Source organism: Pseudophryne corroboree, chromosome 3 (genome assembly GCF_028390025.1).
Source record: "Pseudophryne corroboree isolate aPseCor3 chromosome 3, aPseCor3.hap2, whole genome shotgun sequence".
Taxonomy (NCBI): domain Eukaryota; kingdom Metazoa; phylum Chordata; class Amphibia; order Anura; family Myobatrachidae; genus Pseudophryne; species Pseudophryne corroboree.
Window position 1 is genome coordinate 135770580 of NC_086446.1, and position 70629 is coordinate 135841208.

The 70629-nt window shown below is 47.6% G+C and overlaps 17 non-coding genes and 2 pseudogenes across 17 annotated transcripts; all 19 read right to left on the reverse strand.

Moving 5' to 3' along the window:
* Nucleotides 1–18152: 18152 nt before the first annotated feature.
* LOC134899344 (U1 spliceosomal RNA) lies at nt 18153–18315 on the reverse strand. The gene has a single exon (XR_010173023.1). It is a non-coding gene; the product is annotated as a U1 spliceosomal RNA (small nuclear RNA).
* Nucleotides 18316–18467: 152 nt separating this feature from the next.
* Nucleotides 18468–18631, reverse strand: LOC134898896 (U1 spliceosomal RNA). Its single transcript, XR_010172583.1, has one exon. It is a non-coding gene; the product is annotated as a U1 spliceosomal RNA (small nuclear RNA).
* Nucleotides 18632–19323: 692 nt separating this feature from the next.
* On the reverse strand, nt 19324–19465 carry LOC134899548 (U1 spliceosomal RNA; annotated as a pseudogene).
* Nucleotides 19466–19617: 152 nt separating this feature from the next.
* On the reverse strand, nt 19618–19781 carry LOC134898712 (U1 spliceosomal RNA). Its single transcript, XR_010172403.1, has one exon. It is a non-coding gene; the product is annotated as a U1 spliceosomal RNA (small nuclear RNA).
* Nucleotides 19782–20452: 671 nt separating this feature from the next.
* On the reverse strand, nt 20453–20615 carry LOC134899356 (U1 spliceosomal RNA). Its single transcript, XR_010173035.1, has one exon. It is a non-coding gene; the product is annotated as a U1 spliceosomal RNA (small nuclear RNA).
* A 152-nt stretch (nt 20616–20767) lies between these two features.
* Nucleotides 20768–20931, reverse strand: LOC134898914 (U1 spliceosomal RNA). The gene has a single exon (XR_010172603.1). It is a non-coding gene; the product is annotated as a U1 spliceosomal RNA (small nuclear RNA).
* Nucleotides 20932–21602: 671 nt separating this feature from the next.
* On the reverse strand, nt 21603–21765 carry LOC134899209 (U1 spliceosomal RNA). The gene has a single exon (XR_010172889.1). It is a non-coding gene; the product is annotated as a U1 spliceosomal RNA (small nuclear RNA).
* A 152-nt stretch (nt 21766–21917) lies between these two features.
* Nucleotides 21918–22081, reverse strand: LOC134898870 (U1 spliceosomal RNA). The gene has a single exon (XR_010172558.1). It is a non-coding gene; the product is annotated as a U1 spliceosomal RNA (small nuclear RNA).
* A 671-nt stretch (nt 22082–22752) lies between these two features.
* Nucleotides 22753–22915, reverse strand: LOC134899490 (U1 spliceosomal RNA). Its single transcript, XR_010173162.1, has one exon. It is a non-coding gene; the product is annotated as a U1 spliceosomal RNA (small nuclear RNA).
* A 152-nt stretch (nt 22916–23067) lies between these two features.
* Nucleotides 23068–23231, reverse strand: LOC134899059 (U1 spliceosomal RNA). The gene has a single exon (XR_010172745.1). It is a non-coding gene; the product is annotated as a U1 spliceosomal RNA (small nuclear RNA).
* A 671-nt stretch (nt 23232–23902) lies between these two features.
* Nucleotides 23903–24065, reverse strand: LOC134899204 (U1 spliceosomal RNA). Its single transcript, XR_010172885.1, has one exon. It is a non-coding gene; the product is annotated as a U1 spliceosomal RNA (small nuclear RNA).
* Nucleotides 24066–24217: 152 nt separating this feature from the next.
* On the reverse strand, nt 24218–24381 carry LOC134898713 (U1 spliceosomal RNA). The gene has a single exon (XR_010172404.1). It is a non-coding gene; the product is annotated as a U1 spliceosomal RNA (small nuclear RNA).
* A 671-nt stretch (nt 24382–25052) lies between these two features.
* LOC134899638 (U1 spliceosomal RNA) lies at nt 25053–25215 on the reverse strand. Its single transcript, XR_010173289.1, has one exon. It is a non-coding gene; the product is annotated as a U1 spliceosomal RNA (small nuclear RNA).
* A 152-nt stretch (nt 25216–25367) lies between these two features.
* On the reverse strand, nt 25368–25531 carry LOC134898714 (U1 spliceosomal RNA). Its single transcript, XR_010172405.1, has one exon. It is a non-coding gene; the product is annotated as a U1 spliceosomal RNA (small nuclear RNA).
* A 681-nt stretch (nt 25532–26212) lies between these two features.
* On the reverse strand, nt 26213–26364 carry LOC134899470 (U1 spliceosomal RNA; annotated as a pseudogene).
* Nucleotides 26365–26516: 152 nt separating this feature from the next.
* Nucleotides 26517–26680, reverse strand: LOC134898715 (U1 spliceosomal RNA). Its single transcript, XR_010172406.1, has one exon. It is a non-coding gene; the product is annotated as a U1 spliceosomal RNA (small nuclear RNA).
* Nucleotides 26681–27351: 671 nt separating this feature from the next.
* Nucleotides 27352–27514, reverse strand: LOC134899491 (U1 spliceosomal RNA). The gene has a single exon (XR_010173163.1). It is a non-coding gene; the product is annotated as a U1 spliceosomal RNA (small nuclear RNA).
* Nucleotides 27515–27666: 152 nt separating this feature from the next.
* On the reverse strand, nt 27667–27830 carry LOC134898781 (U1 spliceosomal RNA). The gene has a single exon (XR_010172471.1). It is a non-coding gene; the product is annotated as a U1 spliceosomal RNA (small nuclear RNA).
* A 41728-nt stretch (nt 27831–69558) lies between these two features.
* Nucleotides 69559–69724, reverse strand: LOC134898898 (U1 spliceosomal RNA). The gene has a single exon (XR_010172585.1). It is a non-coding gene; the product is annotated as a U1 spliceosomal RNA (small nuclear RNA).
* Between the last annotated feature and the right edge of the window lie 905 nt (nt 69725–70629).

Sequence of the window (70629 nt, forward strand, 5' to 3'; positions counted from 1 at the left end):
CATCTACATCTCTGATCTTATCTCGCTTTACACTCCCACCCGCCCTCTTCGCTCTGCTAATGCACACCGACTCCTGCCTACGGATTACTTCCTCCCACTCCTACCTCCAAGATTTTTCACGTGCTGCACCACTTCTCTGGAATTCCCTATCTCTCCCCCTCAGACTCTCCACCTCTCTACAAAACTTCAAACGGGCTCTCAAGACCCACTTCTTCACCAAACCCAGCCAAATCTCATCCTAAACCTCTGTTCCACGCTCTCTATGTACCCCATCTGTCTCACCCCTGTCTGTCTACCCCTCCCTTTTAGAATGTAAGCTCTCACGAGCAGGGCCCTCTTCCCTCATGTGCTTACTCTTTTCTTACTTTAATAATCTTCAGCTGCACCAAATCCAGCAGTCTTCTGCCACCTGATACTTATTCCAGTGTCATCTGCTGATGTAGCTATGTTTATTTACCCTGTACTTGTCCTATATTGTCGTCAACTGTAAATTGCTGTTTTCCTGTTTGATTATTTGTTTATGTACTCTGTAATTGGGCACTGCGGAACCCTTGTGGCGCCATATAAATAAAGGATAATAATAATAATAAATAATATAATATATAGCAGTACGGTACAGTAGGCCACTGCTCTACCTACCTCTGTGTCGTCAAGTATACTATCCATCCATACCTGTGGTGCATTTTAGAAAAAAACATGTCTCGGCAGAGCAATCTATAAATCCATAATTTTTCAGACAGCAACAGTGGGTATTGTAATAGTCACCCAATCCATCACTTTTATAGGGTTACATGCACCCACATGCTACAGCCTGTCTCAATAATTTTACTGTCACGGTGTGTGTGTGTGTGTGTTTTTATTTGGGTATTTTTTGTTGTTGTAGAACTACAGGTACCAGCAAGCCCGTTATTTCCCCGCCTGCTGGTACTTGAGGTTCTCCAAGTACCAGCAAGCGGGGGAGGCTTGCTGGGCCTTGTAGTTCCACAACAACAAAAACAATATTCTTTTTTTACACACATGGCTATCAGCCCGGCACCCACCACCCAGGGGTGCTGGGGACAGCCTCGGGCTTCACCTCTTGCCCTTGGGTGCCTCGAGGGGAGGAACCTCTTGATTTAAGGGGTCCCCACTCCTCCAGGGAACCCCGGCCAGGGGTGACTAGTTGGAGGGGTAATGCCAGGGCCGCAGGGACCTACATAAAAGTGTCCCCCGTCTGTGGCATTATCTCTCTGGCTAGTGGAGCCCGGTGCTGGTTTTAAAAATATGGGGGACCCCTACATCTTTTGTCCCACGTATTTTTGGAACCTGGACCGTTCTAAGAGCCCGGTGCTGGTTGTCTAAATACGGGGAACCCCTGTCCAATTTTCCCCCCAGTATTTAAATAACCAGGACCAGCTCAAAGAGCCCGAGGCTGGTTATACTAAGGAGGGGGGACCTCACGCATTTTTTTTAACCCATTCAGACCCTTCTCCTTTAAGTTAATGGAAGCCCTGGACAACAAAAGTGCATTCATGTCCTCCTCCCTCACCCTTCCCAGTCCCAAACACTCATTTTTTTTTCTTTAAAAATGTATAATATATAACAAGAACAATGAGCAGGCAGGCAGCGGGCATTGGCGGCATCGGACTGAGATAGAAATTAGTGGTGGAGGGCTGGGTCAGTTGATTGTGGGAGAGTTTGTAAGCCATTGACGGTGGCAGCGGGTATCGGCTCAGAGGCAGTAGCGGGCATTGGCTAAGGGTCATCGGCAGGATTCGGCGGAAATTATGGCTGTAGTGCCTCACTAGCCACTGACCTCACCGCACGCCACTGTGGGACAGATGTAACATGCAGAGAGAGGTAGATTTGGGAGGGGGAATGTCCTAGCATAACTGTTAATTGCAGTGTAATACTGTAATTCAGCTGTGCAGCATTTGTGGCTAAATGTCAAAGAAGCCAGTATTTACCCCGCATGCAAAACAATAAATGTATTTGAACATACCTCCCAACTATACCAATTTTTGCAGGACAGTCACTTTTTTTGGGAATGTCCAGCTAACCCAAACAACCCCCCCCCTGTGGGGGCCGCAGTGTCCCATAGTCATGGGGAAGGGGGGGGGGGTGGAAGGCTCCCTGTAGCTTGTTGCTCTGCAAATATGCACATTGTGGGTAATTCAGACCTGATCGCTAGGGTGTGTTTTTTGCATCCCTGTAATCAGGTAGTTGCCGCCTACAGCGGAAGGGAAAATTTGCTGTGCAGGTGTGTGATCACATGTGCACAAGAGCTGCACAGCTCAGCACTTACTCAGCCATTGAGGTGACGTCACAAATCCTCCCACAAAACGCCGGGTCCCTCCAGTGTTTTTCTGGACACTCCCTAGAAACATTCAGTTGCAACCCACACAAACACCCTCTTCTTGTCAATCTTCTTGTGATCTCCGGACCGTCGCACTTACGCATTGTGGCGCATACGCTTGTGCAGTGCAAACCTGATTGCCCGTTGGGTGAAAATAAATTGAAGCGATCTGGTCTGAATAAGCCTCAATGTCTATTCACGGGAGACAGAGGGGCTGGGGCATGGCCAGCAGCTCACAGAGCACCTATAATGACAAAAATGGGAGACATGGCTCATGATCGCGATATACCTGCGAAGGTACGCCCTCTACTGATTGACAGGCAGAGGCATTCGCATTTTCTGCGGGGCACCCGGAGAAAATGTAGGCACACGCACAGGATGGACCCTGCGTATATGCCCCAATCCTCTTCATAGTTTTTGCGGTTGGAACGCGTATTACGATCCAAACTGAATTAGGCCCTATGTCTTATATACACGAGCAGTGTGAAAATGGGGGTAATTCGATGGGGGTAATTCCAAGTTGATCGCAGCAGGAATTTTGTTAGCAGTTGGGAAAAACCATGTGTACTGCAGGGGAGGCAGATATAACATGTGCAGAAAGAGTTAGATTTGGGTGAGTTATTTTGTTTCTGTGCAGGGTAAATACTGACTGCTTTATTTTTACACTGCAAATTAGATTGCAGATTGAACACACCACACCCAAATCTAACTCTCTCTGCACATGTTAAATCTGCCTTCCCTGCAGTGCACATAGGTGGTCATTCCGAGTTGTTCGCTCGGTAATTTTCTTCGCATCGCAGCGATTTTCCGCTTAATGCGCATGCACAATGTTCGCACTGCGACTGCGCCAAGTAAATTTGCTATGCAGTTAGGAATATTACTCACGGTTTTTTCATCGTTCTGGTGATCGTAATGTGATTGACAGGAAGTGGGTGTTTCTGGGCGGAAACAGACCGTTTTAGGGGCGTGTGGGAAAAAATGCTACCGTTTCTGGGAAAAACGCGGTAATGGCTGGAGAAACGGAGGAGTGTCTGGGCGAACGCTGGGTGTGTTTGTGACGTCAAACCAGGAACGACAAGCACTGAACTGATCGCACTGGCAGAGTAAGTCTCGAGCTACTCAGAAACTGCACAGAGATGTCTTATCGCAATAGTGCAAATCTTTCGTTCGCAATTTTAAGATGCTAAGATTCACTCCCAGTAGGCGGCGGCTTAGCGTGTGCAATGCTGGTAAAAGCAGCTTGCGAGCGAACAACTCGGAATGAGGGCCATGGGGGGTAATTCTGAGTTGATCGCAGCAGGATTTTTGTTAGCAGTTGGGCAAAACCATGTGCACTGCATTTACGAACAGATGATTTTTTATATAAATTTTAAAATGTTAGTAAATGTGTGTTTTTTTTTCAACCTGGAAGCCCAACATCGATTAAGATCGATCTTAAATAGACCCCTGGGTTTTAAGGATAACCATGGTTGAGTCCAATGGTTAATTCACATTGACCGAAGTTCTTATTAAGTCACCCGTGCTCAAGCATGATATCCTTAAAATCTGGATTGCAATGACAGCATTTGGGAACTATGCCTAAGGGTTTAATTTTTACATTTATCCACTGACAATAAATCTACCTACAATATCCCTGTAACTGTTATGATTACAGTATTTCACTAAATAATTTAATTTGCTGAACCCTCTGTAAAAAGAAATATTAAGATGCTGTAATTCCCAGATGCAGCAAATTTGTTAGCTAGTGGGCAAAACCATGTGCACTGCAGGGATGGGGGGGGGGGCAGATATAACATTTGCAGAGAGATTTAGGTGGGTTATATTGTTTGTGTGCAGGGTAAATACTGGCTGTTTTGTTTTTACACTGCAATGTAGATTTCAGTTTGAACACACCGCACCAAAATCTAACTCTCTCTGCACATATTATACACCCCCCCCCCCCTGCAGTGTACATGGTTTTAGCTAATAAATTTGCTGCTGTGATCAGATCTGAGTTAAGCCCTATGTATTTGGCACTGGCAAAGGGTTAGAGCCTTGCTGTAGAACTCACACCTTTCTTATCATGCATTGTAATATTTCCTATGTCCTGATGTTGTGCTCTCTGCTCCATCCAAGTAAACAGCAATGTAGCGTGGCTATCAAAGAGCGTGAAGATTGCAGATTTCCTGGGATTAATGCTAAAGAATGCTATTATAGAGGCTGCTGCTTTAATTCAAGTGTCACTGGGGTTAAATGGTGTTTTTACCTTAAAAACACAGGTAGAGTATACAGTACAGTGGTAGAGTGGGAGCATGTAGTGCTATTGATTACAGATTTGATGGAGCTTAAACATGGATAAGGTCAATAGCTATAAGAGTTTATCTTGTGTATCCTTTATTCTTAGTCATGGTCAGATAAGATTAGAAAATACCATTTAAGTGGAAATTTCCTGTTAGCTGTTTTTCAGTTTGCTCAACTGTCTGATTAACTGGTCCTAAAAAAGGACCAAAGGAGCTAAATTGCCCTGTGATCTAGCTAAATTGCACCAGTTAAAAAAAAAAAAAACTAAGCTGCTGTAATTCCTGGATGTTTCCTTACTGCATCAACAGGAAGTGACAAGAAACAATGTAATGTGGAACCGTACAGCAGAAGGGATTGCGGCTACCCCACAATAAGTGCAGCGGAATGTAAGAAGAGGAATTGTTGCTTTGACTGCAGCATTCCCGGGGTTAACTGGTGTTTCTTCAAGTCACAAGGTATGGAGCTGCTGTATAGTTACTCGCAAGTCAGTAGTTGTATGATGCTCACACCTGTTAAGCTGGATACACACAGAATGCCCTACACAGGGGGTGAAATGAGCGCCCCCCCACCCCCCGTACGCTCAGCACACATCACGCTGTGCTGAGCGGGGGGAGAGATGTGTGCTGAGCAGTTCGCTCAGCACACATCTCTCCCCAAAATCGGGCCGTGAATACGGACCTTTAAACTGGATCCACACTTAGATTATCTGTCCATTTTTTTTTTCTAGTTGAAACAAAATTATGCTAATATGTGGCAGCAAATGACAATTGACCATTTGCTCCCAAACACTGGAAAACATCCAAAAATGGTCATTTAGATAAATTGGTTAAATCCATTTCATTTAGCTAATTTATCCAAACTACCTTTATTGTATCTTTGTGGGTGAATGATGTGTGGGTCAGTGTTGAGGGTGGTGGAGGAGATGGGTAATAGGCACAGCAGGGTGTGGACAGTCAAATAGTGTGCTTAGAGGTTCAGAGTCATTGTATGAGACTCTGGCAACAGTGAATTGATGAGTCTGGTGTCCATAGGGTGGGACGCACTAACCTTTTTATGCTATTGAAATAGTTCTCCTCCTGACCGACGCAGTTCCTTGCTCCGAGGTTGGTGTATTGTCCTGTTGCAGCGCCTCTCCACTGTGGTCACAGTGAGCTGTGTGGTGTTGCTGGCGCATGCCAATCTCCCCCCAACCTCCCTCTGGCATTTCAGACCTACGTACGCATGATGGGATCTTGTATGATATGCGCGTGTGCTGTAGAGATGAAAGTGGCGGTGAGGAGGCAGATCGTGAGATGGGGAAACTTTGTGGACTGTTAGCGAAGGGGAGCACTGGGCAATCTGAGTTGCAAAGAGGGCAGCAGAAGAGGTTATTGCATGTGCACTGGTGACAGGTCCATCCTTGGTGGCTAGCCTCAGTGGTAAAGGGGTACATGAGCTAGTGTCCCTTGGTCAGCCATGTACCATGGCCACCTCCCTACCTCCTATATATTCTCCCAAATCTGTCACTTTGTTACGGTCTGCTGCTGGCACTGGTGTATCGTCCTGCAGATGCCGTCTCCGCCCATTGCTGTGACTTCCCCCAGAGTTAGCCACACAGAGTGACAGATCTGGGAAAATATATAGGAGATCATTACTTTCACTTGCAGCCTACCTTATTTTTTGCAGCCTAGCATGCTCCTGACCCCTTCTCTCACTAATACTTATACAACATTCATGAACTCATCTTAAGGTTTCTTTATTATTCAGTCACACTGTCTTGGATCCAAACCATTTCCTGTGGCATTGCAGTCAAACAATTGAGCTATTTACCCTTGCATAGAAAGGTATAATCTAAGCTAGAGAATTCTATTTGGAGCTCACCTTGTACTTTGTGAAGAAATAATCAGCATTGTGGCTGAGCAGATATATGGAGTGTGTGGCTGCACACTGCATTGATCTGCTGAGTTGCAATGCTAATAATTTTTTTTTGCAAAGTACCAATAGCTTCATATAATGTTCACAATTTTTATGCAGGATCAAGTAGCTCAATGGGTAGGGTGTTTGATTAGAATTCAACAGGTTATAGGTTTGAATCCTGGGTATGGTAGTTTGAGGTGTTATTTAATAAAGTGTGTTTATATATTAGTCACACATGGCTTACTTGTACAAATGGCATGTCACCAGTTAGTGCTGACTGCTGATATGCCATTTGCACAAGCAAGCCATGTGTGACTGTATATGCATTTAAGGAGGGCCCCCCGGCAATACCACAAACCATTGAGTGTCAAGTATACTAGATATATCTTCATATCTCATGTGCTTTCTCTGAGACCAATCTTGTTATGCCCCTTCCCCACGAGGCATGCGCCTTTTGTCCATATTGCAAAAATAGTGGGGGGGGGGGGGCATATAATTCTCTGTCACAGGGCACTAAAAAGTCTAGTTATGGCTCTGGTATGCATTATGTAATCTGGCAGACCATCTCTCCAACACTGGCTGATTGGAATAGAAATCCGGTTATCTATGTGAGCAAATGACCATCAACGATTTACTCTCAAACACTAGAAAATGGACAAAAATGGTCCCCTAAACAAATTGGTTAAATTTTGGGTTTAACCAATTTGTGTAATGACCATTTTTGACCACTTTTCTAGTGTTTGGGAGCAAATGGTTAATTGACATTTGCTCCTATACATTACCAGATTTTTATTCCATCCATCCAGACTGGATAGATAGCCTGACAGATAATTGTGTAGTGTACGCCCAGGATAACTGTCAGTTATGCTTTCTTTTATGATGGCACACAAATGGGTGGGCAGATCCAGGGCAAGCACTGCCCACTCATGCATAGTTGTCAACTGATGTGAAGTTCCAGGGGGCAATCTCAGTTATAAATAAAAGTATCTGGAAATTGTCCCTAGTTTAATAAAAAAAAAAAAAATTGATCAACTCCATTTATTTAGTATGATATCCCAGGTGATAGGATGCCGACATCTCAAACTACAATACCAAGGATTCAAACCTATAACCTGTTGAATTCTAATCAAACACCCTACCCATTGAGCTATTAGATCCTGCATAAAAATTGTGAACATTATATGAAGCTATTGGTACTTTGAAAAAAAAAGTATCAGCATTGCAACGCAGCAGATCCATGCAGTTTGCAGCCACACACTACATGTATCTGCTCAGCCACAATGCTGATTATTTCTTCACAAAGTACAAGGTGAGCTCTAAATAGAATTCTCTATCTTAGAATTATACCTTTCTATGCCAAACTTAGAAGTTGGGCCCCCCACCCTGGGATCCCCCAGAGGGAGGCCCGCCCCGTCATGCGGCAGGCTTGTCCGTTTTGGAAGCAGGCTGACGGGCAGCCCAGGCTTGCTTCAGTCTGGGCTTGGCAGGTCTGGAAGCATGAGCTTGCTTTGGGTATGCCTGACCATGGGTACGCTTTACCTGGAGGATGAAAGGGCCAAGGAAAAGTACTTTTAGCCTTCTACGTGGTAGGAGTCATACTAGGTAGGCAAGTTGTTTTAGCAGTAGCCAGATCAGCTACAATCTTATTGAGGTCTTCTCCAAAGAGAGTGTCTCCCTTGATAGGAAGCACCTCCAGGGTTTTCTTGGAATCCATATCCACCGACCAGGATCTCAACCAGCTGTATAAAGTATTACCTTGGAACTGGCTCTCCACTCCCCATTATCTGGTTATCATGACTTCCTCCGCCAGTTTCCAGACTCGCTTGCTGAAGCTCGGCCACTTCTTCCTAGCAGCAGGCTCCTGGATCACTGGGCAGCAGAGGTGCTTGGGAGCCGGATGGGGGAGGAGCAATAAGGCAGGCAGCCTTTGGCACCCACACACACACACACACACACACACACACACACACACACACACACACACACACACACACAAAAAAGAACATATCCCAGTTTAACATAACGCTATGTGGTGCAAGGTATGGAGCTGGTCACTTGTATCAGACCTCTGACATTTGCCTTTTCACCCATATTGCATACTTTTTCTTGCAGGTTGTGTCTTAATTCAAGAAGTGTTCTAAGTACTTCAGCTTAGTATCTTTACTGACCCCTCTTTACCCCACACTACATAACTGACCCCTCTATACCCTACACTACATCACTGACCTTTCTATAACCATCACTGCATTACTGACCCCTCTTTACAGTACACTGACCTCTATATACCTGCTAGTACATCCCTGATGCCTATATTCCCTACGCTACATCCCTGACACCTCTATTCCCTACGCCACATCCCTGATGCCTCTATTCCCTACGCAACATCCCTGATGCCTCTATTCCCTACGCCACATCCCTGACGCCTCTATTCCCTACGCCACATCCCTGACGCCTCTATTTCCTACGCTACATCCCTGACGCCTCTATTCCCTACGCCACATCCATGACGCCTCTATTCCCTACGCCACATCCCTGACGCCTCTATTCCCTACGCCACATCCCTGACGCCTCTATTCCCTACGCTACATCCCTGACGCCTCTATTCCCTACGCTACATCCCTGACGCCTCTATACAGTACAATGCATTACTGATCCCTCTAGACCATACATCCTCATTACATCAGAGAGTTAGTGAAACACTGGAAAAAATAAGGGTATAAGTAGACTACAGAAACTGATGCTCTAAACAAAGGAGAGAGAGAGAGAGAGAGAGAGAGAGAGAGTAAAGCACAAGGGAAAGTGGGCAATTGGAACACCATAGAGAGAGGAGAGATAGAAATGCCTGAAAAAGTAAAGGGGGTTGGGTATGGCATCCGGCGCTCGGGATTCCAGAGGTCACATGATCCCCAATCCTAATACTAACCCTCTGGGGGGGTGGCGGATAGGGCTAACCCTCAGGGGGTGGCAGCTAGGGCTACCCCCCCCTCCTAGTGCCTTCCCTTACACCACCTCCCCTGGTCCGACTCCTAACCCTCCCTCCAATACTCACCTTCGGGATGTTGGCTGTCTGTGTGCCGGCACCAGTCTCCCAAGTGGTGTCAGGATTCCAACATCGGTCAAATGACCGCCGGTATACCATCTGCCGGGATGGTAAATGTATCCTGAGGACAGGTAGTGAGTGTGGAGGGATAGGTGGTTCAGTAAAATGTAATGGCTCAAACTGCGATCATTCACTGATAAATTGATTTATAGCTCTCCCTTTTTAACCATTGCAATTATAAAAGCAATGTTTTTTTAAACTTTTAAATAAAGCTTGTTAGCATCCCCAGCACACTGTATATGCTGGGAGATGTAGTTCTCAATATGAAAACATTTAATTACTGTATGAACTCTAATCCCACAACTGAAACCTGGATGGTGCTCCTGGCAAGTGACATCCTGGCCAAGGGGTAGATACGCCCCTGAGGGTCAGGGCCAGCAACAGAAATCTTGGGCCCCAGTACACTGATATCTCTGGGGCCCACTTAAGCCCCCCTTAACTTGGCAGAGGGATCTTTAAAAAAAAAATGGAGCCTTTGACTCGGACCGTCAGTGAGGCCGGCAGGTGGTTTTCATACTGGGCTATCCAGCTCTTCGGTGGTGGTGGCAGGGACATTCAGAAAAGGGCCAGCACAGCAACATGCATAATAATGGCAATACAGTATGGACAACAGAGACTGGACAAAGTGATGGGGTAAAAGGAGGGGGGAGGGTTTAGTTGGCCTGTTGACACTGCAGCATACTTACGACTGCAAGGGATATAGGACTCTTGAGTTCACGGGCCAATTTCATGGCAGTCTCGGATAGGAGGGCATTGTGGATTCACCAAGGGAATGCTGATGCTGACTCCAAGAAGAAAGGGAGTCTCTTCCCTATGAAGGTGAAGCCTTGTTTGGCGACGGCCTAGTTAATTTGATCTCGGCAGCTCCCGCAGGTAAGCCAACCTTCTTGCCCTATGTTCCCTCTCAACGGATGAAGACGCATCATTATCTACCGCAGTCATTTTGGCCCAATAGATATGCAAGAAGTTAAGATTCCCCTTTCTTTGCAGGTAGAGGAAGGAGAAGGAAGAGGTCTGTAGCCTCTTCAAGATCGCAGGAGCAGAGATTGTCCTCTGCTTCTGCCAAATCCACTGCATGACGCTGGGGCTTTCTTGCAGGAGCCCACACCAGTGGGGGCACGTCTAAAACTCTTCAGTCAGTTCTGGATTCATTCGGACCTGGACTCGTGGGTTTTACAAATAGTGTCCCAAGGGTACAAACTGGGGTTTCAAGACGTTCCCCCTCACCGATTGTTCAAATCGGCCTTAGTCAGCAGGGAGAAGGTTTTTATTCAAGCCTCTTCGTGGTCCCGAAGCCGGACGGCTCAGTCAGACCAATCTAAATTCTGAAATCCCTCAATTTCTTCCTAAAGAAATTCAATTTCAAGATGGAATCTCTCAGGGTAGTGATCTCCAGTCCGGAGGAAAGAGATTTCATGGTTTTGGTAGACATAAAGGATGCCTACTTACATGTTCCCATTTAGCCACTGCATCAAGCTACCTAAGGTTTGCAATTCAGGATTGTCATTACCAATTTCAGACATTGCCGTTTGGTCTGTCCACGGCTCCGAGGATTTTCACCAGGGTGATGGCGGAAATGATGGTTCTCCTTCGCAAGCAAGGAGTCACAATTATCCCGTACTTGGATGATCTCCTGATAAAGGTGAGATCCAGGGACCAGTTGGTGCAAAACATTGCACTCTCCCTGACAGTTCTTCAACAACATGGTTGGCTCCTACACTTGCCAAAATCGCAGTTGGTCCCAATGACGCGGTAGTTGTTTTTGGGAGTCATACTGGACACAGAAGAGGTTTTCTTCCAGGGGAAAGGCTATGGAGATCCAGAGTCTGGTCAAACAAATTCTGAAACCAGCAAGAGTGTTAATCCATCAATGCATTCGGTTGCTGGGGAAGATGGTTGTGGCCTACGAGGCCATTCAGTTTGGCAGGTTCCATGCTAGAGTGTTCCAGTGGGACCTGTTGGACAAGTGGTCCGGATCCCACCTACACATGCACCGGAGGATAATCCTGTCTTCCAAGACCAGAATCTCACTCCATTGGTGGCTGCACAGTTCTCACCTCCTAGAGGGGCGATGGTTCGGGATCCAGCACTGGATCCTACGGACCACAGATGCAACCCTCCGAGGCTGGGGAGCAGTCACACAGGGGGAAAACGTCAAAGGAAGATGGTCAAGTCAGGAAAGTTGTCTCCACATAAATGTTCTGGAGTTAAGGGCCATTTAATAACTGCAGACACAGTACACACTGGGACGGGTGCCCAGCATCCTCTACAGACTAAGAGAAAAGGATTTACCGGTAGGTATTAAAATCCTAGTTTCTCTAACGTCCTAGAGGATGCTGGGGACTCCGTAAGGACCATGGGGATAGACGGGCTCCGCAGAGTTCATGATCTTCACTGAGGTAACGCACAGCACTGCAGCTGTGCGCCATTGCTCCCATACACCTCACATACTCCGGTCACTGTAAGGGTGCAGGGCGCAGGGGGGGCACCCTGGGCAGCAATATAAACCTCTTTTTGGCAAAAATATAACATATATACAGCTGTGCACTGTATATATGTATGAGCCCCCGCCAATTTTACAGTTTAAGCGGGACAGAAGCCCGCCGCCGAGGGGGCGGGGCTTCTCCCTCAGCACTCACCAGAGCCATTTTTTCTCCAGAGCACCGCTGAGAGGAAGCTCCCCGGACTCTCCCCTGCTTATACCACGGTAGAGAAGAGGGTTGAAAAGAGGGGGGGGCACAAAATTCGGCGCAAATTACATACAGCAGCGCTACTGGACAAACATTAAGTTATTGTGTTATTCCTGGGTTATATAGCGCTGGGGTGTGTGCTGGCATACTCTCTCTCTGTCTCTCCAAAGGGCCTTGTGGGGAAACTGTCTTCAGAAAAAGCATTCCCTGTGTGTGTGGTGTGTCGGTACACGTGTGTCGACATGTCTGAGGAAGAAGGCTATATTAGAGAGGAGCGGGAGCAAATGAATGTGGTGTCTCCGCTGACACCTGATTGGATGGATATGTGGAATGCTTTAAATGCTAGTGTAAACTCATTGTACAAAAGATTAGACAAGGCTGAAGCTTTGGGACAGTCTGGGTCTCAACCCATGCCTGATCCTATGTTGCAGGGACTGTCAGGGTCTCATAAGCGCCCACTATCCCAGATTGTTGACACAGATACCGACATGGATTCTGACTCCAGTGTCGATTACGATGATGCAAAGTTACAGCCAAAATTGGCAAAATCCATTCGATATATGATTATGGCAATAAAAGATGTTTTGCACATCACAGAGGAACCCCCTGTCCCTGACAAGAGGGTACATATGTACAAGGGAAAGAAGCCTGAGGTAACCTTTGAGGGGGTCACACGAGCTGAACGAGTTATGTGAAAAAGCTTGGGAATCTCCAGATAAAAGACTGCAGATTTCCAAAAGGATTGTTATGGCGTATCCTTTTCCATCAACGGATAGGTTACGATGGAAATCCTCCCCTAGGATGGACAAAGCATTAACACGCACAGCTACAGTTGGAAAATCAAATTTTTTACCTTATGTTCCCTCAAAGCATAAGAAAGCTCCGCATTATCAAATGCAGTCCTTTCGGTCACAAAGAAACAAGAAAGTGCGAGGTGCGTCCTTTCTTGCCAGAGGTAGGGGCAGAGGAATAAAGCTGCACAACACAGCTAGTTTCCAGGAACAGAAATCCTCCCCGGCCTCTACAAAATCTACCTCATGACGCTGGGGCTCCACTGGCAGAGTCCGGCCCATGTGATGTCATGCAGCTGCTCTGACCACACCTCCTGTTTCTCCGTTGCCGACCCCATTTTGAAACCATGCCCCCGCACCGCTCCATCTCCGACTTGGAAATGGAGTGTTGTTGACCCCCCTCCCACCCCCCCCTTCACCGATTCACAGACAGAGGCGATCGCATTATCTGCGGGGTGTCGCAGAAAATGCAGGCGGATGCGTATGCTCTTAGCAGTTTTTGCAGTTGGATTGCGATCCAACCTGAATCAGGCCCCATTACCTATCACAATGCACTGCGGGTAGTACAAAATGGGGTTAATATAGGAGAAAAAACCCCAACCTTAACTGTCCCTGGTGGCTAGTGGAGCGGCTGCCCAGTAATCAGTGTCCACGCCAGTGCGCACACGGCCCGCCCCCATCAGCGGCCTCGTGATCCCGGAGGGCGGTGTGTGTGTGTGACTGACCTTAGGAAGAAACCGGAGCCTCCGCTGCAGTGACCCAGCAACCGGGGCACGGGAGTATACTGCGCCATTGGGAGTGATGGAGCTGCAGTAAAGAAGTCTATTAGACCTAGCCTGCTGCAGCCCTTGTAGATTCTTATAAAAAAAGTTCTTCTTTTCTTGCCAAAATTAATAGCTAAGAATAGGCTGCCTGAGGCAGCCCCCTGTTAAGTGGCCTGCTACTGAAGGCACCAACTACAAACTGAGCTCCCTGTTCATGGAAGCGAGGTTATAGAGGAGGGGGCGCTGAGCATCTTGGGAACAGTCAAAAGCTTTGAGCCTGTTGGTGCCTCAGATCAAGATCCTACTCTACACCCCAATGTGAATCCTTGTGGAGTCCAGTGTACCACACAGAAGAAATTAATGTGTCACACCCATTGGCAGCAACATTAGAATAGCTGCTGATGGGCACAATTGAGAAAGGAAGGGGGGAAAACATTTGAATCCAGCACATATATGTAATTTGAATATGTAATTTGTACCTTCCTACTTTAAAATGTAATGGATGAACCTCACCCTGTGAGAACTATCTTCATGATCAAGAGACCTCATATGCAAGATAAGTATGTGTTGGGATAGGGCTGTGGAGGGCGGCTGCTCGGGCACACCCCTGTCAAGTTAAGGAGATTCAACAGAGGCAGCACAAGGGAACTCTCATCTGGGGACAACAACTGCAGGGAGAACACATTTTCAGACGAATGTGGGAGGGCAGAAGGCTGCCTAATACTGAAGCACCCCCAAACAACAAACCAAATGCAGCAACTAGTGCAAGCATTCCTGGGGGAAGGCCTGCAGCAGATGGATTTGAATATGGTGATGTCATCCAAGCAGTGGGCATAGTTGGCTGCAACCCTCGTCTGCATATGAAAAGAGAAAAGGGTCACGCAGGGCATGGCGGCCTTTGTGGGGTTGCGCTTGGATGACGCCTAAATCGCTTTATACACCCCCACCCCCCATCAGTGTGGGCTCATGTTGGCCATGCCCCAGCCCCTGAAGCATTCAAGCTGATTTCTTGCAGCAGCTGGACCCAGTAACAGCTCCAGAGTTGCTCTACAAGACAAGTAAAAGGGTGTGAGCCCTGCAGCACCACCTGTAGTTTGCATACACACATATATAGGACAGCATCTCTTATATGCCCCAGGGTCAATAAAATAGTATCCTTATCTAGGGTATCCATCCCCTCAGATAAGGTATCCGTCCATGCCGCTACAGCACTACACACCCAGGCCGACGCAATTGCCGGTCTGAGTAAGGTACCTGAATGTGTATAAATGGACTTCAGGGTAATCTCCTGTTTGCGGTCAGCAGACTCTTTGAGGGTAGCCGTATACTGGGACGGGAGGGCTACCTTCTTGGATAAGCGTGTTAATGCTTTGTCCACCCTAGGGGAGGATTCCCATCGTAACCTATCCATTGATAGGAAAGGATACGCCATAAGAATCCTTTTGGAAATCTGCAGTCTTTTATCTGGAGATTCCCAAGCTTTTTCACATAACTCGTTCAGCTCGTGTGACCCCCTCAAAGGTTACCTCAGGCTTTTTTCCCTTGTACATATGTACCCTCTTGTCAGGGACAGGGGATTCCTCTCTGATGTGCAAAACATCTTTTATTGCCATAATCATATATCGAATGGATTTTGCCAATTTTGGCTGTAACTTTGCATCATCGTAATCGACACTGGAGTCAGAATCCGTGTCGGTATCTGTGTCAACAATCTGGGATAGTGGGCGCTTATGAGACCCTGACAGTCCCTGCAACATAGGATCAGGCATGGGTTGAGACCCTGACTGTCCCAAAGCTTCAGCCTTGTCTAATCTTTTGTGCAATGAGTTTACACTAGCATTTAAAACATTCCACATATCCATCCAATCAGCTGTCGGTGGAGACACCACATTCATTTGCTCCTGCTCCTCTCTAATATAGCCTTCTTCCTCAGACATGTCGACACACGTGTACCGACACACCACACACACAGGGAATGCTTTTTCTGAAGACAGTTTCCCCACAAGGCCCTTTGGAGAGACAGAGAGAGAGTATGCCAGCACACACCCCAGCGCTATATAACCCAGGAATACACAGTAACTTAATGTTTGCCCAGTAGTACTGCTGTATGTAATTTGCGCCGAATTATGTGCCCCCCCCCCCTCTTTTCAACTCTCTTGTCTACTATGGTATAAGCAGGGGAGAGTCCGGGGAGCTTCCTCTCAGCGGTGCTGTGAAGAAAAAATGGCGCTGGTGAGTGCTGAGGGAGAAGCCCCGCACCCTCGGCGGCGGGCTTCTGTCCCGCTTAAACTGTAAAATTGGTGGGGGCTCATACATATATATAGTGCCCAGCTGTATATGTGTTATATTTTTGCCAAAAAGAGGTTATATTGCTGCCCAGGTGCCCCCCCCCCCCTGCGCCCTGCACCCTGCAGTGACTGGAGTGTGTGAGCTGTATGGGAGCAATGGCGCACAGCTGCAGTGCTGTGCGTTACTTCAGTGAAGATCATGAAGTCTTCTGCCACCTCTGAAGTCTTCTTTTCTTCTCATACTCACCCGGCTTCTATCCTCCGGCTCTGCAAGGGGGACGGAGGCGCGGCTCTGGGACGGACGGCGATGGTGAGATCCTGCGTACCAATCCCTCTGGAGCTAATGGTGTCCAGTAGCCTAAGAAGCAGGACCTTGCAACTCAGAGTAGGGCTGCTTCTCTCCCCTCAGTCCCTCGATGAGGGAATCTGTTGCCAGCAGTGCTCCCTGAAAATTAAAAACCTAACAAAATACTTTCTGTCAGAAAGCTCAGGAGAGCTCCTGAAAGCATCCAGTCTCCACTGGGCACAGTATCAAACTGAGGTCTGGAGGAGGGGCATAGAGGGAGGAGCCAGTGTACACCAAGAACTAAAGTCTTTCTTAAAGTACCCATGTCTCCTGCGGAGCCTGTCTATCCCCATGGTCCTTACGGAGTTCCCAGCATCCTCTAGGACGTTAGAGAAAATAGGATTTTAATACCTACCGGTAAATCCTTTTCTCTTAGTCCGTAGAGGATGCTGGGCACCCGTCCCAGTGCGTACTGTGTCTGCAGTTATTAAATGGCCCTTAACTCCAGAATATTTATGTGGAGACAACTTTCCTGACTTGACCATCTTCCTTGGATGTTTTCCCCTGTGTGACTGCTCCCCAGCCTCGGAGGGTTGCATCCGTGGTCCCTAGGATCCAGTCCTGGATCCCGAACCATCGCCCCTCTAGGAGGTGAGAACTGTGCAGCCACCAATGGAGTGAGATTCTGGTCTTGGAAGACAGGATTATCCTCCGGTGCATGTGTAGGTGGGATCCGGACCACTTGTCCAACAGGTCCCACTGGAACACTCTGGCATGGAACCTGCCAAACTGAATGGCCTCGTAGGCCGCAACCATCTTTCCAAGCAACAGAATGCATTGATGGATTAACACTCTTGCTGGTTTTAGAATTTGTTTGACCAGACTCTGGATCTCCATAGCCTTTCCACTGGAAGAAAGCCTCTTCTGTGTCCAGTATGACTCCCAAAAACAACAACCGCGTCATTGGGACCAACTGCGATTTTGAATAGAACCTCACCCTGGGAGAACAATCTTCATGACCATGGTATCTCCTATGCAAAATAAGTATGATTTGGGATAGGGCTGGGGAGGGCCGCTGCTCAGGCACATCTCTGTCAAGTAAAGGAGATTCAACTGAGGCAGCACAAGGGAACTCACATCTGGGGACAACAACTGCAGGGAGAACACATATTTTCAGATGAACATGGGAGGGCAGAAGGCTGCCTAATACTGAAGCACCCCCAAACAACAAACCAAATGCAACAACTAGTGCAAGCATTCCTGGGGGAAGGCCTGCAGCAGATGGATTTGCATATGGTTGTGTCATCCAAGTAGTGGGTCAAAGTTGGCTTCAACCCTCGTCTGCATATGAAAAGAGAAAAGGGGTGTGCAGGGCATGGCGGCCTTTTGCGGCGCTTGGATGACCCCTAGTTCACATTAAACACCCCCACCCTCCTTCGGTGTGGGGCTCATGTTGGCAATGCCCCAGCCCCTGAAGCATTCAAGCTGATTTCTTGCAGCAGCTTGGCACTGTAACAGCTCCAGAGCTGCTCTGTAAGGCAAGTAAAAGGGTGTGGGCCCTGCAGCACTACCTGTAGTTCGCATTGTGCGTTGGAAGGCACAAAGTAAGCAGACAGGAGGAGAAGTCAGGATAGTGCACAAGGGTATAGAAGGGAGGGGCTCAAAAAAAAAGAAGTGGAAACAGACAGCAAACTAGGCTGGAGAGAGACCTGAGACAAAGAGATCTGAATTATATGAAAGCCGACCAGTGGAAACACAAATTATGCAGTCAAGTGTCCCACATTTGGGGAAATCGCAGGAGCAGCACACCCAGAGTGCAATGGGTGAGCCTTGCCCTGGGAGAAGCACCTTCCTGATCATAGTATCTCACCTGGCAGGTAAGTAGGAGTTGGGCTAGAGCTGGGGAGGGTCGCTGCTCGGGCACCCCCCTGTCAAGTGAAGGAGATCCAACTGAGGCAGCACAAGGGAACTCTCGAAAGAAGAACAAGGCTAGAGGAAGATCTGAGACAAAGAAATCTGACTTTTACCAGAGCTGACCAGAGGAAAGCACAAACACAGTCCCCCACTACCACAAATAATGCAGTCGAGTTTCCCACATTTGGGGAAATCACAGGGGTCAGCATACCCAGAATGCAATGAATGAACCTCACCCTGGGAGAAGAATCTTCATGACCATGGTATCTCCTATACAAAATAAGTATGATTTGGGATAGGGCTGGGGAGGGCCGCTGCTCAGGCATATCTCTGTCAAGTAAAGGAGATTCAACTGAGGCAGCACAAGGGAACTCTCATCTGGGGACAACAACTGCAGGGAGAACACATATTTTCAAATGAACATGGGAGGGCAGAAGGCTGCCTAATACTGAAGCACCCCAAAACAACAAACCAAATGCAACAACTAGTACAAGCATTCCTGGGGGAAGGTCTGCAGAAGATGGATTTGCATACAGTGATGTCATCCAAGCAGTGGGCCAAAGTTGGCTGGAACCCTCATCTGCATATGAAAAGAGAAAAGGGGTATGCAGGGCATGGCGGCCTTTTGCGGCGCTTGGATGACCCCTAGTTCGCATTAAACACCTCCACCCTCCTTCGGTGTGGGGCTCATGTTGGCTATGCCCCAGCCCCTGACGCATTCAAGCTGATTTCTTGCAGCAGCTGGGCACTGTAACAGCTCCAGAGCTGCTCTGTAAGGCAAGTAAAAGGGTGTGGGCCCTGCAGCACTACCTGTAGTTCGCATTGTGTGTTGGAAGGCACAAAGTAAGCAGACAGGAGAAGTCAGGATAGTGCGCAAGGGCATAGAAGGGAGCGGCTCAAGAAAAGAGAAGTGGAAACAGACAGCAAACTAGGCTGGAGAGAGACCTGAGACAAAGAGATCTGAATTATATGAGAGATGACCAGGGGAAACACAAATTATGCAGTCAAGTGTCCCACATTTGGGGAAATCGCAGGAGCAGCACACCCAGAGAGCAATGGGTGAGCCTTGCCCTGGGAGAAGCACCTTCATAATCATAGTATCTCACCTGGCAGGTAAGTAGGAGTTGGGCTAGAGCTGGGGAGGGTCGCTGCTCGGGCACCCCCCTGTCAAGTGAAGGAGATCCAACTGAGGCAGCACAAGAGAACTCTCAAAAGAAGAACAAAGCTAGAGGAAGATCTGAGACAAAGAAATCTGACTTTTACCAGAGCTGACCAGAGGAAAGCACAAACACAGTCCCCCACTACCACAAATAATGCAGTCGAGTTTCCCACATTTGGGGAAATCACAGGGGTCAGCATACCCAGAATGCAATGAATGAACCTCACCCTGGGAGAACAATCTTCATGACCATGGTATCTCCTATGCAAAATAAGTATGATTTGGGATAGGGCTGGGGAGGGCCGCTGCTCAGGCACATCTCTGTCAAGTAAAGGAGATTCAACTGAGGCAGCACAAGGGAACTCTCATCTGGGGACAACAACTGCTGGGAGAACACATATTTTCAGATGAACATGGGAGGGCAGAAGGCTGCCTAATACTGAAGCACCCCCAAACAACAAACCAAATGCAACAACTAGTACAAGCATTCCTGGGGGAAGGTTTGCAGAAGACGCATTTGCATACAGTGATGTCATCCAAGCAGTGGGCCAAAGTTGGCTGGAACCCTCATCTGCATATGAAAAGAGAAAAGGGGTATGCAGGGCATGGCGGCCTTTTGCGGCGCTTGGATGACCCTTAGTTCGCATTAAATACCCCCACCCTCCTTTGGTGTGGGGCTCATGTTGGCAATGCCCCTGCCCCTGAAGCATTCAAGCTGATTTCTTGCAGCAGCTTGGCACTGTAACAGCTCCAGAGCTGCTCTGTAAGGCAAGTAAAAGGGTGTGGGCCCTGCAGCACTACCTGTAGTTCGCATTGTGTGTTGGAAGGCACAAAGTAAGCAGACGGGAGAAGTCGGGATAGTGCGCAAGGGCATAGAAGGGAGCGGCTCAAGAAAAGAGAAGTGGAAACAGACAGCAAACTAGGCTGGAGAGAAACCTGAGAAAAAGAGATCTGAATTATACGAGAGCCGACCAGGGGAAACACAAATTATGCAGTCAAGTGTCCCACATTTGGGGAAATCGCAGGAGCAGCACACCCAGAGTGCAATGGGTGAGCCTTGCCCTGGGAGAAGCACATTCATGATCATAGTATCTCACCTGGCAGGTAAGTAGGAGTTGGGCTAGAGCTGGGGAGGGTCGCTGCTCAAGCACCCCCCTGTCAAGTGAAGGAGATCCAACTGAGGCAGCACAAAGGAACTCTCGAAAGAAGAATAAGGCTAGAGGAAGAAATGAGACAAAGAAATCTGACTTTTACCAGAGCTGACCAGAGGAAAGCACAAACACAGTTCCCCACTACCACAAATAATGCAGTCGAGTTTCCCACATTTGGGGAAATCACAGGGGTCAGCATACCTAGAATGCAATGAATGAACCTCACCCTGGGAGAACAATCTTCATGACCATGGTATCTCCTATGCAAAATAAGTATGATTTGGGATAGGGCTGGGGAGGGCCGCTGCTCAGGCACATCTCTGTCAAGTAAAGGAGATTCAACTGAGGCAGCACAAGGGAACTCTCATCTGGGGACAACAACTGCAGGGAGAACACATATTTTCAGATGAACATGGGAGGGCAGAAGGCTGCCTAATACTGAAGCACCCCCAAACAACAAACCAAATGCAACAACTAGTGCAAGCATTCCTGGGGGAAGGCCTGCAGCAGATTGATTTGCATATGGTTATGTCATCCAAGCAGTGGGTCAAAGTTGGCTTCAACCCTCGTCTGCATATGAAAAGAGAAAAGGGGCGTGCAGGGCATGGCGGCCTTTTGCGGCGCTTGGATGACCCCTAGTTCGTATTAAACACCTCCACCCTCCTTCGGTGTGGGGCTCATGTTGGCTATGCCCCAGCCCCTGAAGCATTCAAGCTGATTTCTTGCAGCAGCTGGGCACTGTAACAGCTCCAGAGCTGCTTTGTAAGGCAAGTAAAAGGGTGTGGGCCCTGCAGGACTACCTGTAGTTTGCATTGTGCATTGGAAGGCACAAAGTAAGCAGACGGGAGAAGTCAGGATAGTGCGCAAGGGCATAGAAGGGAGCGGCTCAAGAAAAGAGAAGTGGAAACAGACAGCAAACTAGGCTGGAGAGAGACCTGAGACAAAGAGATCTGAATTATACGAGAGCCGACCAAGGGAAACAAAAATTATGCAGTCAAGTTTCCCACATTTGGGTAAATCGCAGGAGCAGCACACCCAGAGTGCAATGGGTGAGCCTTGCCCTGGGAGAAGCACCTTCATGATCATAGTATCTCACCTGGCAGGTAAGTAGGAGTTGGGCTAGAGCTGGGGAGGGTCGCTGCTCGGGCACCCCCCTGTCAAGTGAAGGAGATCCAACTGAGGCAGCGCAAGGGAACGTTCGAAAGAAGAACAAGGCTAGAGGAAGATCTGAGACAAAGAAATCTGACTTTTACCAGAGCTGACCAGAGGAAAGCACAAACACAGTCCCCCACTACCACAAATAATGCAGTCGAGTTTCCCACATTTGGGGAAATCACAGGGGTCAGCATACATAGAATGCAATGAATGAACCTCACCCTGGGAGAACAATCTTCATGACCATGGTATCTCCTATGCAAAATAAGTATGATTTGGGATAGGGCTGGGGAGGGCCGCTGCTCAGGCACATCTCTGTCAAGTAAAGGAGATTCAACTGAGGCAGCACAAGGGAACTCTCATCTGGGGACAACAACTGCAGGGAGAACACATATTTTCAGATGAACATGGGAGGGCAGAAGGCTGCCTAATACTGAAGCACCCCCAAACAACAAACCAAATGCAACAACTAGTACAAGCATTCCTGGGGGAAGGCCTGCAGCAGATGGATTTGCATATGGTGATGTCATCCAAGCAGTGGGTCAAAGTTGGCTTCAACCCTCGTCTGCATATGAAAAGAGAAAAGGGGTGTGCAGGGCATGGCGGCCTTTTGCGGCGCTTGGATGACCCCTAGTTCGCATTAAACACCTCCACCCTCCTTCGGTGTGGGGCTCATGAGTGCTATGCCCCAGCCCCTTAAGCATTCAAGCTGATTTCTTGCAGCAGCTGGGCACTGTAACAGCTCCAGAGCTCCTCTGTAAGGCAAGTAAAAGGGTGTGGGCCCTGCAGCACTACCTGTAGTTCGCATTGTGCGTTGGAATGCACAAAGTAAGCAGACGGGAAAAGTCAGGATAGTGCGCAAGGGCATAGAAGGGAGCGGCTCAAGAAAAGAGAAGTGGAAACAGACAGCAAACTAGGCTGGAGAGAGACCTGAGACAAAGAGATCTGAATTATACGAGAGCCGACCAGGGGAAACACAAATTATGCAGTCAAGTGTCCCACATTTGGGGAAATCGCAGGAGCAACACACCCAGAGTGCAATGGGTAAGCCTTGCCCTGGGAGAAGCACCTTCATGATCATAGTATCTCACTTGGCAGGTAAGTAGGAGTTGGGCTAGAGCTGGGGAGGGTCGCTGCTCGGGCACCCCCCTGTCAAGTGAAGGAGATCCAACTGAGACAGCACAAGAGAACTCTCAAAAGAAGAACAAGGCTAGAGGAAGATCTGAGGCAAAGAAATCTGACTTTTACCAGAGCTGACCAGAGAAAAGCACAAACACAGTCCCCCACTACCACAAATAATGCAGTCGAGTTTCCCACATTTGGGGAAATCACAGGGGTCAGCATACCCAGAATGCAATGAATGAACCTCACCCTGGGAGAACAATCTTCATGACCATGGTATCTATTATGCAAAATAAGTATGATTTGGGATAGGGCTGGGGAGGGCCGCTGCTCAGGCACATCTCTGTCAAGTAAAGGAGATTCAACTGAGGCAGCACAAGGGAACTCTCATCTGGGGACAACAACTGCAGGGAGAACACATATTTTCAGATGAACATGGGAGGGCAGAAGGCTGCGTAATACTGAAGCACCCCCAAACAACAAACCAAATGCAACAACTAGTGCAAGCATTCCTGGGGGAGGGCCTGCAGCAGATGGATTTGCATATGGTGATGTCATCCAAGCAGTGGGTCAAAGTTGGCTTCAACCCTCGTCTGCATATGAAAAGAGAAAAGGGGCGTGCAGGGCATGGCGGCCTTTTGCGGCGCTTGGATGACCCCTAGTTCGCATTAAACACCTCCACCCTCCTTCGGTGTGGGGCTCATGTTGGCTATGCCCCAGCCCCTTAAGCATTCAAGCTGATTTCTTGCAGCAGCTTGGAACTGTAACAGCTCCAGAGCTGCTTTGTAAGGCAAGTAAAAGGGTGTGGGCCCTGCAGCACTACCTGTAGTTTGCATTGTGCATTGGAAGGCACAAAGTAAGCAGACGGGAGACGTCAGGATAGTGCGCAAGGGCATAGAAGGGAGCGGCTCAAGAAAAGAGAAGTGGAAACAGACAGCAAACTAGGCTGGAGAGAGACCTGAGACAAAGAGATCTGAATTATACGAGAGCCGACCAAGGGAAACAAAAATTATGCAGTCAAGTTTCCCACATTTGGGGAAATCGCAGGAGCAGCACACCCAGAGTGCAATGGGTGAGCCTTGCCCTGGGAGAAGCACCTTCATGATCATAGTATCTCACCTGGCAGGTAAGTAGGAGTTGGGCTAGAGCTGGGGAGGGTCACTGCTCGGGCACCCCCCTGTCAAGTGAAGGAGATCCAACTGAGGCAGCGCAAGGGAACTCTCGAAAGAAGAACAAGGCTAGAGGAAGATCTGAGACAAAGAAATCTGACTTTTACCAGAGCTGACCAGAGGAAAGCACAAACACAGTCCCCCACTACCACAAATAATGCAGTCGAGTTTCCCACATTTGGGGAAATCACAGGGGTCAGCATACCCAGAATGCAATGAATGAACCTCACCCTGGGAGAACAATCTTCATGACCATGGTATCTCCTATGCAAAATAAGTATGATTTGGGATAGGGCTGGGGAGGGCCGCTGCTCAGGCACATCTCTGTCAAGTAAAGGAGATTCAACTGAGGCAGCACAAGGGAACTCTCATCTGGGGACAACAACTGCAGGGAGAACACATATTTTCAGATGAACATGGGAGGGCAGAAGGCTGCCTAATACTGAAGCACCCCCAAACAACAAACCAAATGCAACAACTAGTGCAAGCATTCCTGGGGGAAGGCCTGCAGCAGATGGATTTGCATATGGTTCTGTCATCCAAGCAGTGGGTCAAAGTTGGCTTCAACCCTCGTCTGCATATGAAAAGAGAAAAGGGGCGTGCAGGGCATGGCGGCCTTTTGCGGCGCTTGGATGACCCCTAGTTCGCATTAAACACCTCCACCCTCCTTCGGTGTGGGGCTCATGTTGGCTATGCCCCAGCCCCTTAAGCATTCAAGCTGATTTCTTGCAGCAGCTGGGCACTGTAACAGCTCCAGAGCTGCCCTGTAAGGCAAGTAAAAGGGTGTGGGCCCTGCAGCACTACCTGTAGTTCGCATTGTGCGTTGGAATGCACAAAGTAAGCAGACGGGAGAAGTCAGGATAGTGCGCAAGGGCATAGAAGGGAGCGGCTCAAGAAAAGAGAAGTGGAAACAGACAGCAAACTAGGCTGGAGAGAGACCTGAGACAAAGAGATCTGAATTATACGAGAGCCGACCAGGGGAAACACAAATTATGCAGTCAAGTGTCCCACATTTGGGGAAATCGCAGGAGCAACACACCCAGAGAGCAATGGGTGAGCCTTGCCCTGGGAGAAGCACCTTCATGATCATAGTATTTAACCTGGCAGGTAAGTAGGAGTTGGGCTAGAGCTGGGGAGGGTCGCTGCTCGGGCACCCCCCTGTCAAGTGAAGGAGATCCAACTGAGACAGCACAAGAGAACTCTCAAAAGAAGAACAAGGCTAGAGGAATATCTGAGACAAAGAAATCTGACTTTTACCAGAGCTGACCAGAGGAAAGCACAAACACAGTCCCCCACTACCACAAATAATGCAGTCGAGTTTCCCACATTTGGGGAAATCACAGGGGTCAGCATACCCAGAATGCAATGAATGAACCTCACCCTGGGAGAACAATCTTCATGACCATGGTATCTCCTATGCAAAATAAGTATGATTTGGGATAGGGCTGGGGAGGGCCGCTGCTCAGGCACATCTCTGTCAAGTAAAGGAGATTCAACTGAGGCAGCACAAGGGAACTCTCATCTGGGGACAACAACTGCAGGGAGAACACATATTTTCAGATGAACATGGGAGGGCAGAAGGCTGCCTAATACTGAAGCACCCCCAAACAACAAAACAAATGCAACAACTAGTACAAGCATTCCTGGGGGAAGGTCTGCAGAAGACGCATTTGCATACAGTGATGTCATCCAAGCAGTGGGCCAAAGTTGGCTGGAACCCTCATCTGCATATGAAAAGAGAAAAGGGGTATGGAGGGCATGGCGGCCTTTTGCGGCGCTTGGATGACCCTTAGTTCGCATTAAACACCCCCACCCTCCTTCGGTGTGGGGCTCATGTTGGCTATGCCCCAGCCCCTTAAGCATTCAAGCTGATTTCTTGCAGCAGCTGGGCACTGTAACAGCTCCAGAGCTGCTTTGTAAGGCAAGTAAAAGGGTGTGGGCCCTGCAGCACTACCTGTAGTTTGCATTGTGCATTGGAAGGCACAAAGTAAGCAGACGGGAAAAGTCAGGATAATGCGCAAGGGCATAGAAGGGAGCGGCTCAAGAAAAGAGAAGTGGAAACAGACAGCAAACTAGCTGGAGAGAGACCTGAGACAAAGAGATCTGAATTATACAAGAGCCGACCAAGGGAAACAAAAATTATGCAGTCATGTTTCCCACATTTGGGGAAATCGCAGGAGCAGCACACCCAGAGTGCAATGGGTGAGCCTTGCCCTGGGAGAAGCACCTTCATGATCATAGTATCTCACCTGGCATGTAAGTAGGAGTTGGGCTAGAGCTGGGGAGGGTCGCTGCTCGGGCACCCCCATGTCAAGTGAAGGAGATCCAACTGAGGCAGCGCAAGGGAACTCTCGAAAGAAGAACAAGGCTAGAGGAAGATCTGAGACAAAGAAATCTGACTTTTACCAGAGCTGACCAGAGGAAAGCACAAACACAGTCCCCCACTACCACAAATAATGCAGTCGAGTTTCCCACATTTGGGGAAATCACAGGGGTCAGCATACCCAGAATGCAATGAATGAACCTCACCCTGGGAGAACAATCTTCATGACCATGGTATCTCCTATGCAAAATAAGTATGATTTGGGATAGGGCTGGGGAGGGCCGCTGCTCAGGCACATCTCTGTCAAGTAAAGGAGATTCAACTGAGGCAGCACAAGGGAACTCTCATCTGGGGACAACAACTGCAGGGAGAACACATATTTTCAGATGAACATGGGAGGGCAGAAGGCTGCCTAATACTGAAGCACCCCCAAACAACAAACCAAATGCAACAACTAGTACAAGCATTCCTGGGGGAAGGCCTGCAGCAGATGGATTTGCATATGGTGATGTCATCCAAGCAGTGGGTCAAAGTTGGCTTCAACCCTCGTCTGCATATGAAAAGAGAAAAGGGGTGTGCAGGGCATGGCGGCCTTTTGCGGCGCTTGGATGACCCCTAGTTCGCATTAAACACCTCCACCCTCCTTCGGTGTGGGGCTCATGAGTGCTATGCCCCAGCCCCTTAAGCATTCAAGCTGATTTCTTGCAGCAGCTGGGCACTGTAACAGCTCCAGAGCTCCTCTGTAAGGCAAGTAAAAGGGTGTGGGCCCTGCAGCACTACCTGTAGTTCGCATTGTGCGTTGGAATGCACAAAGTAAGCAGACGGGAAAAGTCAGGATAGTGCGCAAGGGCATAGAAGGGAGTGGCTCAAGAAAAGAGAAGTGGAAACAGACAGCAAACTAGGCTGGAGAGAGACCTGAGACAAAGAGATCTGAATTATACGAGAGCCGACCAGGGGAAACACAAATTATGCAGTCAAGTGTCCCACATTTGGGGAAATCGCAGGAGCAACACACCCAGAGTGCAATGGGTAAGCCTTGCCCTGGGAGAAGCACCTTCATGATCATAGTATCTCACTTGGCAGGTAAGTAGGAGTTGGGCTAGAGCTGGGGAGGGTCGCTGCTCGGGCACCCCCCTGTCAAGTGAAGGAGATCCAACTGAGACAGCACAAGAGAACTCTCAAAAGAAGAACAAGGCTAGAGGAAGATCTGAGGCAAAGAAATCTGACTTTTACCAGAGCTGACCAGAGAAAAGCACAAACACAGTCCCCCACTACCACAAATAATGCAGTCGAGTTTCCCACATTTGGGGAAATCACAGGGGTCAGCATACCCAGAATGCAATGAATGAACCTCACCCTGGGAGAACAATCTTCATGACCATGGTATCTCCTATGCAAAATAAGTATGATTTGGGATAGGGCTGGGGAGGGCCGCTGCTCAGGCACATCTCTGTCAAGTAAAGGAGATTCAACTGAGGCAGCACAAGGGAACTCTCATCTGGGGACAACAACTGCAGGGAGAACACATATTTTCAGATGAACATGGGAGGGCAGAAGGCTGCCTAATACTGAAGCACCCCCAAACAACAAACCAAATGCAACAACTAGTACAAGCATTCCTGGGGGAAGGCCTGCAGCAGATGGATTTGCATATGGTGATGTCATCCAAGCAGTGGGCCAAAGTTGGCTGGAACCCTCATCTGCACATGAAAAGAGAAAAGGGGTATGCAGGGCATGGCGGCCTTTTGCATTGTGCGTTGGAATGCACAAAGTAAGCAGACGAGAGAAGTCAGGATAGTGCGCAAGGGCATAGAAGGGAGCGGCTCAAGAAAAGAGAAGTGGAAACAGACAGCAAACTAGGCTGGAGAGAGACCTGAGACAAAGAGATCTGAATTATACGAGAGCCGACCAAGTTCAATCCCACCCAGGAACGTAATTGACCTTGTTATCAGATTTTGGTGATCTTTAAGTAGACAAGTCAAAATTTCAAACCCCCTCTTATGGTGTAGGGTACCTGGCCTTCTCTGATGTAATCAGAGTTAGATTTGATTCAGTGATTTTATAAAAACAGCTAGGAAGCACAATTTAGCAGTGGGTTGCAGAGAAAAAGAAATATGCTGGCAAAAAAATCCAATTGAGTGATTAAACAGCTCTTCATTTTCTGGCTTTATTTTTATGCTAACAAATTTGTTCTCCTGAAAAGTGTCCACAAAGCCAAGTCTCTGATTAACACCTTTGTAAGGATGGTTTTTCACCTATTACTAAATTAAACTTGCTTCATTGGAAAGGCAGCAAGATGCATCCTCATTTCAATGTCTACTGAAATAATACGGGTTGACACCAGGAAACATTAACGCCACTGCATCCTTGCTGCTTTCTCATGTGGAAGTCTGTTTAATGTGAAAACAAGGTGATATCTAATTAGCACACAGGTAAGGAATTAAGAAAATCTTTATTTAAGGGTGAAGATGTTGCTAACAAAATCGTTGCCCCAATGCATCATTGAAATTCAAGCTGAAAAGATGATTTTAATATATCACTTGTACATTTTGTATTGCTCTTCTGGTGACAATGTAGTTTGTTTTTGTCAATTACCATTTTAATAATAGGGTAAAGAAAATTAAGTGGATTTTTGAAAGAAAACAATACTGTCAATATACTATTAAAACAAATTAAAATGGTAAAAGTTATTGTACTTTAAGTAAAAATAAAAGAACCAAAATATCAATCCCAGTTTTGGATTACTTTAATTAACAAAAAAAAAAATGCATATAGCAAAGGATAGTTTCAATCTGCCTACCTCTGGGTTATGGGCCCAGCATGCTTCCATTGCAGTACTCTGCTGCACATGTAAGTGCAAGAGAACCTGAAGCACTCACTCATCATGGAAAAGTACCAATGTGTTTCTTCGTTGGTTGGTGGAAGAAACATCTTACAAAAACTCTCCAGATTATTGACTTTTTAAAGTTTTTCTAGGAAACGTTCTAGATAAATGCTTATTAGCCTTTGTCAGTATGTACTTTTTGCAAAGTGTCTCTGTGGCGCAATCGGTTAGTGTGTTCGGCTATTAACCAAAAGGTTGGTGGTTCAATCCCACCCAGGGACGTAATTGACCTTTTGATCAGATTTTGGTGATCTTTAAGTAGACAAGTCAAAATTTCAAACCCCCTGTTATGGTGTAGGGTACCTGGCCTTCTCTGATGTAATCAGAGTTAGATTTGATTCAGTGATTTTATAAAAACAGCTAGGAAGCACAATTTAGCAGTGGGTTGCAGAGAAAAAGAAATATGCTGGCAAAAAAATCCAATTGAGTGATTAATAGAGATGAGCGGGTTCGGTTCCTCGGAATCCGAACCCGCCCGAACTTCAGCTTTTTTTACACGGATCCGAGCGACTCGGATCTTCCCGCCTTGCTCGGTTAACCCGAGCGCGCCCGAACGTCATCATGACGCTGTCGGATTCTCGCGAGGCTCGGATTCTATCGCGAGACTCGGATTCTATATAAGGAGCCGCGCGTCGCCGCCATTTTCACACGTGCATTGAGATTGATAGGCAGAGGACGTGGCTGGCGTCCTCTCCATTTAGATTAGAAGAGAGAGAGTGAGATTGAGACAGAGACACTTGATTTACTGGAGCTTAGGAGTACTAGAGAGTGCAGAGTTTACTAGTGACTGACCACTGACCAGTGACCACCAGTGCAGTTTTATTTAATATAATCCGTTCTCTGCCTGAAAAAAACGATACACAGTGACTCAGTCACATACCATATCTGTGCTCAGCCCAGTGTGCTGCATCATCTATGTATAATATCTGACTGTGCTCACACAGCTTAATTGTGGGGGAGACTGGGGAGCAGTTATAGGTTATAGCAGGAGCCAGGAGTACATACATATTATTAAAATTAAACAGTGCACACTTTTGCTGCAGGCAGGAGTGCCACTGCCAGTGTGACTGACCAGTGACCTGACCACACTGACCACCAGTATAGTATACTATATTGTGATTGCCTGAAAAAGTTAAACACTCGTCGTGTGACTTGTGTGGTGTTTTTTTATTCTATAAAAAACTCATTCTGCTGACAGACAGTGTCCAGCAGGTCCGTCATTATATAATATATACCTGTCCGGCTGCAGTAGTGATATATATATATTTTTTATATCATTATTTATCATCCAGTCGCAGCAGACACAGTACGGTAGTTCACGGCTGTAGCTACCTCTGTGTCGGCACTCGGCAGTCCATCCATAATTGTATACCACCTACCCGTGGTTTTTTTTTTCTTCTTTATACATACTACATCTCATTATCATCCAGTCTATATTAGCAGCAGACACAGTACAGTACGGTAGTCCACGGCTGTAGCTACCTCTGTGTCGGCACTCGGCAGTCCATCCATAATTGTATACCACCTACCCGTGGTTTTTTTTTCTTTCTTCTTTATACATACTACATCTCATTATCAACCAGTCTATATTAGCAGCAGACACAGTACAGTACGGTAGTCCACGGCTGTAGCTACCTCTGTGTCGGCACTCGGCAGTCCGTCCATAATTGTATACCACCTATCCGTGGTTTTTTTTTCTTTCTTCTTTATACATACTACATCTCATTATCATCCAGTCTATATTAGCAGCAGACACAGTACAGTACGGTAGTCCACGGCTGTAGCTACCTCTGTGTCGGCACTCGGCAGTCCGTCCATAATTGTATACCACCTACCCGTGTTTTTTTTTTCTTTCTTCTTTATACATACTACATCTCATTATCAACCAGTCTATATTAGCAGCAGACACAGTACAGTACGGTAGTCCACGGCTGTAGCTACCTCTGTGTCGGCACTCGGCAGTCCATCCATAATTGTATACCACCTACCCGTGGTTTTTTTTTTCTTTCTTCTTTATACATACTACATCTCATTATCAACCAGTCTATATTAGCAGCAGACACAGTACAGTACGGTAGTCCACGGCTGTAGCTACCTCTGTGTCGGCACTCGGCAGTCCATCCATAATTGTATACCACCTACCCATGGTTTTTTTTTCTTTCTTCTTTATACATACTACATCTCATTATCATCCAGTCTATATTAGCAGCAGACACAGTACAGTACGGTATTCCACGGCTGTAGCTACCTCTGTGTCGGCACTCGGCAGTCCATCCATAATTGTATACCACCTACCCGTGGTTTTTTTTTCTTCTTTATACATACTACATCTCATTATCATCCAGTCTATATTAGCAGCAGACACAGTACAGTACGGTAGTCCACGGCTGTAGCTACCTCTGTGTCGGCACTCGGCAGTCCGTCCATAATTGTATACCACCTACCCGTGGTTTTTTTTTCTTTCTTCTTTATACATACTACATCTCATTATCATCCAGTCTATATTAGCAGCAGACACAGTACAGTACGGTAGTCCACGGCTGTAGCTACCTCTGTGTCGGCACTCGGCAGTCCGTCCATAATTGTATACCACCTACCCGTGGTTTTTTTTCTTTCTTCTTTATACATACTACATCTCATTATCAACCAGTCTATATTAGCAGCAGACACAGTACAGTACGGTAGTCCACGGCTGTAGCTACCTCTGTGTCGGCACTCGGCAGTCCATCCATAATTGTATACCACCTACCCGTGGTTTTTTTTTCTTTCTTCTTTATACATACTACATCTCATTATCAACCAGTCTATATTAGCAGCAGACACAGTACAGTACGGTAGTCCACGGCTGTAGCTACCTCTGTGTCGGCAATCGGCAGTCCATCCATAATTGTATACCACCTACCCGTGGTTTTTTTTTCTTTCTTCTTTATACATACTACATCTCATTATCAACCAGTCTATATTAGCAGCAGACACAGTACAGTACGGTAGTCCACGGCTGTAGCTACCTCTGTGTCGGCACTCGGCAGTCCATCCATAATTGTATACTAGTATCCATCCATCTCCATTGTTTAAGTGAGGTGCCTTTTAGTTGTGCCTATTAAAATATGGAGAACAAAAATGTTGAGGTTCCAAAATTAGGGAAAGATCAAGATCCACTTCCACCTCGTGCTGAAGCTGCTGCCACTAGTCATGGCCGAGACGATGAAATGCCAGCAACGTCGTCTGCCAAGGCCGATGCCCAATGTCATAGTACAGAGCATGTCAAATCCAAAACACCAAATATCAGTAAAAAAAGGACTCCAAAACCTAAAATAAAATTGTCGGAGGAGAAGCGTAAACTTGCCAATATGCCATTTACCACACGGAGTGGCAAGGAACGGCTGAGGCCCTGGCCTATGTTCATGGCTAGTGGTTCAGCTTCACATGAGGATGGAAGCACTCAGCCTCTCGCTAGAAAACTGAAAAGACTCAAGCTGGCAAAAGCACCGCAAAGAACTGTGCGTTCTTCGAAATCCCAAATCCACAAGGAGAGTCCAATTGTGTCGGTTGCGATGCCTGACCTTCCCAACACTGGACGTGAAGATCATGCGCCTTCCACCATTTGCACGCCCCCCGCAAGTGCTGGAAGGAGCACCCGCAGTCCAGTTCCTGATAGTCAGATTGAAGATGTCAGTGTTGAAGTACACCAGGATGAGGAGGATATGGGTGTTGCTGGCGCTGGGGAGGAAATTGACAAGGAGGATTCTGATGGTGAGGTGGTTTGTTTAAGTCAGGCACCCGGGGAGACACCTGTTGTCCGTGGGAGGAATATGGCCGTTGACATGCCTGGTGAAAATACCCAAAAAATCAGCTCTTCGGTGTGGAAGTATTTCACCAGAAATGCGGACAACATTTGTCAAGCCGTGTGTTCCCTTTGTCAAGCTGTAATAAGTAGGGGTAAGGACGTTAACCACCTTGGAACATCCTCCCTTATACGTCACCTGCAGCGCATTCATAATAAGTCAGTGACAAGTTCAAAAACTTTGGCCGACAGCGGAAGCAGTCCACTGACCAGTAAATCCCTTCCTCTTGTAACCAAGCTCACGCAAACCACCCCACCAACTCCCTCAGTGTCAATTTCCTCCTTTCCCAGGAATGCCAATAGTCCTGCAGGCCATGTCACTGGCAATTCTGACGAGTCCTCTCCTGCCTGGGATTCCTCCGATGCATCCTTGCGTGTAACGCCTACTGCTGCTGGCGCTGCTGTTGTTGCTGCTGGGAGTCGATGGTCATCCCAGAGGGGAAGTCGTAAGCCCACTTGTACTACTTCCAGTAAGCAATTGACTGTCCAACAGTTCTTTGCGAGGAAGATGAAATATCACAGCAGTCATCCTGCTGCAAAGCGGATAACTGAGGCCTTGACAACTATGTTGGTGTTAGACGTGCGTCCGGTATCCGCCGTTAGTTCACAGGGAACTAGACAATTTATTGAGGCAGTGTGCCCCCGTTACCAAATACCATCTAGGTTCCACTTCTCTAGGCAGGCGATACCGAGAATGTACACGGACGTCAGAAAAAGACTCACCAGTGTCCTAAAAAATGCAGTTGTACCCAATGTCCACTTAACCACGGACATGTGGACAAGTGGAGCAGGGCAGGGTCAGGACTATATGACTGTGACAGCCCACTGGGTAGATGTATGGACTCCCGCCGCAAGAACAGCAGCGGCGGCACCAGTAGCAGCATCTCGCAAACGCCAACTCTTTCCTAGGCAGGCTACGCTTTGTATCACCGCTTTCCAGAATACGCACACAGCTGAAAACCTCTTACGGCAACTGAGGAAGATCATCGCGGAATGGCTTACCCCAATTGGACTCTCCTGTGGATTTGTGGCATCGGACAACGCCAGCAATATTGTGTGTGCATTAAATATGGGCAAATTCCAGCACGTCCCATGTTTTGCACATACCTTGAATTTGGTGGTGCAGAATTTTTTAAAAAACGACAGGGGCGTGCAAGAGATGCTGTCGGTGGCCAGAAGAATTGCGGGACACTTTCGGCGTACAGGCACCACGTACAGAAGACTGGAGCACCACCAAAAACTACTGAACCTGCCCTGCCATCATCTGAAGCAAGAAGTGGTAACGAGGTGGAATTCAACCCTCTATATGCTTCAGAGGTTGGAGGAGCAGCAAAAGGCCATTCAAGCCTATACAATTGAGCACGATATAGGAGGTGGAATGCACCTGTCTCAAGTGCAGTGGAGAATGATTTCAACGTTGTGCAAGGTTCTGATGCCCTTTGAACTTGCCACACGTGAAGTCAGTTCAGACACTGCCAGCCTGAGTCAGGTCATTCCCCTCATCAGGCTTTTGCAGAAGAAGCTGGAGACATTGAAGGAGGAGCTAACACGGAGCGATTCCGCTAGGCATGTGGGACTTGTGGATGGAGCCCTTAATTCGCTTAACAAGGATTCACGGGTGGTCAATCTGTTGAAATCAGAGCACTACATTTTGGCCACCGTGCTCGATCCTAGATTTAAAACCTACCTTGGATCTCTCTTTCTGGCAGACACAAGTCTGCTGGGGTTGAAAGACCTGCTGGTGAGAAAATTGTCAAGTCAAGCGGAACGCGACCTGTCAACATCTCCTCCTTCACATTCTCCCGCAACTGGGGGTGCGAGGAAAAGGCTCAGAATTCCGAGCCCACCCGCTGGCGGTGATGCAGGGCAGTCTGGAGCGACTGCTGATGCTGACATCTGGTCCGGACTGAAGGACCTGACAACGATTACGGACATGTTGTCTACTGTCACTGCATATGATTCTCTCAACATTGAAAGAATGGTGGAGGATTATATGAGTGACCGCATCCAAGTAGGCACGTCACACAGTCCGTACTTATACTGGCAGGAAAAAGAGGCAATTTGGAGGCCCTTGCACAAACTGGCTTTATTCTACCTAAGTTGCCCTCCCACAAGTGTGTACTCCGAAAGAGTGTTTAGTGCCGCCGCTCACCTTGTCAGCAATCGGCGTACGAGGTTACATCCAGAAAATGTGGAGAAGATGATTATAATCAATTCCTCCGCGGAGACATTGACCAGCAGCAATTGCCTCCACAAAGTACACAGGGAGCTGAGATGGTGGATTCCAGTGGGGACGAATTGATAATCTGTGAGGAGGGGGATGTACACGGTGATATATCGGAGGATGATGATGAGGTGGACATCTTGCCTCTGTAGAGCCAGTTTGTGCAAGGAGAGATTAATTGCTTCTTTTTTGGGGGGGGTCCAAACCAACCCGTCATATCAGTCACAGTCGTGTGGCAGACCCTGTCACTGAAATGATGGGTTGGTTAAAGTGTGCATGTCCTGTTTTGTTTATACAACATAAGGGTGGGTGGGAGGGCCCAAGGACAATTCCATCTTGCACCTCTTTTTTCTTTTATTTTTCTTTGCGTCATGTGCTGTTTGGGGAGGGTTTTTTGGAAGGGACATCCTGCGTGACACTGCAGTGCCACTCCTAGATGGGCCCGGTGTTTGTGTCGGCCACTAGGGTCGCTTATCTTACTCACACAGTCAGCTACCTCATTGCGCCTCTTTTTTTCTTTGCGTCATGTGCTGTTTGGGGAGGGTTTTTTGGAAGGGACATCCTGCGTGACACTGCAGTGCCACTCCTAGATGGGCCCGGTGTTTGTGTCGGCCACTAGGGTCGCTTATCTTACTCACACAGTCAGCTACCTCATTGCGCCTCTTTTTTTCTTTGCGTCATGTGCTGTTTGGGGAGGGTTTTTTGGAAGGGACATCCTGCGTGACACTGCAGTGCCACTCCTAGATGGGCCCGGTGTTTGTGTCGGCCACTAGGGTCGCTTATCTTACTCACACAGTCAGCTACCTCATTGCGCCTCTTTTTTTCTTTGCGTCATGTGCTGTTTGGGGAGGGTTTTTTGGAAGGGACATCCTGCGTGACACTGCAGTGCCACTCCTAGATGGGCCCGGTGTTTGTGTCGGCCACTAGGGTCGCTTATCTTACTCACACAGCTACCTCATTGCGCCTCTTTTTTTCTTTGCGTCATGTGCTGTTTGGGGAGGGTTTTTTGGAAGGGACATCCTGCGTGACACTGCAGTGACACTCCTAGATGGGCCCGGTGTTTGTGTCGGCCACTAGGGTCGCTTATCTTACTCACACAGCTACCTCATTGCGCCTCTTTTTTTCTTTGCGTCATGTGCTGTTTGGGGAGGGTTTTTTGGAAGGGACATCCTGCGTGACACTGCAGTGCCACTCCTAGATGGGCCCGGTGTTTGTGTCGGCCACTAGGGTCGCTTATCTTACTCACACAGCGACCTCGGTGCAAATTTTAGGACTAAAAATAATATTGTGAGGTGTGAGGTATTCAGAATAGACTGAAAATGAGTGGAAATTATGGTTTTTGAGGTTAATAATACTTTGGGATCAAAATGACCCCCAAATTCTATGATTTAAGCTGTTTTGTAGGGTTTTTTGAAAAAAACACCCGAATCCAAAACACACCCGAATCCGACAAAAAAAATTCGGTGAGGTTTTGCCAAAACGCGGTCGAACCCAAAACACGGCCGCGGAACCGAACCCAAAACCAAAACACAAAACCCGAAAAATTTCCGGCGCTCATCTCTAGTGATTAAACAGCTCTTCATTTTCTGGCTTTACTTTTATGCTAACAAAGTTGTTCTCTGAAAAGTGTCCACAAAGCCAAGTCTCTGATTAACACCTTTGTAGGGATGGTTTTTCACCTATTACTAAATTAAACTTGCTTCATTGGAAAGGCAGCAAGAAACACTAGACTAATTGGAGGTGCGCCCTAAAGCAAATTACAATGTTAGGATTAGGGGGTTCGGAAAGACCTCTAGTGTATACTGTCACGATCCGGGTATCTGGACGCCATAACTTACCTTTCAGATGCCTCCTAAGGCTGGCTCAGCGCTCCAGGACCGGATCCCATCTGTTATTCTGATGTCCCCATTCCTGCCTCCTCTCCTGTCACTCTGAGACGCTGTCACAGCGGCGCCATGTTACATCTTGAATGGCATCTCCCGCGGCCTCCGCCGCCGTCCCTGAGTTTCTGCATGCAGGATGTCAGAGTGGCGCTTATGTCAGCCGCGGCCTCCGCTGTTGCCCGCGTGGTTCAAATGTGCACTCATCAGTCTGGCGTCTCCTGTTTACTGTGGCCGGCGCCGCCATTGCTGTTAAAGTTCCCACATGGATTATCAAACCAATCTTCCCTCCAAGTGTCTGCATGGGCGCAGCCATGTTGGATTCTGTCACCTGTTCATTTCCACCAATCCGATGTTTCCATTGTAATCTGCATAATTGCCTAGCCAATCCCTTCCTTGCTGCAGGTATAAGTATTCTGTGCCTGAGCAAGGAAGGCGTCAGTGATTTGGTTGTCAAACCTAGTTCCAGTTTGTCTCTCTCCCGTGGTTGTTTTCCAGGTTCCAGTTACCATCTCCAAACCTCCACTAAAGAGACCCGCTCTAGTCTACCACCTGCGGTGCAGCCTGACTCTCCAGTCCTCTGGGACTCATCTGTTTCCAGTTACAGATTTACCTGCTTCCAGCCTAGCTTCCAGCAGAGATCAGCTCTTCTTAAAGTGCCGGTATCATTTCCGCAGATTACCACTCACCACCGGCACTATTATTTCACCGCTCTCAAACTCCATATATCAATCATATTTCATCGCTCTCAAGCTTCATTTATTATTTGGCTGGTTCCATCCAGCAATCCACTCCGTGCTTACATCAGTCTGGTTTCAGCCAGTACCCACAGCAGCCATTTTATCCACAGCAGCCCAGCTTTTCCTGGAACACCAGCTAGTATGATCCTGGGCTATCTCCATTGCTACAGTCGGGCCTAGTAAGGACTTTCCAACTAGAAGATAATAAGAACTGTCTCATACTACCAGAGCCCTGTGGTCCTTGCCCTCCTGTAGTACCCAGGAACTGTATTATTTCTCTGCTGATTTTATGTTTCTCTTTTATTACTGCTGTGATGCATGGAGTTTGTCAAAATAAACATCATTGACTTTTATCCTGGTTGTCGTGGGCACGCCTTCGGGCAATTCTTCTACATTTAACTTACATGTCCAGGGGTCTGATACAACCTCCCAGGTTCCACTACACCTCAGCCCCTACAACTGAGGCTGCCTCCAGTCAGCTCAGGCCCTCAGTTGTGACATATACACTGTATATACATTTTAAGATAGGAAGGTACAAATTACATATTCACATTGCATCTATGGGCTGGATTCAAATGTCCCTTTCCTCCCTCAATCGTGCCCGTCAGCAGCTATTCTATTCTATATAAGGAGCTACGCGTCGCCGCCATTTTCACTTGTGCATTGGAGATGATAGGGAGAGGACGTGCAGCGTTTTCTCAGTTTCTGTGTTCAGTGTGCTGCAAATATCTGTGCTCAGTGTGCTTGCAAATATCTGTGCTCAGTGTGCTTGCAAATATCTGTGCTCAGTGTGCTGAAAATATCTACGTTCTCTGCCTGAAAAATGCTCCATATCTGTGCTGCATTGTATTATATAGTATGAGGACAGGGCAGAATTTTGCTGACCACCAGTATATAATAATTAGCAGTACGGTACAGTAGGCCACTGCTCTACCTACCTCTGTGTCGTCAAGTATACTATCCATCCATACCTGTGGTGTATTTTAGTAGTTGTGCGCAGTATATATAGTAGGAGGACAGGGCAGAATTTTGCTGACCACCAGTATATAATATATAGCAATACGGTACAGTAGGCCACTGCTCTACCTACCTCTGTGTCGTCAAGTATACTATCCATCCATACCTGTGGTGTATTTTAGTAGTTGTGCGCACTATATATAGTAGGAGGACAGTGCAAAATTTTGCTGACCACCAGACTTCTACTTAAGTCCAATGGTGTAGGATGTGCAAAGCTGTTTGGCTGTGCATTTATTGATCTAAGCATGCATTTTTATCAAAGCGTGATAAAATTGACACATAACGCAGCGTTCAATCAGCGTTAATTTATCTTCAGCTGATATCGATTGTGAATTGACGTTTCTTCTCTTCTTGTCACCTACAGGTAATTACAATTGACTACAACCACCAATCTATTCTGCTGCACTATATCTATATATGCAAAGCTAATTCTGCTGGGTAATGCAAATTGAAACATTATTGCATAGTATGTGATTTTGAAGTACTTTTTTAAAGTTTTGAATGATATAGACCCAGTTTAATCTTTGTGGAATGCCTGGTTGTTGTTTTTAAGGTAATTTATTGCCTGGCATTTGAGGGGGTGGGGTGTGGTTACAGATTTCAATTATTGGTTTCACTTGTAATAGTCTTCTACTAAAGTCCAATGGTGTAGGCTGTGCAAAGCCATTTGGCTGTGCATTTATTGATCTAAGCGTGCATTTTTATAAAAGCGTGATAAAATTGACACATAACAGCAGTGTTCAATTAGCGTTCAATCGAAGTGAAAAAGAAGGAAAACAGAAGCACACCAATCTAACAAAACAAAGAAAACTGAAGAACTAATAACAAATGTGAGTCACTTACTCCTCAGATCACTCACCTCCTGATTGTTGCATCTGATTACATAGCACAGAACTACCTTACTTGGACATTTCATAAACCATCCATTTCACCTACAAATGCCTGTATCTGTATTATTGTAATTTTGTTTTTTAAGCACAGCTGCACCAATGCAATTTTACCTGCAAACACTTAAAACATCTAACATAATTACCATTGCTTCTTAAACCTCACACAATCCTTTCATTTCTTACACTCCAAATACATTTCTGCACCCACTTTATCTACGCTTTTGATTCATTTCATACTAAATCTACACCCCTTGAGCCTACACTGCTTTTCTCACCTGCATTTCTACAATTCTTCTGCTCGGATTCCCTTACAGTCTCCTCTCCTACTTCCACTTTCCCTCAACCTATTTACCTACTTAACACTATGTCAATGCTTTCTTATACTCCCCACATCACTCAGTGTCTACCTAATAATGTATCTTTATCCTTCCCCCCTAGTCTCCTCCACCTCCTCCTCTGTCTCCCCTCCATCCCTCTGTTTCCTTCCCCCACCTTTCCTGTTACCCCACTTTCATTCACCTCTGCCCCATGGTCCTGCTACCCCACAACTCAGCCCTGCTCCCTCTCTCCCTTCCCTGTCACCTCCCCACACCCCCATCCACATCACACTGACCTCCCTCCCTGCCCACCTCCTGCAGTTTCCCCTCCTATCTCAGGCACCCGTACCATCACTACTCTCTCATCCCTGCCCTCAAAGTTAATCCCACCTCATCGCTACAGCAACCCTGAAAATCTAATTCACATCTCTCCCACAAACTCATACCCCCTATCCTGTGCCCTCTGGAATGCCAGATCCGTTTGTAACAAACTGGTCCCCACTCATGACCTTTTCATTTCCAACTCCCTACACCTACTAGCCATTACTGAAACTTGGATTACGCCCTCTGACACTACTTCTGCTGCTGCTCTCTCTGCTGGGGGCCTTACATTCACACACACACCCCCCGACCTGGGGGTCGCCATGGGGGTGGTGTTGGAGTCCTTATACCTTCTAGTTACTCCTACCAACTCATACCACCAGAACCATCCCTTATATTATCTACATTTGAGGTCCACTCCATATGTCTCTTCCAACCAGTCCATCTTAGAGTAGCTGTCATTTACCGCCCCCCTGGCACTGCTTCCAAATTCATCGACAACTTTGCTTCCTGGCTTCCTCACTTCCTCTCTTCGGACATTCCCACCATTATCCTAGGCGATTTCAACATCCCTATTGACATCCCCACACAATCCCCTGCCTCTAAACTCCTTAACCTCACCTCTTCACTTGGTCTCTCCCAGTGGACCTCCTCACCCTCCCATGTGAATGGGAGCTCACTGGATCTGGTCTTCACTCACCGCTGTGATATTTCTGATTTTTCCAACTCCCCATTTCCCCTCTCTGACCACCACCTGCTCTCCTTCAACCTATCTCTCTCGACTTCCCCATCTCAACCTCCTAAGGCTACCATCACTAAGCGTAACATTGAAGCTATTGACACCACATTCCTTTCCTCCCTGTTTGACTCACTTCTCTCTCCTATTCTCTCTCTCTCTCATGCCCTGAACAAGCCACTTCCACATACAATGCTTCCCTTACTTCTGCTCTTGACTCTGTTGCTCCACCAACCACTGTTCACCCTCGCAAATTAACACCTCAACCCTGGCACACCAAATGCACCAGATATCTGCAAAAATGCTCACGTACTGCTGAGCGACACTGGAGGAAATCACGCTCTAAGGCAGACTTCCTCCATTTCAAACTTATGCTCTCATCCTTCAGTGCTGCCCTTTCTCTTGCTAAACAGTCATACTTCAAGAACCTCATCTCCTCCCAGTCTTCCAACCCCCGGCGCCTCTTTGCCACTCTCAACTCACTCCTCTGCCCACCTCCACCTCGTCTCCCTTCCTCACTCTCTGCTCTTGACTTTGCCACTTACTTCACATCCAAAATTGACTCCATACGTCAGGACATCACATCACACCAGACTATCAGTAACCAGCCTTCTCCCATCCCTTACCAACCCTCCCCATCCCTCGCACCAACTCTGTCATCTTTCTCCCATGCATCTGGAGAGGAAGTCATGGCCCTCATTCGTTCCTGTCCCCTCACCACCTCCCCACTTGACCCTATCCCCTCCCGCCTCCTCTGCCACATCTCTTCTTCTGCTTGTTCCCATCTTTCCCACCTTCTCAATCTCTCCCTCTCATCAGGCACTGTCCCCTCTGCCTTCAAGCACGCTCTCATCTCTCCTATTCTTAAAAAACCTAACCTTGATCCAAACACTCTCTCCAACTACCGACCCATCTCTCTTCTCCCTTTTGCCTCCAAACTCCTTGAGCGTATTGTCTACAACCGCCTTACTTCCTTTCTTTCCTCACACTCACTGCTTGACCCATTCCAGTCTGGCTTCCGTCCTCTCCACTCCACTGAAACTGCCCTTACAAAAGTATGCAATGACCTCCATGCTGCTAAATCTAAGGGACACTACTCTCTACTTATTCTACTTGATCTCTCTGCTGCTTTTGACACTGTGGACCATCCTCTCCTACTGCAAATCCTTCACTCCATTGGTCTGCGTAACACTGCCCTCTCTTGGTTGTCGTCCTACCTTTCTGACCGTCATTCTCTGTCTCCTCTCATGACTCCACCTCCCCCTCACTTCCACTAACTGTAGGGGTACCCCAAGGTTCTGTCCTTGGTCCTCTTCTCTCTCTATACGTCCTCACTAGGTAAGCTCATTAGTTCTTTTGGTTTCCAATATCATCTCTATGCTAATGACACTCAAATCTATCTTTCCTCTCCAGACCTCTCCCCTACTCTCCTCACTCGTATCTCCAACTGTCTCTCTGCTATCTCTTCCTGGATGTCCCAGCGCTTTCTTAAACTTAACATGTCTAAGACCGAGCTGATCATCTTCCCTCCCTCCCGCATAACCTCACCTCCTACAATCTCATTATCTATTGATGGCACTACTATCTCCTCTACCCCCCAAGTGCGCTGTCTTGGAGTAATCCTTGACTCCTCCCTCTCCTTCAAACCACACATTCAGCACCTCTCACAAACCTGCCGTTTTCATCTAAAAAATATTTCCAGGATCAGACCCTTTCTGACCCAGGATGCTACTAAGACTCTTATCCACTCACTGGTCATCTCCAGACTGGACTACTGTAATCTCCTCCTGACTGGCATTCCTGACAAATACCTCTCTCCACTCCAATCTATCCTCAATGCTGCTGCCCGGCTCATTTTCCTCACCAAATGCACTACGTCCACCTCTCCTCTCTTACTAGTCCTTCACTGGCTCCCCTTCCCTTTCAGAATCCATTTCAAGCTTCTCACACTTGCTTACAAAACCCTCACCCACTCCTCTCCCATCTACATCTCTGATCTTATCTCGCTTTACACTCCCACCCGTCCTCTTCGCTCTGCTAATGCACGCCGACTCTCCTGCCTACGGATTACTTCCTCCCACTCCTACCTCCAAGATTTTTCATGCGCTGCACCACTTCTCTGGAATTCCCTACCTCTCCCCCTCAGACTCTCCACCTCTCTACAAAACTTCAAATGGGCTCTCAAGACCCACTTCTTCACCAAACCCAGCCAAATCTCATCCTAAACCTCTGTTCCACACTCTCTATGTACCCCATCTGTCTCACCCCTGTCTTTCTACCCCTCCCCTTTAGAATGTAAGCTCTCATGAGCAGGGCCCTCTTCCCTCATGTGCTTACTCTTTTCTTACTTTAATAATCTTCAGCAGCACCAAATCCAGCAGTCTTCTGCCACCTGATACTTATTCCAGTGTCATCTGCTGATGTAGCTATGTTTATTTACCCTGTACTTGACCTATATTGTCATCAACTGTAAGTTGCTGTTTTCCTGTTTGATTATTTGTTTATGTACTCTGTAATTTGGTGCTGCGGAACCCTTGTGGCGCCATATAAATAAAGGATAATAATAAATAATATAATATATAGCAGTACGGTACAGTAGGCCACTGCTCTACCTACCTCTGTGTCGTCAAGTATACTATCCATCCATACCTGTGGTGCATTTTAGAAAAAAAACATATCTCGGCAGAGCAATCTATAAATCCATCATTTTTCAGACAGCAACAGTGGGTATTGTAATAGTCACCCAATCCATCACTTTTATAGGGTTACATGCATCCACATGCTACAGCCTGTCTCAATAATTTTACTGTCACGGTGTGTGTGTTTGTGTTTTTATTTGGGTATTTTTTGTTGTTGTAGAACTACAGGTACCAGCGAGCCCGTTATTTCCCCGCCTGCTGGTACTTGAGGTTCTCCAAGTACCAGCAAGCGGGGGAGGCTTGCTGGGCCTTGTAGTTCCACAACAAAAAAACAATATTCTTTTTTTACACATATGGCTATCAGCCCGTCGCCCACCACCCAGGGGTGCTGGGGACAGCCTCGGGCTTCACCCCTGGCCCTTGGGTGCCTCGAGGGGAGGAACCTCTTGATTTAAGGGGTCCCCACTCCTCCAGGGAACCCCGGCCAGGGGTGACTAGTTGGAGGGGTAATGCCAGGGCCGCAGGGACCTACATAAAAGTGTCCCCTGGCTGTGGCATTATCTCTCTGGCTAGTGGAGCCCGGTGCTGGTTTTAAAAAATATGGGGGACCCCTACATCTTTTGTCCCACGTATTTTTGGAACCAGGACCCGTCTAAGAGCCCGGTGCTGGTTGTCTAAATACGGGGAACCTCTGTCCAATTTTCCCCCCAGTATTTAAATAACCAGGACCGGCTCAAAGAGGCTGGTTATACTAAGGAGGGGGGACCTCACACATTTTTTTTAACCCATTCAGACCCTTCTCCTTTAAGTTAATGGAAGCCCTGGACAACAAAATTGCATTCATGTCCTCCTCCCTCACCCTTCCCAGTCCCAAACACTCATTTTTTTTCTTTAAAAATTTATAATATATCACATGAGCAGGCAGGCAGCGGGCATTGGCGGCATCGGACTGAGATAGAAATTAGTGGTGGAGGGCTGGGTCAGTTGATTGTGGGAGAGTTTGTAAGCCATTGGCGGTGGCAGTGGGTATCGGCTCAGAGGCAGTAGCGGGCATTGGCTAAGGGTCATCGGCAGGATTCGGCGGACATTATGGCTGTAGTGCCTCACTAGCCACTGACCTCACCGCACGCCACTGTGGGACAGATGTAACATGCAGAGAGAGGTAGATTTTGGGAGAAGGAATGTCCTAGCATAACTGTTAATTGCAGTGTAATACTGTAATTCAACTGTGCAGCATTTGTGGCTAAATGTCAAAGAAGCCAGTATTTACCCTGCATGCAAAACAATAAATGTATTTGCACATACCTCCCAACTAACCCAATTTTTGCAGGACAGTCACTGTTTTTGGGAATGTCCAGCTAACCCAAACAACCCCCCCCCCCCCAGTGTCCCATAGTCATGGGGAAGGGGGGGGGGGTGGAAGGCTCCCTGTAGCTTGCACATTGTGGGTAATTCAGACCTGATCGCTAGGGTGTGTTTTTTGCATCCCTGTGATCAGGTGGTTGCCGCCTACAGCGGAAGGGAAAATTTGCTGTGCAGGTGTGTGATCACATGTGCACAAGAGCTGCACAGCTCAGCACTTACTCAGCCATTGAGGTGACGTCACAAATCCTCCCACAAAACGCCGGGTCCCTCCAGTGTTATTCCGGACACTCCCTAGAAACATTCAGTTGCCACCTACACAAACACCCTCTTCTTGTCAATCTTCTTGTGATCTCCGGACCGTCGCACCTACGCATTGTGGCGCATACGCATGTGCAGTGCAGACCTGATTGCCCGCTGGGTGAAAATAAATTGAAGCGATCTGGTCTGAATAAGCCCCAATGTCTATTCACGGGAGACAGAGGGGCTGGGGCATGGTCAGCAGCTCACAGAGCACCTATAATGACAAAAATGGGAGACATGGCTCATGATCGCGATATACCTGCGAAGGTACGCCCTCTACTGATTGACAGGCAGAGGCATTCGCATTTTCTGCGGGGCACCCGGAGAAAATGTAGGCACATGCACAGGATGGACCCTGCGTATATGCCCCCATCCTCTTCATAGTTTTTGGGGTTGGAACGAGCAGTGTGAAAACATCAATCGATGGGGGTAATTCCAAGTTGATCGCAGCAGGAATTTTGTTAGCAGTTGGGCAAAACCATGTGCACTGCATTTACGAACAGATGATTTTTTATATAAATTTTAAAATGTTAGTAAATGTGTGTTTTTTTCAACCTGGAAGCCCAACATCGATTAAGATCGATCTTAAATAGACCCCTGGGTTTTAAGGATAACCATGGTTGAGTCCAATGGTTAATTCACATTGACCGAAGTTCTAATTAAGTAGTGATGTGCACCGGAAATTTTTCGGGTTTTGGTTTTGGGTTCGGTTCCGCGGCCGTGTTTTGGGTTCGGACGCGTTTTGGCAAAACCTCACCGAAATTTTTTTGTCGGATTCGGGTGTGTTTTGGATTCGGGTGTTTTTTTCAAAAAACCCTAAAAAACAGCTTAAATCATAGAATTTGGGGGTAATTTTGATCCCATAGTATTATTAACCTCAATAACCATAATTTCCACTCATTTTCAGTCTTTTTTGAACACCTCACACCTCACAATATTATTTTAATTGGTATTTGGTACCGGGGACACAGTACCTCAATCAAGTCTATAGTTGGCTCTGAAATCAGCATTAAACTGGATCCACACTTAGATTATCTGTCCAATTTTTTTTTCTAGTTGAAACAAAATTATGCTAATATGTGGCAGCAAATGACAATTGACCATTTGCTCCCAAACACTGGAAAACATCCAAAAATGGTCATTTAGATAAATTGGTTAAATCCATTTCATTTAGCTAATTTATCCAAACTACCTTTATTGTATCTTTGTGGGTGAATGATGTGTGGGTCAGTGTTGAGGGTGGTGGAGGAGATGGGTAATAGGCACAGCAGGGTGTGAACAGTCAAATAGTGTGCTTAGAGGTGCAGATAAATAGGGATATCTAATAATTCACCCACTATTCTGTAGAATTATTAGATATCCCTATTTATCTGCATTACTCACCTAACACTCAGCATTTATCTACATGCTGATGCTATTCATAGCACTTAGCTTGCAAGTATTTTACCCATAAGGAGACACATTAGATGTTCCCTCTCTTTTCATTAAAGACGTCCCCAGCAACCATACTGTACTATACTACAACAGGAATAATTACTGTGGGGGATTATACCATTTGATCTGGAATAAAGGGAAAATATTGTGGAAAGAGTGCTGTAAGTGTATGATATGTAGAACTATTGCCAGGTTCTGACATTTGTCAAGTGAATTACTAATATACATTCAACTAATATTACATAGTGTCCAGTAATTCAATATCAGACTAATTGATATAGTCAATTTGGATCAATAATAAAGACACAACACAGGTAGCGAACCTTGATATTAATAAATGTATTTCCATTTATTATATATGGTAATTACATTATACAAACTTATTGTACTTTATTTCGTGTTTAGACAATTTTAACAAATTTATTAAAAGTTAATTTTTAAATCATCATTTGTGCGCCAGCAAAAGAGACATTCTTTTCTCTTCTCCTTTCCTGCATAACATTACTTGTCTCTGGTAGCACCCCGAACGTCCTACAATTAATATTTAATATAACTGATGGACATTTATTGGGGCCTCTTCATACAAATATTTAGAATTTAATAGCTGGTGCAGAACACATCCCCTTCCCCCCATTCCCTGTATATCTGGATTCACCAAGGAAATGCTGATACTGACTCCAAGAAGAAAGGGAGTCTCTTCCCTATGAAGGTGAAGCCTTGTTTGGCGACGGCCTAGATAATTTGATCTCGGCAGCTCCCGCAGGTAAGTCAACCTTCTTGCACTATGTTCCCTCTCAACGGATAAAGACGCATCATTATCTGATGCAGTCATTTCGGCCCAATAGATATGCAAGAAGTTAAGATTCCCCTTTCTTTGCAGGTAGAGGAAGGAGAAGAGGGAAGAGGTCTGTAGCCTCTTCAAGATTGCAGGAGCAGAGATTGTCCTCTGCTTCTGCCAAATCCACTGCATGACGCTAGGGCTTTCTTGCAGGAGCCCGCACCAGTGGGGGCACGTCTAAAACTCTTCAGTCAGTTCTGGATTCATTCGGACCTGGACTCATGGGTTTTATAAATAGTGTCCCAAGGGTACAAACTGGGGTTTCAAGACGTTCCCCCTCACCGATTGTTCAAATCAGCCTTAGTCAGCAGGGAGAAGGTTTTTATTCAAGCCGCTTCGTGGTCCCGAAGCCGGACTGCTCAGTCAGACCAATCTGAAATCTGAAATCCCTCAATTTCTACCTAAAGAAATTCAATTTCAAGATGGAATCTCTCACGGTAGTGATCTCCAGTCCGGAGGAAGGAGATTTCATGGTTTTGGTAAACTTAAAGGATGCCTACTTACATGTTCCCATTTAGCCACTGCATCAAGCTACCTGAGGTTTGCAATTCAGGATTGTCATTACTAATTTCAGACGTTGCCATTTGGTCTGTCCACGGCTCCGAGGATTTTCACCAGGGTGATGGCGGAAATGATGGTTCTCCTTCGCAAGCAAGGAGTCACAATTATCCCGTACTTGGATGTTCTCCTGATAAAGGCGAGATCCAGGGACCAGTTGGTGCAAAACATTGCACTCTCCCTGACAGTTCTTCAACAACATGGTTGGCTCCTAAACTTGCCAAAATCGCAGTTGGTCCCAATGACGCGGTTGTTGTTTTTGGGAGTGATACTGGACACAGAAGAGGTTTTCCTCCAGTGGAAAGGCTATGGAGATCCAGAGTCTGGTCAAACAAATTCTGAAACCAGCAAGAGTGTTAATCCATCAATGCATTCGGTTGCTGGGGAAAATGGTTTTGGCCTACGAGGCCATTCAGTTTGGCAGGTTTCATGCCAGAGTGTTCCAGTGGGACCTGTTGGACAAGTGGTCCGGATCCCACTTACACATGCACCGGAGGATAATCCTGTCTTCCAAGACCAGAATCTCACTCCATTGGTGGCTGCACAGTTCTCACCTCCTAGAGGGGCGATGGTTCGGGATCCAGGACTGGATCCTAGGGACCACGGATGCAACCCTTTCGAGGTGGGGAGCAGTCACACAGGGGGAAAACGTCCAAGGAAGATGGTCAAGTCGGGAAAGTTGTCTCCACATAGATGTTCTGGAGTTAAGGGCCATTTAATAACAGCAGACACAGTACACACTGGGACGGGTGCCCAGCATCCTCTACGGACTAAGAAAAAAAGGATTTACCGGTAGGTATTAAAATTCTAGTTTCTCTAATGTCCTAGAGAATGCTGGGGACTCCGTAAGGACCATGGGGATAGACGGGCTCCGCAGGAGACATGGGCACTTTAAGAAAGACTTTAGTTCTGGGTGTGCACTGGCTCCTCCCTCTATGCCCCTCCTCCATACCTCAGTTTGATACTGTGCCCAGTTGAGACTGGGTGCTTTTCAGGAGCTCTCCTGAGCTTTCTGACAGAAAGTATTTTGTTAGGTTTTTAATTTTCAGGGAGCACTGCTGGCAACAGACTCCCTGCATCGAGGGACCGAGGGGAGAGAAGCAGCCCTACTCTCTGAGTTGCAAGGTCCTGCTTCTTAGGCTACTGGACACCATTAGCTCCAGAGGGATTGGTACGCAGGATCTCACCCTCGCCGTCCGTCCCAGAGCCGCGCCGCCGTCCCCCTCGCAGATTCAGAAGATAGAAGCCGGGTGAGTATGAGAAGAAAAGAAGACTTCAGAGGCGGCAGAAGAGTTCATGATCTTCACTGAGGTAACGCACAGCACTGCAGCTGTGCACCATTGCTCCCATACACCTCACATACTCCGGTCACTGTAAGGGTGCAGGGCGCAGGGGGGGCGCCCTGGGCAGCAATATAAACCTCTTTTTGGCAAAAATATAACATATATACAGCTGGGCACTGTATATGTATGAGCCCCTGCCAATTTTACAGTTTAAGCGGGACAGAAGCCCGCCGCCGAGGGGGCGGGGCTTCTCCCTCAGCACTCAGCAGCGCCATTTTTCTCCACAGCACCGCTGAGAGGAAGCTGCCCGGACTCTCCCCTGCTTATACCATGGTAGACAAGAGGGTTGAAAAGAGAGGGGGGGCACATAATTCGGCGCAAATGACATACAGCAGCGCTACTGGACAAACATTAAGTTACTGTGTTATTCCTGGGTTATATAGCGCTGGGGTGTGTGCTGGCATACTCTCTCTCTCTGTCTCTCCAATGGGCCTTGTGGGGAAACTGTCTTCAGAAAAAGCATTCCCTGTGTGTGTGGTGTGTCGGTACACGTGTGTCGACATGTCTGAGGAAGAAGGCTATATTAGAGAGGAGCGGGAGCAAATGAATGTGGTGTCTCCACCGACACCTCATTGGATGGATATGTGGAATGTTTTAAATGCTAGTGTAAACTCATTGCACAAAAGATTAGACAAGGCTGAAGCTTTGGGACAGTCAGGGTCTCAACCCATGCCTGATCCTATGTCGCAGGGACTGTCAGGGTCTCATAAGTGCCCACTATCCCAGATTGTTGACACAGATACCGACACGGATTCTGACTCCAGTGTCGATTACGTTGATGCAAAGTTACAGCCAAAATTGGCAAAATCCATTCGATATAGGATTATGGCAATAAAAGATGTTTTGCACATCACAGAGGAACCCCCTGTCCCTGACAAGAGGGTACATATGTACAAGGGAAAGAAGCCTGAGGTAACCTTTCCCCCCTCACACGAGCTGAACGAGTTATGTGAAAAAGCTTGGGAATCTCCAGATAAAAGACTGCAGATTTCCAAAAGGATTCTTATGGCGTATCCTTTCCCATCAACGGATAGGTTACGATGGGAATCCTCCCCTAGGATGGACAAAGCATTAACACGCACAGCTACAGCTGGAAAATCAAATTTTTTACCTTATGTTCCCTCACAGCATAAGAAAGCTCTGCATTATCAAATGCAGTCCTTTCGGTCACAAAGAAACAAGAAAGTGCGAGGTGCGTCCTTTCTTGCCAGAGGTAGGGGCAGAGGAAAAAAGATGCACAACACAGCTAGCTCCCAGGAACAGAAGTCCTCCCCGGCCTCTACAAAATCTACTGCATGACGCTGGGGCTCCACTGGCGGAGTCCGGCCCATGTGATGTCATGCAGCCGCTCTGACCACGCCTCCTGTTTCTCCGTTGCCGACCCAATATTGAAACCCTGCCCCCGCACCGCTCCATCTCCGACTTGGAAATGGAGTGTTGTTGACCCCCCTCCCCCCCCTGCACCGATTGACAGGCAGAATCGATCGCATTATCTGCAGGCGGATGCGTATGCTCTTAGCAATTTTTGCAGTTGGATTGCTTATTGCGATTGCAATCCAACCTGAATCAGGCCCTATTACCTATCACAATGCACTGCGGGTAGTACAAAATGGGGTTAATATAGGAGAAAAACCCCCAGAGCTGTGCTCCTTAACTGTCCCTGGTGGCTAGTGGAGCAGCTGCCCAGTAATCAGTGTCCACGCCAGTGCGCACACGGCCCGCCCCCTACAGCCACGCTGGATCACGGTATAAAGTGGGCACAGAAGCCCCTTACCACCCTTTCATCAGCGGCCTCGTGATCCCGGAGGGCGGTGTGTGTGTGACTGACCTTAGGAAGAAACCGGAGCCTCCGCTGCAGTGACCCAGCAACCGGGGCACTGGAGTATACTGTGCCGCTGGGAGTGATGGAGCTGCAGTAAATATGTCTATTAGACCTAGCCTGCTGCAGCCCTTGTAGATTCTTATTAAAAAAGTTCTTCTTTTCTTGTCAAAATTAATAGCTAAGAATAGGATGCCTGAGGCAGCCCCCTGTTAAGTGGCCTGCTACTGAAGGCACCAACTACAAACTGAGCTCCCTGTTCATGGAAGCGAGGTTATAGAGGAGGGGGCGCTGAGTATCTTGGGAACAGTCAAAAGCTTTGAGCTTGTTGGTGCCTCAGATCAAGATCCTACTCTACACCCCAATGTGAATCCTTGTGGAGTCCAGTGTACCCCACAGAAGAAAAAAATGTGTCACAACCATTGGCAGCAACATAAGAATAGCTGCTGATGGGCACAATTGAGAAAGGAAGGGGGGAAAACATTTGAATCCAGCACATATATGTAATTCGAATATGTAATTTGTACCTTCCTACTTTAAAATGTAATGGATGAACCTCACCCTGTGAGAACTATCTTCATGATCAAGAGATCTCATATGCAAGATAAGTATGTGTTGGGATAGGGCTGTGGTCTGTGGAGGGCGGCTGCTCGGGCACACGCCCGTCAAGTTAAGGAGATTCAACTGAGGAAGCACAAGGGAACTCTCATCTGGGGACAACAACTGTAGGGAGAACACATTTTCAGATGAATGTGGGAGGGCAGAAGGCTGCCTAATACTGAAGCACCCCCAAACAACAAACCAAATGCAACAACTAGTGCAAGCATTCCTGGGGGAAGGCCTGCAGCAGATGGATCCAATAACAGCTCCAGAGTTGCTCTACAAGACAAGTAAAAGGGTGTGAGCCCTGCAGCACCACCTGTACTTTGCATACACACATATAGGACAGCATCTCTTATATGCCCCAGGGTCAATAAAATAGTATCCTTATCTAGGGTATCCATCCCCTCAGATAAGGTATCCGTCCATGCTGCTACAGCACTACACACCCAGGCCGACGCAATTGCCGGTCTGAGTAAGGTAGCCGAATGTGTATAAATGGACTTCAGGGTTATCTCCTGTTTGCGGTCAGCAGACTCTTTGAGGGTAGCCGTATCCTGGGACGGGAGGGCTACCTTCTTGGATAAGCGTGTTAATGCTTTGTCCACCCTAGGGGAGGATTCCCATCTTAACCTATCCATTGATGGGAAAGGATACGCCATAAGAATCCTTTTGGAAATCTGTAGTCTTTTATCTGGAGATTCCCAGGCTTTTTCACATAACTCGTGTGAGGGGAAAAGGTTACCTCAGGCTTCTTTCCCTTGTACATATGTACCCTCTTGTCAGGGACAGGGGGTTCCTCTGTGATGTGCAAAACATCTTTTATTGCCATAATCCTATATCGAATGGATTTTGCCAATTTTGGCTGTAACTTTGCATCATCGTAATCGACACTGGAGTCAGAATCCGTGTCAGTATCTGTGTCAACAATCTGGGATAGTGGGCGCTTATGAGACCCTGACAGTCCCTGCGACATAGGATCAGGCATGGGTTCAGACCCTGACTGTCCCGAAGCTTCAGCCTTGTCTAATCTTTTGTGCACTGAGTTTACACTAGCATTTAAAACATTCCACATATCCATCCAATCAGCTGTCGCAGAGACACCACATTAATTTGCTCCCGCTCCTCTCTAATATAGCCTTCTTCCTCAGACATGTCGACACACATGTACAGACACACCACACACACAGGGAATGCTTTTTCTGAAAACAGTTTCCCCACAAGGCCCATTGGAGAGACAGAGAGAGAGTATGCCAGCACACACCCCAGCGCTATATAACCCAGGAATAACACAGTAACTTAATGTTTGCCCAGTAGTGCTGCTGTATGTAATTTGCGCCGAATTATGTGCCCCCCCCCCTCTTTTCAACCCACTTGTCTACCGTGGTTTCAGCAGGGGAGAGTCTGGGGAGCTGCCTCAGCGGTGCTGTGGAGAAAAAATTGCGCTGGTGAGTGCTGAGGGAGAAGCCCCGCCCCCTCGGCGGCGGGCTTCTGTCCCGCTTAAACTGTAAAATTGGCGGGGGCTCATACATATATACAGTGCCCAGCTGTATATATGTTATATTTTTTCCAAAAAGAGGTTTATATTGCTGCCCAGGGTGCCCCCCCTGCGCCCTGCACCCTTACAGTGACCGGAGTATGTGAGGTGTATGGGAGCAATGGCGCACAGCTGCAGTGCTGTGCGTTACTTCAGTGAAGATCATGAAGTCTTCTGCCACCGCTGAAGTCTCTTTTCTCATACTCACCCGGCTTCTATCTTCTGGCTCTGCGAGGGGGACGGCGGCGCGGCTCTGGGACGGACGGCGAGGGTGAGATCCTGCGTACCAATCCCGCTGGAGCTAATGGTGTCCAGTAACCTAAGAAGCAGGACCTTGCAACTCAGAGAGTAGGGCTGCTTCTCTCCCCTCAGTCCCTCGATGCAGGGAGTCTGTTGCTAGCAGTGCTCCCTGAAAATTAAAAACCAAACAAAATACTTTCTGTCAGAAAGCTCAGGAGAGCTCCTGAAAAGCACACAGTTTCCACTGGGCACAGTATCAAACTGAGGTATGGAGGAGGGGCATAGAGGGAGGAGCCACTGCACACCCAGAACTAAAGTCTTTCTTAAAGTGCCCATGTCTCCTGCGGAGCCCGTCTATCCCCATGGTCCTTACGGAGTCCCCAGCATCCTCTAGGACGTTAGAGAAACTAGGATTTTAATACCTACCGGTAAATCCTTTTCTCTTAGTCCGTAGAGGATGCTGGGCACCCGTCCCAGTGCGTACTGTGTCTGCAGTTATTAAATGGCCCTTAAATCCAGAACATTTATGTGGAGACAACTTTCCCGACTTGACCATCTTCCTTGGATGTTTTCCCCCTGTGTGACTGCTCCCCAGCCTCGGAGGGTTGCATCCGTGGTCCCTAGGATCCAGTCCTGGATCCCGAACCATCGCCCCTCTAGGAGGTGAGAACTGTGCAGCCGCCAATGGAGTGATATTCTGGTCTTGGAAGACAGGATTATCCTCCGGTGCATGTGTAGGTGGGATCCGGACCACTTGTCCAACAGGTCCCACTGGAACACTCTAGCATGGAACCTGCCAAACTGAATGGCCTCGTAGGCCGCAACCATCTTCCCCAGCAACCGAATGCATTGATGGATTAACACTCTTGCTGGTTTCAGAATTTGTTTGACCAGACTCTGGATCTCCATAGCCTTTCCACTGGAAGAAAACCTCTTCTGTGTCCAGTATCACTCCCAAAAACAACAACCGCGTCATTGGGACCAACTGCGATTTTGGCAAGTTTAGGAGCCAACCATGTTGTTGAAGATCTGTCAGGGAGAGTGCAATGTTTTGCAACAACTGGTCCCTGGATCTCGCCTTTATCAAGAGATCATCCAAGTACGGGATAATTGTGACTCCTTGCTTGCGAAGGAGAACCATCATTTCCGCCATCACCCTGGTGAAAATCCTCGGAGCCGTGGACAGACCAAACGGCAACGTCTGAAATTGGTAATGACAATCCTGAATTGCAAACCTCAGGTAGCTTGATGCAGTGGCTAAACGGAACATGTAAGTAGGCATCCTTATGTCTACCAAAACCATGAAATCTCCTTCCTCCGGACTGGAGATCCCTACCCTGAGAGATTCCATCTTGAAATTTAATTTCTTTAGGTAGAAATTGAGGGATTTCAGATTTCAGATTGGTCTGACTGAGCCTTCCGGCTTCGGGACCACGAAGAGGCTTGAATAAAAGCCTTCTCCCTGCTGACTAAGGCCGATTTGAACAATCGGTGAGGGGGAACGTCTTGAAACCCCAGTTTGTACCCTTGGGACACTATTTGTAAAACACACGAGTCCAGGTCCAAATTAATCCAGAACTGACTGAAGTGTTTTAGACGTGTCCCCACTGGTGTGGGCTCCTGCAAGAGAGCCCCAGCGTCATGCAGTGGATTTGGCAGAAGCAGAGGACGATCTCTGCTCCTGCGATCTTGAAGAGGCTACAGACCTCTTCCCTCTTCTCCTTCCTCTACCTGCAAAGAAAGGGGAATCTTAACTTCTTGCATATCTATTGGGCCAAAATGACTGCGTTAGATAATGATGCGTCTTCATCCGTTGAGAGGGAACATAGGGCAAGAAGGTTGACTTACCTGCGGGAGCTGCCGAGATCAAATTAACTAGGCCGTCGCCAAACAAGGCTTCACCTTCATAGGGAAGAGACTCCCTTTCTTCTTGGAGTCAGCATCAGCATTCCCTTGGTGAATCCACAATGCCCTCCTATCCGAGACTGCCATGAAATTGGCCCGTGAACTCAAGAGTCCTATATCCCTTGCAGTCGTAAGTATGCTGCAGTGTCCTTGATATGATCCAACGTAAGGAGCATCCCATGTCTCCAGGATATCTATATCGGATGACAAGGTATTCGACCAATTCTTGAATACTACTACTCACCCATGCGCATGTAATGGCAGGTCTAAGTAATGTACCCGTGGTTACATAACTAGAAATAATGTAGCTTCCTGCATACGATCCGCTGGATTTGTGACAGGGCCCCGTGCAGAACAGGGGGTGATTCCCACTTTATTCTGTCCGCAGCAGGAAATGAATAAACAACCGGAAACCTTTTGGGGATTTGAAACCATCTTGTCGAGCTGGCCCAGACTTTCTCAAACAGAGATGGAGGAACGTTACATCAGCTTTCATTATATATCTATATATACATACATATAGACCCCTTTGTCAGGAACAGCAGGGTCCTCAGTGATGTTAATATGTCCTTAATATCCACAATCATGTACTGAATGCTCCTTGCCAATATTGGATCTAATCAGGAAATATTATGGTCGACATAGGAATCAGTATCTGAGTCAGTATCAGTGTGTAGTAACTGGGCAAAATAACATTTTTGCGGGGCCTGAGGGAAAAGAAGCATAGCCATGAACATCACATCTTTTCTCTACGTCTGTGTCTGGGACACAGATTTATCCAACCTCACTCTGATATTACTGAAACTTTCACCCAGTCAGTTATTGGTGGTGCCAACAGGGCCACCATCATATGTCTGCATTCCTAATATAGTTTCCTCTTGGGAAAAACATTCAGCCACCGACATGTTGACACACATGTACCAAGTACCCACAGACACATCGGCTTATGGGGGATAGACCTACAGTAAATCTGTCAGAGGGACAGATGGGATTTTTCAGCTCACAACCCAGCGTCAAAAGTACACAGTCTGGGAAATAATAAACTCTATAGTGATAGACTTGTAACGCTCTATAGATGTGCTGGTGAGGTGAGGAAGAAGCCCCGCCGCTGTAATGGCACGCTTCTGTCCCGCTCAGAAACAAATAATTAATTACGCTGGTGGGGTAAGGACAGTGCCCAGGCACTAATGTCCACTTTTGCCAGCCTTTTGTGAGGAATTTATGCTGCCCAGGGTGCCCCCCCCCCCCCCCAACGCCCTGCACCCTGCAGTGCCTGTGTTTGTGTGGGAGCATGGCGCACAGCATTCCGCTCGCTGCGTGGTACCTCAGAATGCCATCTGTTCTTCTGCTACTCGCCTGTCTTCTGACTTCTGGCTCTGTAAGGGGGTGACGGCAGGCTACGGGAGTGGGCATCTAGGCGTACCCAGCGATCAGCACCCTCAGGAGCTAATGGTGTCCTGTCAGCCAGAAGTAGAGCCATTGAACTCACTAGAAGTTGGTCATACTTCTCTCCCCTAAGTCCCACGAAGCAGCCTCCCTGAAAATAAGAAAAACTAACATAAGTCTTTTCAGAGAAACTCAGTAGAGCTCCCCTGTAGTGCATCCAGTCTCACTGGGCACAATTCTAAAACTGGAGTCTGGAGGAGGGGCATAGAGGGAGGAGACAGTTTACACCCTTTGAAAGTCTTAAAGTGCCCATGTCTCCTGCGGATCCCGTCTATACCCCATGGTTCTTAATGTGATCCCAGCATCCTCTAGGACGTATTAGAAAACAAATAACGCACACACGAGGAGGAGAGAACAAAGGAAGCTATAAGGAGGGGAGGGGAGGGGAGGGGAGGGGGGGGGGAAGGTAAGGTAGTAAAGGCATATTGGATAAACTACAACCTTATACATATTCATTAATGTACCAGTAGTTAGAAGTAGAAGAGCTCTAACAGAAACCACAAAGCTTATCTAAAGCCACACCACACTGGATATGCCCAATCTCATTTGATCTTTGAAGCAAAGCAGTATTGGACTTTGTTACTACCAAGCAGTCTCCCATCCATGTATTATCAGATTTTTTTTCTTGGTACATTTAATTTTTACACGTATTCTTTTATGTACCAGAAGTTAGAAGTAGAAAAGCTCTAACAGAAACCACCAGCTCATCTACAGCCACAGCACACTGGATTTGCCCAATCTCTCCTGATCATGGAAGCTGAGCAGTATTGGTCCTGGTTTTAGTACTTGGATGGGAGACCACCAGGAAATACCAGGAGCTGTGTGTATTTTTACAATACCAACACCGTTCTCTTGATGCATTCCATTTTGAAACATTGGGGCAGATCTATTAAGCCTGGTGAACTGATAAAGTGCAAGGTGATAAAGTACCAGCCAGTCAGCTCCTAACTGTCATTTTTCAAACCCAGCCTGTGACATGGCAATTAGGAGCTGATTGGCTGGTACTTTATCACCATGCAAATTATCATTCCACCAGGTTTAATAAATCGGCCGCTTATTCATTTATGTACTAGTAGTTAGAAGTAGAAGAACTCTAACAGAAACCACTAAGCTCATCTACAGCCACACCACACTGTATATGCCCAATATCACCTGATCTTAGGCCTGGTTTGTTCTTGGATGTGAGACCACCTGGGAATACCAGGTGCTGTAGGTAGTTTTATACTACCAACACCGTTCTCTTGATGCATTCTATTTTGAAACTTATTCATTGATGTAGAAGTTAGAAACAGCAAAAATCATCTACAGCCGCATCACACTGAATATGTCCAATCTCATCTGATGTTGGAAGCTAAGCAGTGTTGTGCCTGGTTAGTTTTTGGATTTCAGGTCCTGCCTTCTGGTATGGCCACGGCACCTCGGAAATTCACCAAGGTCATGGCCGTGATGACGACCCTTCACCATCGGTGGACCAGGGAGGAATCTCTCCTCCCGATAAACATTCTGGAATTGCGGGCAGTGTTCAATTCATTGATACTGGCCCTGCCTCTAGTACAGAACAGGCCTGTTCAAGTACAATCGGACAACGCCACCACGGTAGTGTACACAAATCATCAAGTCGGCACTCGAAACTGCATGGCAAAGCTGGAAGTATAAAAAAATCCTCAGTTGGGTAGAACGTCATCTGCCAGCAATATCGGCAGTGTTCATTCCCGGAGTCCTCAACTGGGAAGCGGATTTCCTCAGTCGTCAGGACGTTCACGCTGGAGAGTGGAGAGGCTGCAGCAGAAATATCTGCACTGGTGTCAGTAGGTGACTGAGGCAGGGATGACTGGGAGATAGTGGGTGACTGAAGCATGTATGAGTGGGATATAGTGGGTGACTGAAGCCGGGGTGACTGGGAGATAGTGGGTGACTGATGCAGGGGTGACAGTGATAGTGGGTGACTTAGGCAGGGGTGACAGGGAGATAGTGGGTTACTGAGGGAGGGGTGATAGGAAGGGGTTGGGTAAGTATGGGAAGAAAGTGGGTGACAGGGATAATAAATGAATAAGGCAGGGATGATAGGGAGATAGTGGATGACTGTGGCAGGGGTGACAGGGACAGTAAGAGACTGAGGCAGGGGTGACCGGGATAGTGGGTGACTGAGGCAGGGGTCGCAGGTATAGTGGTTGACTGAGGCAGCGGTGACTGGGAGATAGTGGGTAACTGAGGCAGGGGTGACAGGGAAAGTGTGTGACTCAGGCAGGGGTGATAGGGAGATAGTGGGCAGCATATCTCTGCCTCACTGCAGCAGCACATTCCTGATTCACTGACAGCAGCACATCCCTGCAACGTTGACAGCAACACATCCCTGCAACATTGACGGCAGCACATCCCTGCCTCATTGACGGCAGCACATCCCTGCCTCACTTATAGCAGCACATCCCTGCCTCGCTGACAGCAGCACATCACTGCCTCGCTGACAGCAGCACATCACTGCTTCACTGACAGCAGCACATCACTGCTTCACTGACAGCAGAACATCCCTGCCTCACTGGCAGCAGCACATCCCTGCTTTACTGACAGCTGTATATAGGGCCTAATTAAGACCTGATCCCTGCTGTGCATATTCACACAACAGGAGATCAGGTCTGAAGTGCGTGTGTGCTGGTGCCACAGTGCACCGGCACATGCCAGAGATGCGATCAGCATCTCTGCCCAGTGAGCGCCTCTGCCTGATTGACAGGTAGAGGCGGTCACTGGGCAGGAGGAGTCGGGCCAGCGGCGTTGTGCCGCCATTTTGGGGGCACAGTCAGGACAACGCAGACATGACCGGACCGTATGGGGGCGGGGCCGTGACGGCTGTGTGACCCGGACAGCAACGGGCCTTATTTACTAAAATCTCAGATAAATTTTATGGCATTTATGTGCAGTCTAGTTTGCACAGTTGATAGAGTGTTGATCTTGCACTATCAATGTAAGCCTCACATAGGTTTGATACACATGTAAGTTTGTTTTTATTTTACTACATTGTGGTTTGTGGCTCTATACCATGTAATGCATGTCTTTTAACAGTAGTCAAGTCTTCCAATGTGCTTGTTAGTGAAACCCAATACATAGCTTTATTTTATTTTGTTTCTTCAAATATTACATAGTAACATAGTAACATAGTATCTGAGGTTGAAAAAAGACAATTGTCCATCGAGTTCAACCTATTTGTGGTGTCCTATGCATGATGATTTTACTAAAATTTCTGACTGATGCTGCTGTCAGCCATTACATTTTATCCCTATTTATAGTAACTATAATGCATGACTATGCACCATACCCCTGGATATCCTTATCCAATAGGAATTTATCTAACCCATTCTTAAAGGTGTTGACAGATTCCGCCATTACAACTCCCTCGGGCAGGGAATTCCAAACACGTATTGTCCTTACCGTGAAAAAGCCTTTACGCTGTATTGTGCGGAATCTCCTCTCCTCTAACCTGAGCGAGTGTCCACGAGTCCTCTGTGTTGATCTAACCAGAAACAGGTCCCGCGCAAGCTCTGTGTATTGTCCCCTTATATATTTGTAGATGTTGATCATATCCCCTCTTAGTCTCCGCTTTTCCAATGTAAACATGCCTAGTCTTTCAAGCCTTTCCTTGTATTCCATCATCTCCATGCCCTTAATTAGTTTGGTCGCCCTCCTCTGTACCTTTTCAAGCTCCAGGATATCCTTTTTGTAGTACGGTGCCCAGAACTGTACACAGTATTCAAGGTGTGGCCTCACTAGTGATTTATATAACGGGAGTATAATACTCTCGTCCCTAGCATCAATACCCCGTTTTATGCATGCTAATATCTTATTAGCCTTCTTTGCTGCAGTCCTACTTTGGGTACTACTGCTTAGCTTGCTATCTATGAGGACACCTAAGTCCTTTTCCAGTACAGAATCCCCTAATTTTACCCCATTTAGTAGGTAGGCATATGTCTTATAACTTTTTTTTTCAATATATAAACATTTTTATTATAAGATTTTCAATGACACAAGTACATCCAAGTTGCAGATTATGGATTGTGAAGGACAAATCAACCATATAAACAATTTAAGCAATTTAAATTGCATGCAGGTAGTAGAATATCAAACTCCTTGGATGAAAGTTGGTCGTAATAAACTAGGATAGAAAAGAATAAAGTAGAAAATAAGATTTTAAACCTACCGGTAAATCTTTTTCTCGTAGTCCGTAGAGGATGCTGGGGACTCCGTAAGGACCATGGGGATAGACGGGCTCCGCAGGAGACATGGGCACTTTAAGAAAGACTTTAGTTCTGGGTGTGCACTGGCTCCTCCCTCTATGCCCCTCTATGCCACAGTTAGAGAAACTGTGCCCAGAGGAGACTGACAGTATGAGGAAAGGATTTTGTTAATCCAGGGCAAGATTCATACCAGCCACACCAATCACACCGTATAACTTGTGATAAACTACCCAGTTATGAGTACGAAAAAACAACATACTGTAGCATCAGTGCAGGACCGATGCAACTATAACATAACCCTTATTGAAGCAATAACTATATACAAGTATTGCAGAAGTAGTCCGCACTTGGGACGGTCGCCCAGCATCCTCTACGGACTACGAGAAAAAGATTTACCGGTAGGTTTAAAATCTTATTTTCTCTAACGTCCTAGAGGATGCTGGGGACTCCGTAAGGACCATGGGGATTATACCAAAGCTCCAAAACGGGCGGGAGAGTGCGGATGACTCTGCAGCACCGATTGAGCAAACATGAGTTCCTCCTCAGCCAGGGTATCAAACCTATAGTATTTTGAAAAGGTGTTTGAACCTGACAAAGTAGCAGCTCGACACAGCTGTAGTGCCGAGACCCCTAGGGCAGCCGCCCAAGAAGAGCCCACTTTCCTCGTGGAATGGGCCTAGACCGATTTCGGTAACTGCAATCCAGCCATAGAATGCGCTTGCTGAATCGTGTTACAAATCCAGCGAGCAATAGCCTGCTTTGAAGCAGGGGCACCAATCTTGTTGGTTGCATACAGGACAAACAGCGCTTCAGTTTTCCTGACTCTAGCCGTCCTGGCCACGTAAATTTTCAAAGCCCTGACCACATCAAGTAACTCGGAATCCTCCAAGTCACGCGTAGCCAAAGGCACCACAATAGGTTGGTTCATATGAAAAGATGAGACCACTTTTGGTAGGAATTGAGGACGGGTCCGCAATTCCGCTCTATCCACATGGTACACCAAATATGGGCTTTTATGTGACAAAGCCGCTAATTCCGACACTCGCCTAGCCGAAGCCAAGGCTAATAACATGACCACCTTCCATGTGAGATATTTTAACTCCACCGTTTTAAGTGGTTCAAACCAGTGTGATTTTAGAAAACTTAACACCACGTTAAGGTCCCAAGGTGCCACCGGAGGCACAAAAGGAGGCTGAATATGCAGCACTCCTTTTACAAAAGTCTGAACTTCTGGAAGAGAAACCAATTCTTTTTGAAAGAAAATGGATAAGGCCGAAATCTGGACCTTAATAGAGCCTAATTTTAGGCCCAAATTCACTCCAGTTTGTAGGAAGTGAAGGAAACGGCCCAGATGGAATTCTTCCGTAGGAGCATTCCTGGCCTCACACCAAGAAACATAATTTCGCCATATACGGTGTAATGTTTTGACGTTACATCCTTCCTAGCCTTTATCAGCGTAGGGATGACCTCAACCGGAATGCCTTTCACTGCTAGGATCCGGCATTCAACCGCCATGCCGTCAAACGCAGCCGCGGTAAGTCTTGGAACAGACAGGGCCCCTGATGCAACAGGTCCTGTCTTAGAGGAAGAGGCCACGGATCTTCTGTGAGCATTTCCTGCAGATCCGGATACCAGGTCCTCCGTGGCCAATCTGGAACAATGAGGATTGTTCTCACTCCTCTTTGTCTTATTATCCTTAACACCTTGGGTATGAGAGGAAGAGGAGGAAATACATAGACCGGCTGGAACACCCACGGTGTCACTAGGGTGTCTACAGCTACTGCCTGAGGGTCTCTTGACCTTGCGCAATACCTCTGTAGCTTTTTGTTGAGCCGGGACGCCATCATGTCTATCTGTGGCAGTTCCCACCGACTTGTAATCTGTGCAAAGACTTCCTGATGAAGTCCCCACTCTCCCGGATGTAGGTCGTGTCTGCTGAGGAAGTCTGCTTCCCAGTTGTCCACTCCCAGAATGAACACTGCTGACAGTGCGCTTGCGTGATTCTCCACCCAGCGAAGAATTCTGGTGGCTTGTGCCATCGCCACTCTGCTCCTTGTGCCGCCTTGGCGGTTTACATGAGCCACTGCGGTGACGTTGTCTGACTGGATCAGAACCGGTTGGTCGCGAAGTAAGGTCTCCGCTTGACGTAGGGCATTGTATATGGCCCCTAGTTTCAGGATGTTGATGTGAAGACAAGTCTCTTGACTTGACCAAAGACCTTGGATATTTCTTCCCTGTGTGACTGCTCCCCAACCTTGGAGGCTTGCCTCTGTGGTCACCAGGATCCAGTCCTGAATGCCGAATCTGCGTCACTCGAGAAGGTGAGCACTCTGCAGCCACCACAGGAGTGATACCCTGACCCTGGGGGACAGGGTGATCAACCAATGCATCTGCAAATGTGACCCAGACCACTTGTCCAGTAGGTCCCATTGGAAAGTCCTCGCATGGAACCTGCCGAATGGAATGGCTTCGTATGATGCCACCATCTTTCCCAGGACTCGAGTGCAGTGATGCACTGACACAAGTTTTGGTTTCAATAGGTTCCTGACAAGAGTCATGAGTTCCTGGGCCTTTCCTATCGGGAGATAAACTCTCTTCTGGTCTGTGTCCAGAATCATGCCCAAGAAAGACAGACGAGTCGTAGAAACCAACTGCGACTTTGGGATATTGAAAATCCAGCCGTGTTGCTGTAACACTTTCAGTGAAAGTGATACGCTGTTCAGCAACTGCTCTCTTGATCTCGCTTTTATGAGATCGCTCAAGTACGGGATAATTGTGACACCTTGCTTACGCAGGAGAACCATCATTTCCGCCATTACCTTGGTGAAAATTCTCTGGGCCGTGGAGAGACCAAACAGCAACGTCTGAAATTGGCAATGACTGTCCTGTACCGCAAATCTGAGGTACGCCTGATAAGATGGATAAATGGGGACATGAAGGTATGCATCCTGTACACAAATGCGGACAACAGGTGTCAAGCCGTGTGTTGCCTTTGTCAAGCTGTAATAAGTAGGGGTAAGGACGTTAACCACCTCAGAACATCCTCCCTTATACGTCGTCTGCAGCGCATTAATCATTAGTCAGTGACAAGTTCAAAAACTTTGGATGACAGCGGAAGCAGTCCACTGACCACTAAATCCCTTCCTCTTGTAACCAAGCTCCTGCAAACCACACCACCAACTCCCTCAGTGTCAATTTCCTCCTTAGACAGGAAAGCCAATAGTCCTGCAGGCCATGTCACTGGCAAGTCTGACGAGTCCTCTCCTGCCTGGGATTCCTCCGATGCATCCTTGAGTGTAACGCCTACTGCTGCTGGCGCTGCTGTTGTTGCTGCTGGGAGTCGATCGTCATCCCAGAGGGGAAGTCGGAAGACCACTTGTACTACTTCCAGTAGGCAATTGACTGTCCAACAGTCCTTTGCGAGGAAGATGAAATATCACAGCAGTCATCCTGCTGCAAAGCGGATAACTCAGGTCTTGTCAGCCTGGGTGGTGAGAAACGTGGTTCCGGTATCCATCGTTAATTCAGAGGCAACTAGTGACTTGATTGAGGTACTGTGTCCCCGGTACCAAATGCCATCTAGGTTCCATTTCTCTAGGCAGGCGATACCGAAAATGTACACAGACCTCAGAAAAAGAGTCACCAGTGTCCTAAAAAATGCAGTTGTACCCAAGGTCCACTAGTCCACATGTCCGTGGTTAAGTGGAGCCGGGCAGACTCAGGACTATATGACTGTGACAGCCCACTGGGTAGATGTATTGCCTCCCGCAGCAAGAACAGCAGCGGCGGCACCAGTAGCAGCATCTCGCAAATGCCAACTCGTTCCTAGGCAGACTACGCTTTGTATCACCGCTTTCCATAAGAGGCACACAGCTGACAACCTCTTACGGAAACTGAGGAACATCATCGCAGAATGGCTTACCCCAATTGGACTCTCCTGGGGATTTGTGACATCGGACAATGCCACCAATATTGTGCGTGCATTACATCTGGGCAAATTCCAGCACGTCCCATGTTTTGCACATACATTGAATTTGGTGGTGCAGAATTATTTAAAAAAACGACTGTGGCGTGCAAGAGATGCTGTCGGTGGCCCGAAGAATTGCGGGCCACTTTCTGCATTCAGCCACCGCGTGCCGAAGACTGGAGCACCACCAAACATTCCTGAACCTGCCCTGCCATCCTCTGAAGCAAGAGGTGGTAACGAGGTGGAATTCAACCCTCTATATGCTTCAGAGGATGGAGGAGCAGCAAAAGGCCATTCAAGCCTATACATCTACCCACGATATAGACAAAGGAGGGGGAATGCACCTGACTCAAGCGCAGTGGAGAATGATTTCAACGTTGTGTAAGGTTCTGCAACCCTTTGAACTTGCCACACGTGAAGTCAGTTCAGACACTGCCAGCCTGAGTCAGGTCATTCCCCTCATCAGGCTTTTGCAGAAGAAGCTGGAGACATTGAAGGAGGAGCTAAAACAGAGCGATTCCGCTAGGCATGTGGGACTTGTGGATGGAGCCCTTAATTCGCTTAACCAGGATTCAATCTGTTGAAATCAGAGCAATACATTTTGGCCACCGTGCTCGATCCTAGATTTAAAACCTACATTGTAGCTCTCTTTCCGGCAGACACAAGTCTGCAGAGGTTCAAAGACCTGCTGGTGAGAAAATGGTCAAGTCAAGCGGAACGTGACCCGTCAACAGCTCCTCCTTCACATTCTCCCGCAACTGGGGGTGCAAGGAAAAGGCTAAGAATTCCGAGCCCACCCACTGGCGGTGATGCAGGGAAGTTTGGAGTGAGTGCTGACATCTGGTCCGGACTGAAGGACCTGGCAACGATTACTGACATGTCGTCTACTGTCACTACATATGATTCTGTCACCTTTGAAAGAATGGTGGAGGATTATATGAGTGACCGCATCCAGGTAGGCACGTCAGACAGTCCGTATGTATACTGGCAGGAAAAAGAGGCAATTTGGAGGCCCTTGCACAAACTGGCTTTATTCTACCTAAGTTGCCCTCCCTCCAGTGTGTACTCCAGAAGAGTGTTTAGTGCAGCCGCTCACCTTGTCAGCAATCGGCGTACGAGGTTACTTCCAGAAAATGTGGAGAAGATGATGATCATCAAAATGAATTATAATCAATTCCTCCGTGGAGACATTTACCAGCAATTGCCTCCAGAAAGTACACAGGGATCTGAGATGGTGGATTCCAGTGGGGACGAATTAATAATATGTGAGGGGGGCGATGTACACAGTGAAAGGGGTGAGGAATCGGAGGATGATGAGGTGGACATCTTGCCTCTGTAGAGCCAGTTTGTGCAAGGAGAGATTGATTGCTTCTTTTTTGGTGGGGGCCCAAACCAACCAGTCATTTCAGTCAGCCGTGTGGCAGACCCTGTTGCTGAAATGATGGGTTCGTCAATGTTTTTCTTTTCAATCTAAGCCCCTGCAGTTTTCTGTAAGAATCTGCTTCGCTATGATGATCAACAAGTCACAAGGGCAAACACTCAGGGCTGGAGGCGTAGATCTTAGGACCAGCTGCTACAAGCATGGCAAAGGTGTCACTATCATTGGTGACACCCAGAGAGGCAGCGAGGGAGATTGTAATGCAGTGCGCGCAGATAAGCAGCGCAATGGTAAAAAGGAGGCATGGTCTCATAGGTAGGGGTGTGGCCTGTTTTCCTGAATCTCCATTTTGTTGCTCCGGGTATCCCGGGGGTTGAGTGCTGCACCCGGGGACTAGTGTGTGAGTGGTGCTGGCTCCTGCACAGTGACAGAAACTGGGTGTTGCACGTAATGTTACAGTGAAACACCCATATTCTGTCACTGAAGAGGAGCCGGCACTTTGGTGTCACCCCCCTTGGCGGGTGACACTCGGGTGTGGGCCGCAACCCCGTTGTGATGCCACTGACCCATGGGAAGCTTTACGTGGCTTACCCATGTGTTAGTAGCCCCAAGCATCTTTTGTGTTAGTCCCTGAAGAAAAACTTCAAATATTTACAAATACATTTTGTAATCAATGGGCCTAATTCAGTAAGGATTGCAAATTCTGCTAAGTAACAGAATTTGCAATCCTTTGGTTCGCATGCTGGGGCCACCCAGCATGCCGCCTCCCTTCTTGACCACGCTGAAATTGCAGTCTCAGTGCAGTTCAGCGTGATCATAAAAAATGGGTCAGCCTCCTGTTGGTGCAGACTGTATGTGTGCGCAGGAAGCCGCCACCATTTTTGTGATCGCAGCTGCTGCATGTGATGTCATGCAGCAGCTCTGACCACGCCTCCTGTTTCTCCGATGCCGACCCCATTTTGTAGCCCTGCCCATGCACCGCTCCATCTCCGACTTGGAAATGGATTGTTGCTGACCCCCCCCCCCCAGCACCAATTGACAGTCAGAAGCGATCGCATTATCTGCGGGGTGCCGCAGAAAATGCAGGCGCATGCGTATGCTCTTAGCAATTTTTGCAGTTGGATTGCTTATTGCGATTGCAATCCAACCTGAATCAGGCTCTATTACCTATCACAATGCACTGCGGGTAGTACAAAATGGGGTTAATATAAGAGAAAACCCCCCCAGAGCTGTGCTCCTTAACTGTCCCTGGTGGCTAGTGGAGCGGCTGCCCAGTAATCAGTGTCCACGCTAGTGCGCACATGGCCCACCCCCTACAGCCACGCTGGATCACGGTATAGTGTGGGCACAGAAGTCCCTTACCTCCCTTTCATCAGCGGCCTCGTGATCCCGGAGGGCGGTGTGTGTGTGACTGACCTTAGGAAGAAACCGGAGCCTCCGCTGCAGTGACCCAGCAACCAGGGCACGGGAGTATACTGCGCCACTGGGAGTGATGGAGCTGCAGTAAAGATGTCTATTAGACCTAACCTGCTGCAGCCCTTGTAGATTCTTATAAAAAAAGTTCTTCTTTTCTTGTCAAAATTAATAGCTAAGAATAGGCTGCCTGAGGCAGCCCCCTGTTAAGTGGCCTGCTACTGAAGGCACCAACTACAAACTGAGCTCCCTGTTCATGGAAGCGAGGTTATAGAGCAGGGGGCGCTGAGCATCTTGGGAACAGTCAAAAGCTTTGAGCCTGTTGGTGCCTCAGATCAAGATCCTACTCTACACCCCAATGTGAATCCTTGTGGAGTCCAGTGTACCCCACAGAAGAAATTAATGTGTCACACCCATTGGCAGCAACATTAGAATAGCTGCTGATGGGCACAATTGAGAAAGGAAGGGGGGAAAACATTTGAATCCAGCACATATATGTAATTTGAATATGTAATGTGTACCTTCCTACTTTAAAATGTAATGGATGAACCTCACCCTGTGAGAACTATCTTCATGATCAAGAGATCTCATACGCAAGAAAAGCATGTGTTGGGATAGGGCTGTGGAGGGCGGCTGCTCGAGCACACCCCCGTCAAGTTAAGGAGATTCAACTGAGGAAGCACAAGGGAACTCTTGTCTGGGGACAACAACTGCAGGGAGACCACATCTTTTCAGATGAAAATGAGAGGGCGGAAGGCTGCCTAATACTGAAGCACCCTCAAACATCAAACCATATGCAACAACTAGTACAAGCATTCCTGGGGAAAGGTCTGCAGCAGACGGATTTGCATACGGTGATGTCATCCAAGCAGTGGGCCAAAGTTGGCTGGAACCCTCATCTGCATATGAAAAGAGAAAAGGGGCGCTTGGATGACCCCTAGTTCGCATTGAACACCCCCCACCCTCCTTTGGTGTGGGGCTCATGTTGGCCATGCCCCAGCCCCTGAAGCATTCAAGCTGATTTCTTGCTGCAGCTGGGCACTGTAACAGCTCCAGAGCTGCTCTGTAAGGCAAATAAAAGGGTGTGGGCCCTGCAACACCACCTGTAGTTCGCATTGTGCGTTGGAAGGCACAAAGTAAGCAGACGGGAGAAGTCAGGATAGTGCGCAAGGGCATAGAAGGGAGGGGCTCAAGAAAAGAGAAGTGGAAACAGACAGCAAACTAGGCTGGAGAGAGACCTGAGACAATGAGATCTAAATTATACCAGAGCCAACCAGGGGAAAGCACAAATGCAGTCCCCCCCCCTACCACAAATTATGCAGTCGAGATTCCCACATTTGGGGAAATCACAGAGGTCAGCATACCCAGAATGCAATGAATGAACCTCACCCTGGGAAAACAATCTTCATGACCATGGTATCACCTAAGCAAAATAAGTATGATTTGAGATAGGGCTGGGGAGGGCCGCTGCTCAGGCACACCTCCGTCAAGTAAAGGAGATTCAACTGAGGCAGCACAAGGGAACTCTCATCTGGGGACAACAACTGCAGGGAGAACACATTTTCAGACGAATGTGTGAGGGCAGAAGGCTGCCTAATACTGAAGCACCCCCCAAACAACAAACCAAATGCAACAACTAGTGCAAGCATTCCTGGGGGAAGGCCTGCAGCAGATGGATTCGCATATGGTGATGTCATCCAAGCAATGGGTATAGTTGGCTGCAACCCTCGTCTGCATATGAAAAGAGAAAATGGTCACGCAGGGCATGGCGGCCTTTGTGGGGTTGCGCTTGGATGACCCCTAGATCGCTTTATACACCCCCATCAGTGTGGGGCTCATGTTGGCCATGCCCCAGCCCCTGAAGCATTCAAGCTGATTTCTTGCAGCAGCTGGACCCAGTAACAGCTCCAGAGTTGCTCTACAAGACAAGCAAAAGGGTGTGAGCCATGCAGCACCACCTGTAGTTTGCATACACACATATATAGGACATCATCTCTTATATGCCCCAGGGGCAATAAAATAATATCCTTATCTAGGGTATCCGTCCATGCCGCTACAGCACTACACATACACACCCAGGCCGACGCAATTGCCGGTCTGAGTAAGGTACCTGAATGTGTATAAATGGACTTCAGGGTAATCTCCTGTTTGCGGTCAGCAGACTCTTTGAGGGTAGCCGTATCCTGGGACGGGAGGGCTAACTTCTTGGATAAGCGTGTTAATGCTTTGTCCACCCAAGGGGAGGATTCCCATCGTAACCTATCCGTTGATGGGAAAGGATACGCCATAAGAATCCTTTTGGAAATCTGCAGGAGATTCCCAAGCTTTTTCACATAACTCGTTCA